This window comes from Hemitrygon akajei, unplaced genomic scaffold (genome assembly GCF_048418815.1).
Source record: "Hemitrygon akajei unplaced genomic scaffold, sHemAka1.3 Scf000065, whole genome shotgun sequence".
In the NCBI taxonomy this organism is placed as follows: domain Eukaryota; kingdom Metazoa; phylum Chordata; class Chondrichthyes; order Myliobatiformes; family Dasyatidae; genus Hemitrygon; species Hemitrygon akajei.
The window spans coordinates 4,425,616-4,497,704 of record NW_027331951.1 but is presented as its reverse complement, the minus strand read 5'-3'; the positions used below and the strand labels follow the sequence as shown (position 1 = coordinate 4,497,704).

Here is a 72,089-nt window from a genome sequence, read left to right as displayed (position 1 = left end):
TTCTAACGCATGAATGCGTAAGGGATCTTGAAGTAAAGGAGCCATTAGGAGGTAGTGACCATAATATGATAAGTTTGTATCTGCAATTTGAGAAGGATAAGGGCAGATCAGAGGTGTCAGTGTTGCAGTTGAACAGGGGAAACTATGGAGCCATGAGGGAGGAGCTGGCCAAAGTTAACTGGACGGATAGCCTAGTAGAAAAGACAGTGGAACAGCAATGGCAGGTATTCTTGGGAATAATGCACAAGGTGCAAAATCAGTGCAGTCCCCGGAAAAGGAAGGGGGGAAAGGGGGCCACAGTGATTGACAAAGGAAGTCAGAGATTGCATAGCATTAAAAAAAGGAAGTATGACAGAGCAAAGGTAAGTGGGAAGACAGATGATTGGGAAATGTTTAAGGAACAACAACACTTAACTAAAAAGGCAATACGGGGAGAAAAAAAAATGAGGTATGAACGCAAGTTAGCCAGGAATATAAAGGAGGATAGCAAAAGCTTTTTTAGGTATGTGAAGAGAAATAAGATAGTTAAGAACAATATTGGGCCCTTGAAGAATGTATTGAATGAAATTGTTATGGGAAACAGAGAAATGGCAGAATAATCTAATAAGTACTTTAGATCTGTCTTCACTAGGGAAGACACAAGCAATCTCCCAGATGTATGGATGGGCCAAGGACATACGGTAACAGAGGAAATGAAACAGATTGACATTCGGAAGGAAACGGTGATGAGAAGACTGATAGGACTGAAGGCTATCAAATCCCCAGGTCCGGATGGTCTGCATCCTAGGGTACTAAAGGAGGTGGCTCTGGAAATTGCGGATGCATTGGTAATCATTTTCCAATGTTCCTTAGATTCAGGATCAGTTCCTGAGGATTGGAGAATGGCTAATGTTATCCCACTTTTTCAGAAAGGAGTCAGGGAGAAAACAGAGAAATTTAGTCCTGTCAGCCTAACATCAGTAGTGGGGAAGATGATAGAGTCTATTATAAAAGATGAAATAGTGGCATATCTAGATAGCAGTGATAGGATTGGGCCGAGCCAGCATGGATTTACCAAGGGCAAATCATGCTTGATTAATCTATTGTTTTTCGAGGATGTAACCAGGAAGTTAGACAAGAGAGATCCACTGAATGTAGTGTACCTCGATTTTCAGAAGGCATTTGATAAGGTCCCACATAGGTGATTGTTGGGTAAAATCATGGCATTAGGGGGAAGATATTGGCATGGATAGAAAACTGGTTGGCAGATAGAAAGCAAAGGGTAACGGTGAATGGGTGTTTCCCGGAATGGCAGGTGGTGACTAGTGGGGTGCCACAGGGCTCGGTATTGGGACCACAGCTGTTTACGATTTGCATCAGCTATTTAGATGAAGGCATTGAGAATAACATCAACAAGTTTGCTGATGATACTAAGCTGGGTGGCAGTGTGACATGTGATGAGGATGTTAGGAGAATGCAGGGTGACTTGGATAGGCTGAGTGAGTTGGCAGATACTTGACAGATGAAGTTTAATGTGAATAAGTGTGTGGTTATCCACTTTGGGAGTAAGAACAGGAAGGCAGATTATTATCTGTACGGTGTAGAGTTAGGTAAGGGAGAAATACAAAGAGACCTACGAGTCCTTGTTCATCAGTCACTGAAGGTGAATGAGCAAGTGCAGCAGGCATTGAAGAAGGCTCATGGAATGTTGGCCTTTATTACAAATGGAATTGAGTACAAGAGCAAGGAAATCCTCTTGCATTTGTACAGAGCCCTGGTGAGACCACACCTGGAGTATTGTGTACAGTTTTGGTCTCCAGGGTTAAGGAAGGACATCCTGGCTGTAGAGGAAGTGCAGCGTAGATTCACAAGGTTAATTCCTCGGATGTCCGGACTGTCTTACGCAGAGGTTAGAGAGATTGGGCTTGTACACGCTGGAATTAAGGAGATTGAGAGGGGATCTGATTGAAACATATAAGATTATTAAGGGATTGGACAAGATAGAGGCAGGAAATATGTTCCAGATGCTGGGAGAGTCCAGTACCAGAGGGCATGGTTTGAGAATAAAAGGTAGTTCATTTAGGACAGAGTTAAGGAAAAATTTCTTCTCCCAGAGAGTTGTGGGGGTGTGGAATGCACTGCCTCGGAAGGTAGTGGAGGCCAATTCTCTGGATGCTTCAAGAAGTAGCTAGATAGATATCTTATGGATAGGGGAATCAAGGGATATGGGGACAAGGCAGAAACCGGGTATTGATAGTAGATGATCAGCCATGATCTCAGAAGGGCGGTGCAGACTCGAAGGGCCGAACGGTCAACTTCTGCACCTATAGTCTATTGCCTATTGTCTATTGAATGCCTCTAACCGGCTTCAATTTCGCTCCTCTCTCATCCTCTCTCAATTTCCTCTAATCCGTCTCTTTCCTCTGCCTTTCTATCTCACTGCCCTCCTCACTAAGCCTTCTCTTTCTGTCTCCCCACCCTCTCTACCCCACCTTCTCCCTTCCCATTCTCTCCCGCTCAGAGTGAAAGTTCACTGGACTGAAATGTGACCGGGCCGTCTCAACCGTTTCCGTGAATGGCACCGCGTCTCTGGAAAGTGGGGATTAGTTATTTCCTCCACAGTAAGTAAGCGGGAAGGTGAAACGAAATGGGGGCCTCGTAAATGGGGGTGAGGGTAGTGGATAAAGTGGTGGCGGTGTGGGAGGAGATGTGCAGTCGCGGCTGTGACTGTGTCTAGATAAGAGAGAGAGAGAGAGAGAGAGAGAGAGAGAGAGAGAGAGAGAGAGAGAGAGAGAGAGAGAGAGAGAGAGAGAGAGAGAGAGAGAGAGAGAGAGAGAGAGAGAGAGAGAGAGACTAGCCAAATTAGTATGCGCTGGGACTGTGTTTTGGGAGAATGTGTTGGGTCTTCTCTGAATGGCTGTAAACTGGACTATTTGATGGGCGAGAGCATATGGTGCTTCACTCTGTCTCTAACCCGCCGAGACTGTTTGATCAGACGGTTCGTAGGGATCTTTACTTTACACCTGACGCCTGGAATGTCTGATGGGCCGGTGTGAAAGGATGCGGCGAAGCAACATTGTTCTAACTCTGTTTCTATTAATGAAGCCTGGCATCCCATAGGAAGGATGTGGAAGCTATGGAGAGGGTGCACAGGAGATATACCAGGATGTTGCTTGGATTGGAGAAGAAGTCATATGAAGGAAGATTAGCAGAGCTGGGACTTTTCTCTTTGGAGCATAGAAGAATAAAAGGGGACTTGATAGAGGTCGACAAGATTATGAGAGGCATAGATAGGGTGGATAGTCAGTACCTGTTTCCAAAGGAACCAACAGCAAACACAACAGGGGATATGTACAAAATTATGGTAGGGAAGTTTAGGGGAGACATCAGGGGTAGGTTTTTTATACAAAGAGTTGTGAGTGCCTAGAATCAATTGCCAGGGATGGTGGTGGAGGCTGAAACACTATGGTATTTAAGAGCCTCTTGGACAGGCACATGGAAAAAAGAAAAATGGAGGGTTATGGGGTAGTGTGGGTTTAGTACTTCTTAACTACCCTATCAAACTGGGCAGCGACCTTGAGGGATGTACGGATTTGAACCCGAAGTTGCCTTTGTTCATCCACATTCTTAATTAACTGACCATTAATCCTGTACTCAGTCTTCTGGTTTGTCCTTCCAAAGTGCATCACCACACACTTGTCTGGATTGAACTCCATCTGTTATTTTTCTGCCCAACTCTGCAGATGTCTATATCCTCTTGTAACTTTCGACAACTTGCAGCTCCATCCACAACTCCTCCAACCTTCATGTCATCCGTAAACTTACTCACCCATCCCTCCACCTCTACATCCAGGTCATTTATAAAAATCACAATTAGCCGGGGTCCCAGGATAGATCCCTGCGGCACTCCACTAGTCATGGACCTCCAGGCAGAATACTTTCCTTCCACAACTACACTCTTCTTTCTTCCTTTAAGCCATTAAAAAAAAATCCAAACAGCCAAGTTTCGACTTATCCTATGTTTCACGACTTTTTGGAATGGTTTCCCGTGAGGGACCTTGCCAAGCGACATCTTGTGTTTTTGGGATTGTGTGATGGAACGTCTTGCAGGGAGATTCACTCTGTGTCTGACCCCGGGAGTGTGTGATGGGACGGTGAGGAGGGAGAGTCACTCTGTGTCTGACCCAGGGAGTGTGAGTGTGTGATGGGACGGTGTGGACGGAGAGTCAATCTGTGACAGACCCCGAGAAAATGTGATAGGATGGTATGGAGGGAGATTCTCTATGTGTCTGTCCCCCGAGGTATGACCTGGGATTGAGTGGAGGGACATTCACTCCAGTGTGGATATATCACACATCTCTGTTCCTCTTTTAAATTTATTTCAAGTCTCTTTGGAACAGACTTAGAACAATGTTGCTTCGCCCATCGTTTGTTCTGAAAAATAGTACCAGTAAACTGTGAATGTGACTTCACAGCGTCAATTACATCCGCGGGTAATCAGACACAGAATGGGAATACTCGCACACATCCACATCACGCATTCCAGGCATCAGGTCAAAAGTGAGGATCCCTCCAATCTGTCCAATCACACAGACTCGGAGGTTTGGAGTCAGAGTGAAGCTCCATCAAATAGTCCTGTTGGCAGACTTACAGAAAAATTCCTAACACATTCTCTAAAACACATTGCAGGGAATAAACACAGAGTCAAGATTACAAACCACTGTCCCAGCACATACTAACTGCGCTAGACACAGAGCAAAGTTGCTTCCACACTGTCCCATCACACACTCCCGGAGTCAGACACAGAGTGAATCTCCCTCCACACCGTCCCATCACACACTCCCGGGGTCAGACACAGAGTGAATCTCCCTCCACACCGTCCCATCACACACTCCCGGGATCAGACACAGAGTGAATCTCCCTCCACACCGTCCCATCACACACTCCCGGGGTCAGACACAGAGTGAATCTCCCTCCACACCGTCCCATCACACACTCCCGGGGTCAGACACAGAGTGAATCTCCCTCCACACCGTCCCATCACACACTCCCGGGGTCAGACACAGAGTGAATCTCCCTCCACACCGTCCCATCACACACTCCCGGGATCAGACACAGAGAGAATCTCCCTCCACCCCGTCCCATCACACACTCCCGGGATCTGACACAGAGTGAATCTCCCTCCAGACCGTCCCATCACACACTCCCGGAGTCAGACACAGAGTGAATCTCCCTCCGTACCGTCCCATCACACACTCCCGGGGTTAGTCACAGACTGAATCTCCCTCCACCCCGTCCCATCACACACTCCCGGGACCAGACACAGAGTGAAGCTCCCCCTACACCGTCCCATCACTCAATCCCGTGGTCAGACACAGAGTGAATCTCCTTCCACACCGTCCCAATCTGCCGCATTACAGACCGATAACACAGTAACGGGCAGAGAAAGAGAGCGAAAATCCCTCTTCAATCCATCTCTCGCCTCTTTACCAATCACCAGTTTTTCAGGGTTCCTGTAGTCTCCAACAGTGTGTCTGTCTCAGAGATAATAAATGTGTGTGGACCAGAGGTAGAACAGATGAGGGAGGGGGATGGGAGAGCGGGCTGTGGACAGGTGTTGAGTTTGCAGTTACTGGGAGGAAATGGTGTGAAACCACACGACCGGACTGTACACACAGAAACGTAGAGAAGCTGAGAAACGAGAAATCGATTTCCGGTGGAAGTGAGCAGAAATAACTCCAACGTTGTGCAAGGAGCTTGACCATGTGTCTGACCCCGAGAGTGTGTGATTGGCGGTATAGAACATAGAACAGAGAACAACACCGCACATTACTTCGGCTCACAATGTTGTGACGACCCTTATACCATGCCTGCCATATAACCCCCCAATATACCTCTTAAATTTATCTAGCGTATGGGGCTCCACCATTGACCCAGGCAGTGCATTCCACGCACCAACCACTCTCTGAGTAAAAAGCACCTTCCTCTAATATCTCCCTTGAACTTCCCACCCCTTACCATAAAGCCATGTCCTCTTGTACTGAGCAGTGGTGCCCTGGGGAAGAGGCAATGGCTGTCCACATTATCTATTCATCTTAATATCTTATATTCCTCTATCATGTCTCCTCTCATCCTCTATCTCTCCAGTGAGTAAAACCCTACCTCCCTTAATGTCTGCTCCTAATGCATTCTGTCTAAACCAGGCAGCATACTGGTAAATCTACTTTGTACCCTTTCCAATGCTTCCACATCCTCCCTATAGGGAAGCGACCAGAACTGAAATAACCCGCGACTCTTAAACTCTATCCCTCGACTTATGAAAGCTAACATTCCACTGGATTTGTTAACTACCCTAACTACTGTGAGGCAACTTTCAGAGATCTCTGGACATTTGCCCCCGATCTCTCTGCAACTCCACACTCCCAAGTATCCTGCCATTTACTTTGAACTCCGCCTTGAGGTTTGTCCTTCCAAGGTGTACCACCTCACATTTCTCCGGGTTGAACTCCATCTGTCTCAGCCCACTTCCATCCGTTCTCAGCCCACTTCTGCATCCTCTAAAACTTTCGGGAATCATCTGCACTATCCACTACAGTACCAAATTTTGTGTCGTCTGCAACCCACCCTTCTACCCCCACATCCAAGTCATTAATAAAAATCACGATAAGTAGAGATCCCCGAACAGATCATTGTGGGACACCACTGGTCAAAAAACTTCCAATCTGAATTTACTCCCTGTACCCCAAGCCTCGTCTTTCTGCAGCCAAGCCAATTCGGAATCCACCTGGACTAACTTCCCTGGATCTTATGCCTTCTGACTTTCTGAATAAGCCTACCGTGAGGAAACTTGCCAACTTCCTTACTCGAGTACATGTAGATCACATGCACTGCACTACCCTGATCGGCCTGTACACACAGAGACGTAGACAGATGTGTGGAGGGATATTGACTCTCTGTCTGTCCCCAGGAGCGTGTGAAGGGACGGTGTGGATGGAGCTTCTCTCTGTGTCTGACCCCGGGAGTGTGTGATGGGACGGTGTGGAGGAAGCTTCACTATGTGTCTGACCCCGGCAGTGTGTGATGGGACGGTGTGGAGGGTGATTCACTCTGTGTCTGACCCCGGGAGTTTGTGATGGGACGGTGTGGAGGGAGATTCACTCTGTGTCTGACCCCGGGAGTGTGTGATGGGACGGTGTGGAGGGATCTTGACTCTCTGTCTGTCCCCAGGAGCGTGTGAAGGGACGGTGTGGATGGAGCTTCTCTCTGTGTCTGACCCCGGGAGTGTGTGATGGGACGGTGTGGAGGAAGATTCACTCTGTGTCTGACCCCGGGAGTGTGTGATGGGATGGTGTGGAGGGATCTTGACTCTCTGTCTGTCCCCAGGAGCGTGTGAAGGGACGGTGTGGATGGAGCTTCTCTCTGTGTCTGACCCCGGCAGTGTGTGATGGGACGGTGTGGAGGGTGATTCACTCTGTGTCTGACCCCCGGAGTGTGTGATGGGACGGTGTGGAGGGAGATTCACTCTGTGTCTGACCCCGGCAGTGTGTGATGGGACGGTGTGGAGGGATCTTCACTCTCTGTCTGTCCCCAGGAGCGTGTGAAGGGACGGTGTGGATGGAGCTTCTCTCTGTATCTGACCCCGGGAGTGTGTGATGTGACGGTGTGGAGGGTGATTCACTCTCTGTCTGACCATGGGAATGTGTGATCGGACCGTGTGGAGGCAGAGCCCTGGAGAATGTGATAGGACGGTGTGGAGGGTGTTTCTCATTGTGTCTGACCCCCGAAGTGGGAAATGAGATGGTGTGGAATTAGTGTTACTCTGGTGTGAATATATCACACATCTCAATTCCTCATTTGAATTTATTTCAAGATGCTTTGGAGCGGATTTAGAACAATTTTGCTTCGCACCATCGTCTACTCTGAAAATAGGAACAATAAACAGTGAAGCTCTCTCCTCAGCGTCAATTACATCCGCGGGTAGTCAGACACAGAATGGGAATCCTTTCACACATGCCAATCACACATTCCAGGCGTCAGGTGTAAAGTGAATATCTCTCCGAACCGTCCGGGTTCGGCGGCTAGAGACAGAGTGAAGCTCCTAATGCACTATTCAATCAAATTATCCTGTTGGCAGACATACAGAGAAGATTCCAACACACATTCCAACACACATTCCGCGGTCAGACACAGAGTGAGTCTCTCTCTTCACTCCCTCTCTCCCTCTCACCAATCACCAGTATTTCAGCGTTCCTGTAGTCTCCAACAGTGTGTCTGTCTCAGGGATAATAAGTTTGTGTGAGACCAGAGATAGAACAGAGGAGGGTGGGGGAGTGGAAAGAGGGCTGTGGACAGGTGGTGAGTTTCCAGTCACTGGGGGGAAATGGTGTGAGACCACACGACCGGCCTGTACACACAGAGGCGCAGAAAAGCTGAGAAGCGAGAAATCGATATCCGGTGGAAATGAGCAGAAATAACTCCAACGTTGTGCAAGGAGTTGACCATGTGTCTGACACCGTGAGTTTGTGATGGGACGGTACAGAACTCAGAACGGAAAACAATACTGCACATTACAGTCCCTTCAGCCCACAATGTTGTCCCGACCGTTATACCCTGCTCCCATATAAAACCCCACCTTAAATTCCCCCATATAGCTGTCTAGTAGTCTGTTAAATTTCACGAGAGTATGTGTCTCCACCACAAACACAGGCAGTGCATTCCACGTACCAATATAAAACCTTCCTCTAATATCCCCCTTGAACTTTGTTCCCCTTACCTTAAACTCATGTCCTCTTTTAATGAGCAGTGGTGACCAGGGCGCTGGCTATCCACTCTATCTTTTCCTCTTAATATCTTGTACACCTCTAAACAGGTCCCCACTCATCCTACTTCTGTCCAGAGAGTAAAGCCCTAGCTCCCTTAAACTCTGATCATAATTCACACTCTCTGAACCGTGCTGCAACCTGGTAAATATCCTTTGTACCCTTTCCAATGCTTCCTCATCCTTCCTATAGTGAGGCAACCAGAACTGGACACAGCACTCCAAGTGTGATCTGACATCCCGCGTCTCTTAAAGTCTGTCCCTCAGCTTATGAAAGCTAACACTCCATAAGCTGTCAGAGCTACCCTCTCAACATGTGAGGCGACTTTCAGGGATCTGAGGACATGTACCCCCCGATCCCTCTGCTCCTCCACACTACGAAGTATCCTGCCATTTACTTTGTACTCTGCCTTGGAGTTTGTCCTTCCAAAGTGTACCACCGCACACTTCTCCGTGTTGAAATCCATCGGCCACTTCTCAGCACACTTCTGCATCCTATCAACGTCTCTCTGCAATCTTTGACAATCCTCTGCACTATCCACAACACCACCAACATTTGTGTCGTCTGCAAACTTGCCAAACAATCCTTCAACCCCCACATCCAGGTTGTTAATAAAATAACGAAAAGTAGGGTTCCAGAACCGATCCTTGTGGGACGAAACTAGCCTGTACCCTCCAGTCTGAATGTACTCCCCCCACCACGACCCTCTGCAGGCAAGCCAGTTCTGAATCCACCTGGCCAAACTTCGCTGGATCCCATGCCTTCTGACATTCTGAATATGCCTGCATAGTGTAATCTTGTCAAATTCCTTACTAAAATACGCGTAGAAGTACATCCACTGCACTACCCTCATCTATATGCCTGTTCACCTCAATAAAGAACTCTACCAGGCTTGTAGGACAGGACCTGCCCTTCCCAAAGCAATGCTGCCTTTCCCAGATCAGAGCATGATTCTCTAAATGTCCATAGATTATTTCCCTAAGAATCCTTTCCAACAACTTTCCCACCACAGACATCAGACTCACTGGTCTATATTTATCCAGACAATTACTACTAACCATTTGAAGAAGAGGACAGTATTCGCCTCCGTCCATCTTTCTGTACCACCCTCTGATTCTATCCTTTTCAATGAGCCAAGTCGAGGGAGTTAAACTCTATCTGACCATGGTGTGTGTGACGCAACGATGTAAAGGGAGATTCACTTTGTGTGTCACCCCAGGAGTGTGTGATGGACGGTGTGCAGAGTGTTTCTTACTGTGACAGACAACGGAAGTGTGTGATGCGACGGTGTGGAGGGAGCTTTATTCTGTGTCTGACCCCAGGAGAGTGTAATGGGATAGGGTGCAGGGACTATATTCTGTGTCTGATCCCGGGAGTGTGTATAGGGCGATGTAGAAAGTGATTCACCATGTGTCTGACCCCAGGAGTTTGTGATGGGGCGGTGCGGTGGGAGATTCAGCATGTGCCTGACACCGGCAGAGTTACACCCTGTGTATGACCCCGGAAATGTGTAATTGGACAGAGCAGAGGGAGATTCACTCTGGTGTGTATCTATCACACATATCTATTCCTCTTAAGACGCTTTGAAACAGAGTTAGAACAATGCTGCTTCGCCCCATCCTCTGCTCTGGAAAGTAGGACCAGTGAACAGTGAATCTCTCTACACACCGTCCATTACATCCGCCGGTAGTCAGACAGAGTAAAGGGAATAGTTCCCACCGGCCCATCACACATTCACGGCTTCGGTTGTAAAGAGAAGATCACTCCGAACCGTCCGATTTCACAGGCTCTCACTCCACTCTCCTGTCCTGTTGGCAGGCATACAGAAAAGTATCCAAAACAGTCACCCAAAACACATTTCCGAGATCAGACCGGGAGTCATATCCTAAAAAAAAAACAGTCACAGCACATACTAATTGCGCTAGAAAACAGAGTGAAGCTCCCTCCACACCGTCCCATCACACACTCCCGGGGTCAGACACAGAGTGAATCTCCCTCCACACCTTCAGATCACACATTCCCGGGGTCAGACACAGAGTGAAGCTCCCTCCAATCCGTCCCATCACACTCCTCCGTGGTCAGACTCGGAGTGAAGTTCCCTCCACACCGTCTCGTCACACAATCCCGGCGTCAGACTCACAGTGAAGCTCCCTCTAATCCGTCCCATTACACAGCCCCGCGGTCAGACATCGAGGGAAGCTCCCAAAACACCTTTCCATCACAGACTTTCCGGGTCAGATGCGGAGTGAAGCTCTTCTGCGCGCGTTCACTCCTCCCTCCCTGGGGTCAGAAGCAGTGAAGCTCCGTACACACAGCCCCAGCACAAACTCCCGGGGTCAGACACAGGGTTAACCTGCCGTCTCACAGTTCGATAACAGAATAACAAATTCGGAAACAGATCGAATCTTCCTCTTCACTCCCTCTCTGCCTCTCACCAAGCAACAGTTTTTCAGCCTTCCTCAACAAAGTTCCTTTAGTCTCCAACGGAGAGTGTGAGAACAGAGGCAGAACAGTGGATGGAGGGGGACGGGAGTAAGGGTTGTGGAGGGCTGGTGAGTTTGCAGTTACTGGGAGAAAACCACACGACGGGCCGGTACACATAGAGACGTAGAGAAGTGACGCCAACGGACTGAAGGGATCTTCACAATCTGTCTGACCCCCGGAGTGTGTGATGGGACGGGATGGACGGAGATTCACTCTGTGTCTGTCCCCGGGAGTGTGTGATGGGACGGTGTGGAGGGGGATTCACTCTATGTCTGACCGCGCAGGTTAGTAATGGGGCGGTTTGGAGGGAGATTCACTCAGTGTCTGGTCCAGGGAGTGTGTGATGGGACGGTGTGGAGGGGGATTCACTCTGTGTCTGGCCCCGGGCATGAGTGATGGGACTGTTTGGAGGGATATTCACTCAGTGTCTGGCCCCGGGACTGTGTGACGGGACGATGTGGAGGGAAATTCACTCTGTGTATGACACCGGGAGAGTGTGATGGGACGATGCGGAGGGAGATTCACTCTGTGTCTGACCCCGGGGGTGTGTGATGGGACAGTGCGGTGGGAGATTCACTCTGTGTCTGACCGCGCAGGTTTGTGATGGGACGGTTTGGAGGCAGATTCACTCTGTGTCTGACCGCGCAGGTTTGTGATGGGACGGTTTGGAGGGAGATTCACTCCGTGTCCTACCCCGGGACTGGTTGATTGGACGGTGTGAAGGGAGATTCTCTCTGTGTCTGACCACGGGAGTGTGTGACCGTTCGGTGTGGAGGGAGATTCACTCTGTGTCTGACCCCGGGAGTGTGTGATGGGACGGTGTGGAGGGAGATTCACTCTCTGTCTAACCGCGGGAGTGTGTGATGAGACGGTGTGGAGGGAGATTCACTCTGTGGCTGACCCCGGTAGAATGTGACTGGACGTTCTGAAGAAAGCTTCTCAGTGTTTCTGACCCCCGAAGTATGAAGTGGGATGGAGTGCAGGTAGTGTTACTCTGGTGGGAAGATATCGCACATCTCAATTCCTTATTTGAATTTATTTCAAGACGCTTTGGAGTAGATTTAGAACAATGTTGCTTCGCCCTGCTCTGAGCAATTGGCACAATAAACAGTGAAGCTGTCTCCTCAGCGTCAATTACATTCGGGGGTAATCTGGGACTGAATGGGGATCCTTTTAGGTAGGACACGGAGTGAATCTCCCTCCAAACCGTCCCATCACAAACATGCGCACCACACATTCCAGGCGTCATGTGTAAAGTGAAGCTCCTAAAGCACTCTCCCATCAAATTTCCCGTTGTCAGACATACAGAGAAGTTCCCAACACACTCTCCCAAAGCACATTCCCGGGATCAGACACAGAGTCAAGAACCCAATACACAATCCCAGCACAGACTAGCTACGCTAGAAAACAGTTTCCCTCTTCTCTCCCTCTCTGCCTCAGACATAATAAGTGTCTGCGAGACCCGATGCAGAACAGAGGGGGGTGGGGGAGTGGAAAGTGGGTTGTGGACAGCTGGTGAGTTTGCATTCACTGGGAGGAAAAGGTGTGAAACCACCCGACCGGCCTGTAGACACAGAGACGTACAGAAGCTGAGAAGCGAGAAATCGATATCCGGTGGAATTGAGCAGCTGTAGCACCAGCGGTGTGCAGGGTCCATGACCATGTGTCTGTCCTCGGTAGTGTGAGATGGGTCGGTATAGCTCATTGAAAGGTAATCAATACCACACATTACAGGCTTTTCGACCCACAACGTTGTGCCGACCCTCAAACCCTGCCTCCCATATCACCACCCACCGTAAATTTCTTCATATAACTGTCTAGCAGTCTCTTAAACGTGTATGGCAATGTTACAACTTAGAACATAGAATAGTACAACACAGCACAGGCCCTTCGGCGCACAAAGTTGTGCCGACCCTTAAACACTGCTTCTCGGAAACCCCACACCCTCTCCTTAAGTTCCTCCATATGCCTGTCTAGTAATCTCTTAAATTTCACTAGAGTATCTGCCTCCACCACTGACTCAGGCAGTGCATTCCACGCACCAACCACGCTCTGAGTAAAAATCCTTCCTCTAATATCCTCCTTGAACTTTGCTCCCCTTACCTTAAAGCCATGTCCTCTTGTATTGAGCAGTGGTGCCCTGGGGAAGAGGCGCTGTCTATCCACTCTATCTTTCCCTTTTAACATATTGTACACCTCTAACATGCCTCCTCTCATCTTCCTTCTCTCCAGAGAGTAAAGCCCTATCTCCCTTAATCTCTGATCATAATGAATACTCTTTAAACCAGGAATAATCCTGGTAAATCTCCTCTGTACCCTTTCCGATGTTTCCACGTCCTTCCTGTAGTGAGGCGACCAGAACTAGACACTATACTCCAAGTGTGGCCTAACCAGAGTTTTATAGAGCTGCATCATTACATCGCGTCTCTTAAAATCTAATTCCAAACTTATGAAAGCTAACACCCCATAAGCTTTCTTAACAACCCTATCTACCTGTGAGGCAACTTTCAGGGATCTGTGGACATGTACCCCGAGATCCCTCTGGTCCTCCACACTTCCATGTATCCTTCCATTTACTTTCTTCTCTGCCTTGGAGTATGTCCTTCCAAAGTGTACCACCTCACACTTCTTCGGGTTGAATTCTATTAGCCACTTCTCAGCCCAGTTAAGCATCCTATCAATGTCTCTCTGCAATCTTCGGGAGTCATCTACACTGTCCGCCACACCACCAACCTTTGTGTCGTCTGAAATCTTGTCAACCAGCCCTTCTACCCCAACATTAGGTCGTTAATAAAATCACGCAATGTACACCACTCGTCACAGCCTTCCAATCCGAATGTATACATGCTCCACAACACACTGCTTTCTGCAGCCAAGCCAATTCAGAATCTACCTTGACAAACTTCCCAGGATCCCATGACTTCTGACTTTCAGAATAAGCCTACCGTGTAGAATCTTGTAAAATGTTACTTGATTCCATGTAGATTTTACATCCACTGCGCTGCCCCCATCTATATGCCTGGTCACCTCCTTAAAGAACTCTGTCAGCCTTGTTAGACACGACCTGCCCTTAGCAAAGCTATGCTGACTGTCCCTGATCAGAGCGTGATTTTCTAAAGGCCCATAGATTCTAACTGTACGAATCTGTTCCAACAGCTTTCCCACCGCAGACGTAAGGCTCACTGGTCTATGATTACCCGGACTATCCCTACTAACCTATTTGAAGAAGGGGACAACATTCACGTCCCTGCAATACTGCGGTACCATTCCCGTGGACAGCGAGGACATAAATATCGTAGCCAGAGGCTCAGGAATGTTTTCTATCGCCTAGTGGAGAAGCCTGGGGACTATTCCTTCAGGCCCCGGGGAATTACCCGCACTAAATTATTTTAACAGCTCCAAACTCTGCTCTCCCTTAATATCAACGTGCTTCAGAACATCAACCTCACTCATATTGTCCTCAACGGAAAAAGTTCTCTCACATTAGTGAATACCGAAGACAAGCAATTATTGATGACCTCGCCCTGTTCCACAGCCTCCAGGCACATCTTACCACCTTTGTCTCTAATCAGACCTAACTTCACTCATCTCATTTTTTTGTTCTTCACAGAATTGAAGAATTCCTTGGCGTTTTCCTTTATCCTTCTCGCCAAGGCCTTCTCATAGCCTTTTCTTGCTCTCCTCAGTTCCTTCCTAAGCTCCTTTCTTGCGACCCAATATTCCTCAATAGACCCATCTGATCCTTGCTTCCCAAACCTCATGTATGCTGCCTAATTCCATGTGACTAGATTCTCCACCGCGCTTGTCACCATCGTGCCTTCACTCTGCCATTCTTTATCTTCCTCACAGGAACAGATTTAACCCTAACATCCTGCAAGAAATCCCTAAACATCGAAGATGTTTCCCTGCAGAAACATCATCCCAATTCACACATGCATGTTCTAAATTTATAGCCTCATAATCTGTCGTTCCCTACTTAAAACCTTCTCCGTCTTGTGTTTTTTTTTACCGTTTTCCATGAGGCAAATGGAGGCACTTAAACTCAGGAGTTTGTGAGGGGAAGGTGTGGAGTGTGATTAACTCTTTGTCTGATCCCGGGAGTGTGTGATGGGACGGTGTGGAGGGAGATGCACTCTGCGTATGACCCTGGGAGTGTGTGATTGAACGGTGTGGAGGGAGCTTCACTCTCTGTCTGACCTCGGGAGTGTTTGATGGGACGGAGTGGAGGGAGAATTACTCTGCCTGACCCCTGGAGTATGTGGTGGATAGTGTGGTCGGAGATTCTCTCTGGGTCTAAACTCGGGTGTATCTGATTGTACGGTGTGGATTGAGTTTCGCCATGTGTCTGACCCCTGGAGTGTGTGATGGGACGGTGTGGAGGGAGATTCACTCTGTATCTGACGCTGGGAGTGTGTGATGGGACGGTGTGGAGCGAGATTCTCTCTGTGTCCGACACCGCGGGTGTGTGATGGGGCGGTGTGGAGTGAGAATCACTCTGTCTCCGACACTGGAAGTGTGTGATAGGACCGTGTGTAGAGAGCTTCTCCGTGTGACAGACACTGGAAGTGTGAGATGGGGCGGTGTGTCGGGAGCTGCTCTGTGTGTCTAACACCCGAAGTATGAAATAGGATGTAGTGGAAAGAGCTTCAGTCTGGTATGTACGTACGTTCTGTGTGACTCACACATACCTTTTCCTCTTTTGAAAGTATTTCAAGACGCTTTGATAGAGAGCAGAATGCGACCTTGCCCCATCGTCTTTTCTGGAAAATAGGACTCTCTCCACAACGTCCATTACATTCGCCGGTAGTCAGACACAGAATGGGAATCCTTTCACAACGGGCCATCACGCATTCCCAGCGTCAGTTGTAAAGAGAAGATCCCTCCGAATCACACGATCACACAGACTCGGCGATTTAGAGACAGATTGAAGCTCCCTCTGCACTCTCCCATCAAATAGTCCTATTGACAGACAGAAAGAGAAATTCAAGAAACACTCTCTCAAAACAGATTCCCGGGATCAGAATTAGAGTCAAGATCTCAAAGCACAGTCTGAGCACATAAAAACAGCGTTAGACTCTGATTGAAGTTGGTTCCACACCGTCCCATCGCACACTCCCGGGGTCAGACACGGAGTGAATCTCCCTCCACACCGTCCCATCACACACACCCGGGGCAGACACAGAGTGAATCACCCCCCCACACCGTCCTATCACACACTCCCGGGGTCAGACACAGAGTGAATCTCCCTCCACACCGTCCCATCACACTCTCCCGTGGTCAGACACTGAGTGAATCTCCCTCCACACCGTCTCATCACACACTCCCGGGGTCAGACACCGAACGAATCTCCCTCCGCACCCTCCCATCACACTCTCCCGTGGTCAGACACAGAGTGAATCTCCTTCCACACGGTCCCACCACACTCTCCCGGGGTCAGACACGGAGTGAACCTCCTCCTCACCGTCCCATCACACACTCCCGGGGTCAGACACAGAGTGAATCTCCCTCCACACCGTCCCATCACACACTCCCGGGGTCAGACACAGAGTGAATCTCCCTCCACACCGTCCCATCACATACTCCCGGCGTCAGACACAGAGTGAATCTCCCACCGCACCGTCACATCACACACTCCCGGGGTCAGACACAGAGCGAATCTGCCTCCACACCATCCCATCACACACTCCCAGGGGCAGGCACTGAGTGAATCTCCCTCCACACCGTCCCATCACACACTCCCGGGGTCAGACACAGAGTGAATCTCCCTCCACACAGTCCCATCACACACACCCAGGGTCAGACACAGAGTGAATCTCCCTCCACACCGTCCCATCACATACTCCCGGGGTCAGACACAGAGTGAATCTCCCTCCACACAGTCCCATCACACACACCCAGGGTCAGACACAGAGTGAATCTCCCTCCACACCGTCCCATCACACACTCCCGGCGTCAGACACAGAGTGAATCTCCCACCGCACCGTCACATCACACACTCCCGGGGTCAGACACAGAGCGAATCTCCCTCCACACCGTCCCATCACACACTCCCGGGGTCAGACACAGAGTGAATCTGCCTCCACACCGTCCCATCACACACTCGCAGGGTCAGGCACAGGGTCAAGCTCCTAGCACACCGTTGGTGTTATTTCTGCTCATTTCCACCGGATATCGATCTCTCGGTCCTCAGCTTCTCAACGTCTCTGCGAGTACAGGCCGTTCGTGTGGTTTCACGCCCTTTTCTCCCAGTGACTGCAAACTCACCCCCGTCTCAGCGCTTTCTCCCCTCACACCCAACCCCTCCACCACCCCCCCCCCCCCACAGTTCTACCTCTGGTCTCACACACACTAATTATCTCTAGGACTGGCACACTTTTGGAGACTACTGGAACGCTGAAGTGCTGGTGATTGGTGAGAGGGGTGAGAGGGAGTGACGGGGGTGGGGGTGATTCGCTCTCTTTCTGAAACCGTTGCTGTCTTATGGGACTGTGTGGCGGCAGATTCACTCTGTGTCTGACCCCGGGAGTCTGTGATGGGAGAGTGTGGAGGGAGATTCACTCTGTATCAGACACGGGGAGTGTGTGATGGGACGGTGTGGAGGGAGATTCACTCTGTATCAGACACGGGGAGTGTGTGTTTGAACGGTGTGGAGGGAGCTTCACTCTATGTCTGACCACGGGTGTGTGTGATTTGACGGTGTGGAGGGAGATTCACTCTATCTGACCTCGGGAGTGTTTGATGGGACGGGGTGGAGGGAGAATCACTCTGCCTGACCCCTGGAGTATGTGGTGGATAGTGTGGTGGGAGATTCTCTCTGGGTCTAAACTTGGTTGAATCTGATTGTACGGTGTGGATTGAGTTTCGCCATGTGTCTGACCCCTGAAGTGTGTGATGGGACGGTGTGGAGGGAGATTCACTCTGTATCTGACCCTGGGAGTGTGTGATGGGACGGTGTGGAGGGAGATTCACTCTGTATCTGACACTGGGAGAGTGTGATGGGACGGTGTGGAGGGGGATTCAATCTGTGTCTGACCCCCGGCGTGTTTGATGGGACGGTGTGGAGCGAGATTCTCTCTGTGTCCGACACCGCGGGTGTATGATGGGGCGGTGTGGAGGGAGAATCACTCTGTCTCCGACACTGGAAGTGTGTGATAGGACCGTGTGTAGAGAGCTTCTCCGTGTGACAGACACTGGAAGTGTGTGATGGGGCGGTGTGTCCGGAGCTGCTCTGTGTGTCTAACACCCGAAGTATGAAATAGGATGTAGTGGATGGAGCTTCAGTCTGGTATGTACATACGTTCTGTGTGACTCACACATACCATTTCCTCTTTTGAAAGTATTTCAAAACGCTTTGAAAGAGAGAAGACTGCGACCTTGCCCCATCGTCTTTTCTGGAAAATAGGACTCTCTCCACATCGTCCATTATATTCGCCGGTAGTCAGACACAGAATGGGAATCCTTTCACAACGGGCCATCACGCATTCCCAGCGTCAGTTGTAAAGAGAAGATCCCTCCGAACCACACGATCACACAGACTCGGCGATTTAGAGACAGAGTGAAGCTCCCTCTGCACTCTCCCATCAAATATTCCTATTGACAGACAGAAAGAGAAATTCCAGAAACACTCTCCCAAAACAGATTCCCGGGATCAGAATTAGAGTCAAGATCTCAAAGCACAGTCCGAGCACATGCAAACAGCGATAGACTCTGAGTGAAGTTGCTTCCACACCGTCCCACCACACTCTCCCGGGGTCAGACACGGTGTGAGTCTCCCTCCACACCGTCCCATCACACACACCCGGGGCAGACATAGAGTGAATCACCCTCCACACCGTCCCATCAAACATTCCCGGGGTCAGACACGGAGTGAATCTCCCTCCACAACGTCCCATCACACACTACCGTGGTCAGACACTGAGTGAATCTCCCTCCACACCGTCCCATCACACACTCCCGGGGTCAGACACAGAGTGAATCTCCCTCCACAACATTCCAACACACACTCCCGGGGTCAGACACAGAGTGAATCTCCCTCCAGACCGTCCCATCACACACACCCGGGGTCAGACACAGAGTGAATCTCCATCCACACCGTCCCATCACACACTCCCGGGGTCAGACACAGAGTGAATCTCCCTCCACACCGTGCCATCACACACTCCCGGGTTCAGACACCGAGCGAATCTCCCTCCACACCCTCCCATCACACACTCCCGGGGTCAGACACCGAGCGAATCTCCCTCCACACCGTCCCATCACACACTCCCCGGGTCAGCACAGTGGGAATCTCCCTCCGCACCCTCCCATCACACACACCCGGGGTCAGACACAGAGTGAATCTCCATCCACACCGTCCCATCACACACTCCCGGGGTCAGACACAGAGTGAATCTCCCTCCACACCGTGCCATCACACACTCCCGGGTTCAGACACCGAGCGAATCTCCCTCCACACCCTCCCATCACACACTCCCGGGGTCAGACACCGAGCGAATCTCCCTCCACACCGTCCCATCACACACTCCCCGGGTCAGACACAGTGGGAATCTCCCTCCGCACCCTCCCATCACACACTCCCGGGGTCAGACACAGAGTGAATCTCCCTCCGCACCGTCACATCACCCACTCCCGGGGTCAGACACAGAGCGGATCTCCCTCCAAACCGTCCCATCACACACTCCCGGGGGCAGTCACAGAGCGGATCTCCCTCCACACCGTCCCATCACACACTCCCGGGGTCAGACACAGAGCGGATCTCCCTCCACACCGTCCCATCACACACTCCTTGGGTCAGACACACAGTGATTCTCCCTCCGCACCGTCACATCACACACTCCCGGGGTCAGAGACAGAGCGGATCTCCCTCCACACCGTCCCATCACACACTCCCGGGGTCAGACACAGAGCGGATCTCCCTCCACACCGTCCCATCACACCCTACCGGGGTCAGACACCGAGCGAATCTCCCTCCACACCGTCCCATCCCACACTCGCAGGAGCAGGCACAGGGTCAAGCTCCTAGCTCACCGTTGGTGTTCTTACTGCTCATTTCCACGGGATATCGATCTCTCGGTTTTTCAGGTTCTCTAAGTCTCTGCGAGTACAGGCCGGTCGTGTGGTTTCACACCCCTTTCTCCCAGTGACTGCAAACACACCCCCGTCTCAGGGCGTTCTCCGCTCTCACCTCCCCCACCCCACAGTTCTACCTCTGGTCTCACACACACTAATTATCTCTGATACAGACTCACTTTTGGGGACTACTGGAACGCTGAGGTGCTGGTGATTGGTGAGAACGGAGAGAGGGAGTGAGGAGGGGGTGGTGTGGTGATTCTCTCTCTTTCTGAATCCTGTTGCTGTGTTCTGGGACTGAGAGGCGGCAGATGCACTCTGTGTTTGACCCCTGGAGAGTGTGATTGGACGGAGTAGAGGGATCTTCAGACTGTGTCTGACCCCGGGAGTGTGTGACAGGTCGGTGCGTATGGAGCTTCAGTCTTTGTCGGACCCCGGGACTGTGTGAGGGGATGATGTGGAGGGAGCTTCACTCCGAGTCTGACCACGGGAGAGTGAGATGGGACGGTGTGTACGAACTTCTCTCTGTATATGATCCCGGGGGTGTGTGAGTGTCTTCTGCGGAGAGAGCTTCACTCCGAGCTCGACCCGGGGGTTGTGTGATGGGATGGTGTGGAGTGCGCTACACTGTGTGTCCGACCTCGGGAGTTTGAGATGGGACGGAGTAGAGGGAGCTACACTCTGTGTCTGACCTAGGGAGGTTCAGATGGGTTTAAAGTTGTTTGTGTGTGCTGGACTGTGCTTTGATTCTAATTCTGATCCCTGGAATCGGTTTTGGGAGAGTGTTTCGGGAATTTCTCATTATGTCTGTCAGCAGGACTATTTGATGGGAAAGTGCAGAGGGAGCTTCACTCTGTCTTTGAACCGCAAAGTCTCTGTGATTGGGTGGTTCCGAGCGATCTTCTCTTTTCAACTGACGCCGGGAATGTGTGATGGGCCGGTGTGAAAGGATCCCCATTATGTGTCTGACAACCGGCGGATGTAATGGACGGTGTGGAAAGAGTCCTATTTTCCAGAAAAGACGATGGGGCGAGGAAGTAAAGTTCTAACTCTTTTTCAAAGCGTCTTGAAATACATTCAAAAGAGGAAGAGGTATGTGTGAGCCACACAGAACTTACGTACATACCAGACTGAAGCTCCCTCCAAACCATCCCTTTTCATACTTCGGGTGTTACACACAAAGCGCAGCACACTCCACACCACCCCATCAGACACTCGGGGTCAGACACAGAGGGAATCTCCCTCTACAGCGCCTTATCACACAATCCCTGGGTCAGACACAGAGTGAATCTCCCTCTACTCCGTCCCTTCACACATTACCATGGTCTGATTCAGAGTGAATCTCCGTCCACACCTGCACTTCACACACTCCCAGGAACAGGTACAGAGTGAATCCCCCTCCACACCGTCCTAACACTCACTCCCGGGGTCAGACACAGAGTAGATCTCCCTCCACACCGTCCTATCACTCACTCCCAGGGTCAGACACAGAGTGAATCTCCGTCCACACCGTCCCATCACACACTCCCGGGGTCAGACACAGAGTGAATCTCCGTCCACACCGTCCCATTACACACTCCCGGGGTCAGACACAGAGTGAATCTCCGTCCACACCGTCCCATCACACACTCCCGGGGTCAGACACAGAGTGAATCTCCGTCCACACCGTCCCATCACACACTCCCGGGGTCAGACACAGAGTGAATCTCCCTCCACACCGTCCCATCACACACTCCCGGGATCAGACACAGAGTGAATCTCCCTCCACACCGTCCCATCACACACTCCCGGGGTCAGACACAGGGTCAAGCTCCGAGCACACCGTTGGTGTTCTTTCTGCTCATTTCCACCGGATATCGATCTCTCGGTTCTCAGCTTCTCGACGTCTCTGCGAGGACTGGCCGGTCCACGCCCTTTTCTCCCAGTGACTGCAAACACAGCACCGTCTCATCGCTTTCTCTCCTCAACACCCCCCCCACCCCACACACACACACACACACACACACACACACACACACACACACACACACAGTTCTACCTCTGGTCTCACACACACTAATTATCTCTAGAACCGACACACTTTTGGAGAGTACTGGAACGCTGAATTGCTGCTGATTGGTGAGAGGGGAGAGAGGGAGTGACGGGGGTGGGGGTGATTCGCTCTCTTTCTGAAACCGTTGCTGTGTTATGGGAATGTGTGGCGGCAGATGCGCTCTGTGTCTGACCCCGGGAGTTTGTGATGGGACGGTGTGGAGGGAGATTCACTCTGTGTCTGATCCCTGGAGTGTGTGATAGGACGGTGTGGAGGGAGACTCACTCTGTATCTGACCCCGGGTGTGTGTGATGGGACGGTGGGGTGGGAGATTCACTCTTTGTCTGATCCCGGGAGTGTGTGATGGGACGGTGCGGAGGGAGATTCACTCTGACTCTGACCCCGGGAGTGTGTGATGGGATAGTATGGAGTGAGATTCACTCTTGTGTCTGACCCCGAGAGGGTGTGATGGGACAGTATGGAGGGAGCTTCACTCTGTGTCTGACCCCGGGAGTGTGTGATGGGACGGTGTGGAGGGAGATTCATTCTGTGTCTGACCCCGGGAGTGTGTGATGGGACGGTGTGGAGGGAGATTAACCTTGTGTCTGACCCCGGGAGTGTGTGATGGGATAGTATGGAGTGAGATTCACTCTTGTGTCTGACCCCGAGAGGGTGTGATGGCACAGTATGGAGGGAGCTTCACTCTGTGTCTGACCCCGGGAGTGTGTGATGGGACGGTGTGGAGGGAGATTCATTCTGTGTCTGACCCCGGGAGTGTGTGATGGGACGGTGTGGAGGGAGATTCACTCTGTGTCTGACCCCGGGAGTGTGTGATGGGACGGTGTGGAGGGAGATTCACTCTGTGTCTGACCCCGGGAATGTGTGATGGGACGAAGTAGAGGGGAGATGTACTCCTTGTCTGACCGAGGGACTGTGGGCTGGGGCGGACTGGATGAACTTTCACACTTGTGTCCGACCCCGGGAGAGAGTTGTGTGACCGTGCGCAGGGGAACTTCCCTCCGCCTCTGACCCCGCAAGTGTGTGATCGAACGGTGTGGAGGAAGAGTCACACTGCGTCTGACCCGGGGGCTGTGTAATGGGACAGAGTAGATGGAGCTTCACTTTGTTTCTGACCCCGGGAGTGAGTGATGGAACGGAGTAGAGGGAACTTCACACTTTGTCTGACTCCGAGTGTGTGTGACAGGTCGGTGTGTATGGAGCTTCAGTCTTTGTCGGACCCCGGGACTGTGCGAGAGGATGATGTGGAGGGAGCGTCACTCCGAGTCTGACCACGGGAGAGAGAGATGGGACGGTGTGTACGAAGCTTCTCTCTTTGTTTCTGATCGCGGGGTTGGGGGGGGGGGGGGTGGTTGTGTGTGTGGGTGTGTGTGGACTGTGCGGAGAGAGCTTCACACCGAGCTCGACCCGGGGGTTGTGTGATGGGACGGTGTGGCGGGAGCTACACTTTGTGTCTGTCCCCGGGAGTGTGAAATTGGACGGTGTGAAAGCAACTTCACTCAGAGACTAACGCTGTTTGTATGTGCTCGGACTATGCTTTGAGATCTTGACTCTAATTCTGATCCCGTGTGAGTGTTTTGGGAGAGTGTTTCGGGAATTTCTCTGTATGTCTGTCAACAGGACTATTTGATGGGAGAGTGCAGAGGGAGCTTCACTCTGTCTCTAAACTCTGTCTCTGTGATCGGGCGTTTCGGGGGGATCTTCTCTTTACAGCTGACGCCGGGAATGTGTGATGGGCCGTTGCGAAAGGATCCCCATTCTGTGTCTGACTACCGGCGAATGTAATGGACGTTGTGGAGAGAGTCCTATTTTCCAGAAAAGACGATGGGGCACGGTCGCAGTCTTCTCTCTTTCAAAGCGTCTTGAAATGCTTTCAAAAGAGGAAAAGGTATGTGCGAGTCACACAGAACGTACGTACATACCAGACAGAAGCTCCCTCCACTACATCCTATTTCATAATTCGGGTGTTAAACACACAGAGCAGCTCAATCCACACCGCCCCATCACACACTCCCGGGATCAGACACAGAATTAATCTCCCTCCACACCGTTCCATCACACAGTACCCAGGTCAGACAATTAGCGAAACAATCGGATGCTCCCGGGGGTAGATACAGAGTGAAACTCCCTGCACACCGTCCCATTACACACTCCCGTGGTCAGTCAAGCATTGTACTACTTACCGTCTTATCACATATTCCCGGTGTCAAACACATGGTGAAGAAAATTCCACACCATCTCATCACACACTCCCGGGTCAGGCACATGGTGAAGAAAATTCCACACCATCTCATCACACACTCCCGGGGTCAGACACATGGTGAAGAAAATTCCACACCATCTCATCACACACTCCCGGGGTCAGACACATGGTGAATCTCTCTCCACACCGTCCCATCACACACTCCCGGGGTCAGACACAGAGTGAATCTCCCTCCACACCATCTCATCACACACTCCCGGGGTCAGACACATGGTGAATCTGCCCCCATGACGTCTCATTACACACTACCGGTTTCAGACAGAGAGTTTGCTCCATTTGACTCATGGAAAATCGTAAAAAACCGAGAGGGCAGAGAACATTTTTAAGTGGGGATCGACAGTTTATGAGGCTATAAAATGTCCAAATGTACTATGGACACTTGATCGATGTTTAGTTATCTCTTGCAGGATATTAGGGTTAAATTTGCTCCGATGAGGAAGATAAAGAATGGTAGAGTGAAGGCACGATGGTGACAAGTGCGGTGGAAAATCTAGTCAGGTGGAAATAGGCAGCGTACATGAGGTTTAAGAAGCAAGGATCAGATGGGTCTATTGAGGAATATTGGGTAGCAGGAAAGGAGCTTAGGAAGGAACCGAGTAGAGTACGAAGGGGGCATGAGAAGGAGTTGGTGAGAAGGGTAAAGGAAAACGCCAAGGAATTCTTGAATTATGTTAAGAACAAAAAGTTGAGAGGACTAAAGATAGGACCGATTAGAGATAAAGGTGGGAAGATGTGCCTGGCGATTGTGTTGAATATTGCGAGGTCCTGAATAATTACTTGTCTTCTGTATTCACTAATATTAAATAACTTTTTTCGGTGAGGACAATATGAGTGAGGTTGATCTTCTGGAGCACGATGATATTAAGTGAGAGTAGTTGTTAAAATACTTTAATGTGGATAATTTCCCGGGGCCTGAAGAAATAGTCCCCAGGCTGCTCCACGAGGCGATGGAAAACAACGCTGAGCCTCTGGCTACGATCTTTATGTCCTCGTTGTCCACGGGAATGGTACCGCAGGATTGCAGGGAGACGCATGTTGTCCCCTTCTTCAAATAGGTTAGTAGGGATAGTCCGGGTAATTATAGACCAGTGAGTCTTACGTCTGTGGTGGGAAAGCTGTAGGAAAATATTCTTACAGATAGGATCTATGGGCCTTTAGAGAATCATGGTCTGATCAGGGACAGTCAGCATAGCGTTGCGAAGGGCAGTTCGTGGCTAACAAGGCTGATAAAGTTCTTTAAGGAGGTGACCAGGCATATAGATGAGGGCAGCGCAGTGGATGAAAAATCTACATGAATTTTAGTAAGGCATTTTACAAGTTTCTGCACGGTAGGCTTATTCTGAAACTCAGAAGGCATGGGGTCAAGGTAGATTCTAAATTGGCCTGGCTGCAGAAAGCACTGTGTTGTGGAGCATGTGTACAGTCGGATTGGAAGGCTGTGACGAGTGGTGACCCGCAGGGATCGGTTCTGCGACCTCTATATTTCGTGATTTTATTAACCACCTAATGGTGGGGTAGAAGGGCTGGCTGGCAAGTTTGCAGACGACATAATGGTTGGTGGTTTTGTAGACAGTGTAGAAAAATCCCGAAGATTGCAGAGAGACATTGATAGGAGTTTGAACTGGGCTGAGAAGTATCAAATAGAATTCAGCCCGGAGAAATGTAAAGTGGTACACTTTGGGGGGACATACTCCAAGGCAGGATAGAAAGTAAATGGCAGGGTACATGGAAGTGTGGATAACCAGAGGGATCTCGGGGTTCATGTCCACAGAATCCTGGAAGTGCCTCACGGGTAGATAGTTTAGTTAAGGCAGCCAATGAAGTGTTAGTTTTCATAAGCCGAGGGACAAAGTTTAAGAGTCGCGGCTTATTGATGCAGCTCTGTAAAACACAGGTTAGCCCACACTTGGAGTACTGTGTCCAGTTCTGCTCGCCTCACTATAGGAAGGATGTGGAAGCATTGGAAAGTGTGCAGAGGAGATTTACCAGGATTCTGCCTGGTTTAGAGAGTATGCATTATGAGCAGGGATTAAGGGATTTAGGGTTTTACTCTCTGGACAGAAGTAGGATGGGAGGAGACATGTTAGAGATGGACAAGATATTCAGAAGAAAAGATAAAGTGGATAGCCAGCGCCTCTTCCTCAGGACACCACTGCTCAAAACAAGAGGACATGGCTTTATGGTAAGTGGAGCAAAGTTCAAGGGAGATATTAGAGGAAGGGTTTTTACTCAGAGAGTGGTTGGTGCATGGAATCCACTGCCTGAGTCTGTGGTGGAGACACATACTCTAGTTGAATTTAACAGACTACTAGACAGCTATATGGGGGAATTTAAGGTTGGGTTTTACATGGGAGCAGGGTATAAAGGTCGGAACAATATTGTAGGCCGAAGGGCCAGAACTGTGCTCTATCGTTTCCTGTTATATGTTCTATACCGTTCAATCACACACTCCCGGCGTCAGACGCGTGGGCAACTCCTTGCACAAGGTTGGAGTTATTGCTGCTCACTTCGACCGGATATCGATTTCTCGCTTCTGAGCTTCTCTACGTCTCTGTGTGTACAGGCCGGTCGTGTGGTTTCACACCATTTCCTCCCAGTGACTGCAAACTCATCATCTGTCCACAGCCCTCTCTCCACTCCCCCACCCTCCTCTGTTCTGTCTCTGGTCTCACACACACTTATTATCTCTGAGACAGACACACTGTTGGAGTCTACAGGAACGCTAAAAAACTGGTGATTGGTGAGAGGGAGAGAGGGAGTGAAGAGGGAGATTCACTCTGTGTCTGACCCCGGGAGTGTGAAATTGGACGGTGTGGAAGCAACTTTACTCTGTTTTTTAGCGCAGTTAGTATGTGCTGGGACTGTGTTTTGGGACTTTGACTCTGTGTCTCATCCCGGGGATGTGTTTTGGGAGAGTGTGTTAGGGACTTCTATGTATGTTCTCAAACAGGATAATTTGATGGAGAGTGCATAATGAGTAGCAGTCTGTCTTTACCGGCCGAATCTGTGTGATCAGACGGTTCGGAGGGATCTTAACTTTACAACTGACGCCTGGAATGTGCGATGGGCCGGTGTGAAGGGATCCCCATTCTGTGTCTGACAACCCGCGAATGTAATTGATGCTGAGGAGACAGTTTCACTGTTCGATTTTCCTGTTTTTTCAGAGCAAACGATGGGGCGAAGCAGCTTTGTTCTAACTCTGCTCCAAAGCGTCCTGAAATAAATTAAAATGAGGAATTGAGATGTGTGATATAGTCACACCAGAGTGACACTCCCTCCACTCCATCCCATTTCATACTTCTGGGGTCAGACACGTTGAGAAACTCCCTCCACACCGTCCTACCACATTCTCCTGGGGTCAGTCACAGACTGAATTTCCTTCACACCGTCCCATTACACACTCCAGTTGTCAGACACTGTGACTAACTCTCCACACCTCCAACCACCCCCCCCCCATCACACACTCCCGGGTTCAGCACGGGGTCAACTCCTTGCACAACGTTGGTGCTACTGCAGCTCACGTACACCGGATATCGATTTCTCGCTTCTGAGCTTCTCTACGTCTCTGTGTGTACAGGCCGGTCGTTGAGGTTTCATACCATTTCCTCCCAGGAACTGGAAACTCACCACCCCTCCACAGCCCTCTTTCCACTCCCCCACCCTCCTATGTTCTATCTCTGGCCTCACACACACTTGTTATCTCTGAGAGAGACACACTGTTGGAGTCTACAGGAACGCTGAAATACTGGTGATTGGTGAGAGGCAGAGAGGGAGTGAAGAGGGAGATTCGGTCTGTTTCTGAATCCGTTACTGTGCTATCGGAATGTGAGGCGGTAGATTCACTCTGTGTCTGACCCCGGTAGTGTGTGATGGGACGGTATGGAGGGTGAATCACTCAGTGTCTGACCCCGGGAGTGTGTGATGAGACAGTATGGAGGGAGAATCACACTGTGTCTCCCCTCGGGATTGTGTGATGGGACGGTGTGGAGCGAGATTCACTCTGTGGCTGACCCCGGGAGTGTGTGATGGGACGGGGTCGAGGGAGATTCACTCTGTGTCTGACCCCGGAGTGTGTGATGGGACGGTGTGAAGGGAGATTCACTCTGTGTCTCCCCTCGGGATTGTGTGATGGGACGGTGTGGAGCGAGATTCACTCTGTGTCTGACCCCGGGAGTGTGAAATTGGACTGTGTAGAAGCAACTTTGCTCAGTTTTCTAGCGCAGTTTGTATGTGCTGGGACTGTGTTTTGGGATCTTGACTCTGAGTTTAATCCCGGGAATGTGTTTTGGGAGAGTGTGTTAGAAACTTGTCTGTATATCAGCCAACAGGATAACTTCATGGGAGAGTTGCACTCTCTCTCTTCACTCTGCTTCAGTCTGTCTCCAACCGCCGAGTCTGTGTGATCAGACGGTTCGGTGTCATCTTCTGTTTACACCTGACGCCTGTAATGTGCGATGGGCATGTGTGAAGGGATCCCCTTTCTGTATCTGACTACCCGGGGATGTAATTGACGCTGAGGAGAGAGCATTACTGTTTAATGTTTCTATTTTTCAGAGCAGACGATGGGGCGAAGCAGCTTTGTTCTAACTCTGCTCCAAAGCGTCTTGAAGTATATTCAAATGAGCAACTGAGATGTGTGATATTTTCACACCAGTGTGACACTCCCTCCACTCCATCCCATTTCATACTTCTGGGGTCAGACACACTGAGAAGCTCCCTCCACACCGTCCTACAACATTCTCCTGGGGTCAGTCACAGAGTGAATTTCCCTCCACACTGTCGCATCACACACTCCCGGGGTCAGACACAGAGTGAATCTCCCTCCACACCGTCCCATCACACACTCTTGGGGACGGACACAGAGTGAATCTTCCTCCACACCGTCCAATTACACACTCCCGGGATCAGACACAGAGTGAATCTCCCTCCACACCGTCCCATCACACACTCCCGGGGTCAGACACAAAGTGAATCTCCCTCCACACTGTCCCATTACACACTCCCGTGGTCAGACACAGACTGAATCTTTCCACACAGTCCGATCACACACTTCCGGGGTCAGACATAGAGTGAAGCCCCCTCCACACCGTGCCATCACATACTCCCATTGTCAGACACAGTGTGAATCTCCCTCCACACCGTCTCATAACACACTCCCGGGTTCAGACACACAGTCAATCTCCCTCCACACCGTCCGATCACACCCTCCGGGGGTCAGACACAGAGTGAATCTCCTTCCACACCGTCCCGTCACACACTCCCGTGGTCAGACACAGATTGAATCTTCCTCCACACCGTCCCATCACACGCACCCGGGGTCGGATACAGATTGAATCTCCTTCCACTCCGTCCCAACACACACTCCCTTGGTCATCCACATGGTGAATCTCTCTCCACACCGTTGGTGTTACTTCTGCTCACCTCCACTCGGTTGTTTGCTTCTATACGTCTCTGTGTGTACAGGCTGGTCGTGTGGTTTCACACCATTTGCTCCCAGTGACTACAAACTCAGAATCCCTTCAAAGCCTTCCCTCCCCTTCCTCTCCCTCCTCTGTTCTACCTCAGGTCTCACAGAACCTTATTAACATCCGGACAATGTTGGCTACTAAAGGAACGCTACAGTGCTGGTTATTGGTGAGAGGGGAGGGAACGAGTGAAGAGGGAGATTTTCTCTGTTTCTAAATCTTTTACTGTGTTATCGGACAAGGAGGCGGCAGATTCTCTTTGTGCATGACGGTGGGAGTGCATAATGGTGCGGCGTAGTGGAAAATTTACTCTGTGTCTGACCCCGGGAGTGTGTGATGGGACGGTGTAGAGGGAGATTCACTCTGTGTCTGACCCCGGGAGTGTGTGATGGGACGGTGTGGAAGGAGATTCACTCTGTGTCTGACCCGGGAATGTGTGATGGAACGCTGTGGAAGGAGATTCACTCTTTGTCTGACCCCGGGAGTGTGTGATGGGACGGTGTGGAGGGAGATCCACTCTGTGTCTGACCGCGGGACTGTGTGATGGGACGGTGTGGAGGGAGATACACTCTGTGTCTGACCCCGGGAGTGTGTGATGGGACTGTGTGGAGGGAGATTCACTCTGTGTCTGACCCCGGAAGTGTGTGATGGGACTGTGTGGAGAGAGCTCCACTTTATGTATGACACCAGTTGTGTTTGTTCGACAGTCCAAGGCTTATTGTTCTCTCAATCTCTCTCTCTCTCTCTCTCTCTCTCTCTCTCTCTCTCTCTCTCTCTCTCTCTCTCTCTCTCTCTCTCTCTCTCTCTCTCTCTCTCTCTCTCCTCTCTCTCCCTCTCTCTCTCTCTCTCTCTCTCTCTCTCTCTCTCTCTCTCTCTCTCTCTCTCTCTCTCCTCTCTCTCTCTCTCTCTCTCTCTCTCTCTCTCTCAATCTTTCTCTGCCTCTCACTGTCTATGTTTTTCTCTAAGCCCCCGCACACACACAGTAGCTTACCCCCAATTTGCTCTGTCTCCCGCACCCTCTCCCTCTCTCACTTTCTACTCCGACTCTCTTCTCTTTTGCTCTACCGCCTCTATTTCACACACTCTGTATGCCCCCTCTCACATCCCGCAGGAAATTTACGTCTCGGTCTCGGTGAAACAATCCTGCCGCTAAAGGCTCGCAAACTACGTCGCTCCCCCATACCCAACCTACTCTCCTCAATCTCTGTGTTACATGCAATTGTGGGGAGTATGAAAGAGAGATGACGTCTAGTATTACACCTCGCCCCTTCCGCTGGATATCTATCAACAGGATCTGAGCTTCTCAGGAGCTTTGTATGCACAGGCTGGTCATGTGGTTCCACACCACTTGCTTCAGTATGTTTAAACTTAACACCCTTTCTCTCGCCTCTTCTCTCCTCCCCTTCCTTGCTCTACCCGAAGTACACATACCATCTCCGAGAGGCATACTCAATTCGAGACTACGGGAACACCGAAATGCTGCGTATTGGTGAGTGGGAAGAACGGAGGAGGGAGAGGGTTTCGCACTTTTTCTGTCTCCAGTTGAGTGTGCTGCGATAGTGCGGGAGCTACTTCACATGTTTGTCCCAGGAGTGCGATGGGACACAATTTAGGGAGCATAGCTTGTTTCCTGACCCTGGAAATGTGGTGTGACTGTGTGGAGGAAGCTTCCCTCTATGTCTGACCGAGGGATTGTGTGATGGGGCGGTGTGGAGGGAGCTTCACTATGTACCTGACCCTAGGCGTGTGTGATGGTATAGTCTGGAGGTAGCTTTCCTCAATGTTTGACCTCGGGAGAGTTTGATGGGGCAGTGTGGAGGGAGATTAACTCGCTGTCTGATCGCGGTAGTGTGTGATGGGATGGTGTGGAGGGAGATTCACTCTGTCTGACCCCGTGAGTGTGTGATGAGAAGGTGTGGAGGGAGATTCACTCTGTGTCTCACCCGGTGTGTGTGTGATGGGACAGTGTGGAGGGAAATTCACTCTGTGTCTGTCCCCGGGAGTGTGTGATGGGACGGTGCGGAGGGAGATTCACTCTGTGTCCGACCCCGGGAATGTGTGATGGGACGGTGTGGAGGGAGATTCACTTTGTGTCTGACCCGCGATATTCTGTCCCCAGCTAAACCTGATGTATCGTACGCGGAAATTAATTTCAAGACAGCCTCGGCGCCCCGTGTCCGCACAGATCGAGGTCAGTTTTATCTTTCTTAATTTGTCCCTGTTTAGCTGACGTGTCCAATCCTGCGGAGAGATCACAGGGCAAAGGTCCAGTTTACCCCCTGATTTCCTGTTTGAGAATAATACGGAGGGAACGAGTGAGAGATGCGAAGGGTTGAGAAATGTATTTGCTGGTTCACTCTGTGTCTGACTCCGGGAGTGTGTGATGGGACGGTGTGGAGGGAGATTCACTCTGTCAGACCCCGGGAGACTGTGATGAGAAGGTGTGGAGGGAGATTCACTATGTCAGACCACGGGAGACTGTGATGAGAAGGTGTGGAGGGAGATTCACTCTGTGTCTCACCCCGGGAGTGTGTGATGGGGCAGTGTGGCGGGAGATTCATTCTGTATCTGACCCAGGAGTGTGTGATGGGACGGTGTGGAGGGAGATTCACTCTGTCAGAACCCGGGAGACTGTGATGAGAAGGTGTGGAGGGAGATTCACTCTGTGTCTCACCCCGTGTGTGGGTGATGGGGCAGTATGGCAGGAGATTCACTCTGTATCTGACCCCGGGAGTGTGTGATGGGACGGTGTGGAGGGAGATTCACTCTGTCAGACCCCGGGAGACTGTGACGAGAAGGTGTGGAAGGAGATTCACTCTGTGTCTCACCCCGTGTGTGTGTGATGGGGCAGTGTGGAGGGAGATTCACTCTGTGTCTGTCCCCGGGAGTGTGTGATGGGACGGTGTGGAGGGAGATTCACTCTGTGTCTGACCCCGGGAGTGTGTGATGGGACGGTGCGTTGGGAGCTTCACTCTGTGTCTAACCGCGGGAGTATGTATTGGGACTGTGTGGAGGGAGCTTCACTATGTGTCTGACTCTCAGTCTTCTGTTCCCAGCTGAAGCTGATGGATCGTACGCTGAAGTTAATTTCAAGACCCCCTCAGCGACCCGGATCCGGACAGATCGAGGTCGGTTTCATCTTTGTTAGTTCGTACCTATTTAGGTGACTTGTGCAATCCTATCGGGAGATCTCATGACAAACGTCCAGTTGCCCCTATGATTCCCTGTTTGAGAATACTGTGTAGGGAACGAGTGAGAGATGAGAAGAGGAGGGAACTGTATTTGCTAGTTCACTCTGTTTCCGACCCCGGGAGTGTGTGATGGGACGGTGCGGAGGGAGATTCACTCTGTGCCTGACTCCGGCAGTGTGTGATGGGACGGTGCGGATGGAGATTCACTCTGTGTCTGACCCCGGGAGTGTGTGATGGGACGGTGCGGAGGGAGATTCACTCTGTGTCCGACTCCGGGAGTGTGTGATGGCTCGGTGCGGATGGAGATTCACTCTGTGTCTGACCACGGGAGTGTGTGATGGGACGGTGTGGAGGGAGATTCACTCTGTGTAGACCCCGGGAGTGTGTGATGGGACGGTGTGGCGGGAGATTCACTTTGTTTCTGACCCTCGATCTTCTGTCCCCAGCTAAACCTGATGTATCGTACGCGGAAGTTAATTTCAAGACATCCTCGGCGCCCCGTGTCCGCACAGATCGAGGTCAGTTTTATCTTTGTTAGTTTTTCCCTGTTTAGCTGACGTGTCCAATCCTGCGGAGGGATCTCAGGGCAAATGTCCAGTTCACCCTATGATTCCCTGTTTGAGATAATTACGGAGGGAACGAGTGAGAGATGCGAAGAGGAGGGAACTGTATTTGATGGTTCACTCTGTGTCTGACCACGGGGTGTGGGGGGATGTAGTGGGACGGATTTACTGTGCGTCTGACCCCGGGAGTGGGTGATGTGACGGTGTGGAAGGAGATTCATGCTGTGTCTGACCCCAGGAGAGTGTATTGGGAGTGGTGAGTTGGGAGCGGTTGAGTCTGAGGGAGTACATGACAGTTGAGTATATCATTACGAGAGGTACAGATAGAACAGAGAGCGGGTATTTTTAATCGCATGAATGGAATATCTAATGGCAGAAGCATGAATTAGGATGAGAGGGGGTATGTTCCAGGGTTTAGAGTTTGGAAAGAGTTTTCATACAGAGATTGGTGAGTGATTTGTATGTGCTCCCAGCTCTGAAGGTGGAGGGAGATCCATAGGGGCAATTAAGTAGCTCTTTCACAGACACGTGACTGTGCAGCTTCACTCTGCGACTGACCCCGGGAGTGTGTAATGGGACGGTGTGGAGGGTTATTCACTCTGTGTCTGACCCCGGGAGTGTGTGATGGGACGGTGCGGATGGAGATTCACTCTGTGTCTGACCACGGGAATGTGTGCTGGGACGGTGTGGAGGGAGATTCACTTTGTTTCTGACCCTCGATATTCTGTCCCCAGCTAAACCTGATGTATCGTACGCGGAAATTAATTTCAAGACAGCCTTGGCGCCCCGTGTCCGCACAGATCGAGGTCAGTTTTATCTTTGTTAGTTTGTCCCTGTTTAGCTGACGAGTCCAATCCTGCCGAGAGATCTCAGGGCAAATGTCCAGTTGACCCTATGATTCCCTCTTTGAGAATAATACGGAGGGAACGAGTGAGAGATACGAAGAGAAGGGAACTGTATTTGATGGTTCACTCTGTGTCTGACCACTGGGTGGTGGGGTGTGGTGGGACGGATTGCAGGGAGATTTACTCTGCGTCTGACCCCGGGTGTGGGTGATGGGACGGTGTGGAAGGAGATTCATGCTGTTTCTGACCCCAGGAGAGTGTATTTGGAGTGGTGCGTTGGGAGCGGTTGAGTCTGAGGGAGTACATGACAGTTGAGTATATCATTACGAGAGGTACAGATAGAACAGAGAGCGGGTATTTTTAATCGCATGAATGGAATATCTAATGGCAGAAGCATGAATTAGGGTGAGAGGGGGTATGTTCCAGGCTTTAGAGTTTGGAAAGTGTTTTCATACAGAGTTTGGTGAGTGATTTGTACGTGCTCCCAGCTCTGAAGGTGGAGGGAGATCCATAGGGGCAATTAAGTAGCTCTTTCACAGACACGTGGCTGTGCAGCTTCACTCTGTGTCTGACCCCCGGAGTGTCTGATGGGACGGTGTGGAGGAAATTCACTCTGTGTCTGACCCCGGGAGTGTCTGATGGGACGGTGCGCTGTGAGTTTCACTCTGTGTCTGACCCCGGGAGTGTGTGATGGGACGGTGAGTAGGGAGATTCACTCTGTGTCTGACTCCGGGAGGGTGTGATGGGACGGTGTGGAGGGAGATTCACTCTGTTCCTAACCCCGGGAGTGTGTGATGGGACGGTGAGTAGGGAGATTCACTCTGTGTCTGACCCCGGGAGTGTGTGATGGGACGGTGTGGAGGGAGATTCACTCTGTGTCTGACCCCGGGAGTGTGTGATGGGACGGTGTGGAGGGAGATTCACTCTGTGTCTGCCCCGGGAGTGTGTGATGGGATGGTGCGAAGGGAGATTCACTCTGTGTCTGACCCCGGGAGTGTTTGATGGGACGGTGTGGAGGGAGATTCACTCTGTGCCTGACCCCGGGAGTGTGTGATGGGATGGTGTGGAGAGGGCTTCACTCTGTGTCTGACCCTCAGTCATCTGTCCCCAGCTAAACCTGAAAGATCATACGCGGAAGTTAATTTCAAGACCCCCTCGGCGCCCCGGGTCCGGACAGATCGTGTTCAGTTTCATCTTTGTCGTTCTGTCCCTGTATAGGTGACGTGTCCAATCCTGTCGCGAGATCTCAGCGCCAAGCTCCAGTTGACCCTCATGATTCCCTGTTAGAGAATAATACGGAGGAAACGCTTGAGCGATGCGAAGAGAAGGGAACTCTCTTTGATTGTCGGTGCGGAGTGTTGTCCTGGGAGGGGCGGATTAGTGGTAGCGCCTTGGGATTGAGTTTGGAGGGAGTGCTGTTGGAAGATGACATGGTATGGGGCGTGTGGGGGAAGGGGCAATGAGGAACAAACTGTGTGGGCAGGGGTGTTGAAGATGAGTTAGCTCCGTGTCGGTGTGATGAGGAGGGAGGACTGTGGGTTAGACGCTGAGAAGGAGCGGGGTATAAAACAACCCCTTTTTTCCTTTTCTAATCCCACTCTTTTTCCCTCTTCCGCATTCTCTCACACACTCTCCTCTCTCCCTGCCTCCCCTGTCCCTCCCTTACACTCTTTCCCCTTCTGTTTCCCACTTTCCCTTTCTCTTCGCCCTCTCTCATTGTCCCATCTCCTTCCCTTCTCTCTTCTATCACACTCACCGTCTCAATCACCCTCGATCTCCCTATCGCACTCTGTCGCTCTCTCTCTGTGCTCAGTCTTAGACCTCCGTCAACCCCGCCCGTTCTTCCCACCTCTCTCTGTCCTTAAGTATGCAGCTCATCTCCCCTCCACGCCTTCTCCTTCTCTCTATCAACTCTCTCTCCCCCTCCCCGACGCTCTCCCCCCTCGCTCTTTCCCCTCTTGATTGAAATTCTCTTGTTCTCGCTTCCCATCCCTCTCCCACTTCCACCCTCCCTCCCTCTCCCTTCTCATTACGCTCCATGCATCTCTTACGCCTCTCACTCCGCTCTCCCCTGACAGTCTGTCCATTGTTTTCACCTTCTCTCTTTCTCCACGTCTCTGTTCTCTCTCTCTCTCTCTCTCTCTCTCTCTCTCTCTCTCTCTCTCTCTCTCTCTCTCTCTCTCTCTCTCTCTCTCCCCGCTCTCCGTCACTCTGTCTCTCGCTGTCTCACACTCTTTCTGCCTTCACTTACCCCGGTCTCGATTCTCTCTCTCCCCGACTCCCTGCCCCATTCTGTACCGCTCTCACTCACTTCCTAACCGGCCTGTCCGACTCTCTCTCCCAGACGGTCTGAACTCCACCTACTCAGTGCTGAACATTCGGAAAGAGGAACCCCGCATCGATGAGGATGAAGATCCTCCCATTTCCTCTGGTCCCGGCGGGCTGTCAACCACTGCACAAACAGGTCAGAGTTCACAGCGATGGCGTCATTCTGGAGTGGTCAGTCTCATACTCCCAAGTGTTTGTACTCCATCTGCTTGGACCACATTCTCTGACAGCTCGTTCCATAGACTGACAACACTCTGGGTAATGAAAGGATGTCACACGGGTCCCTATTAAATCTCATTCCCCTCTGAACTTAGATTTGTGCGCTCTGGTCCTCGATTCACCATGTCTGCGGAAAATAACCGTACGCATTCATCGCTCGTGGTTTCATCCGCCTTTGTATGGTCACCCCTAGACTCCAAGAATGAAAGTCCCAACCTGCCCGATCTCTATCATTAAATTGCTCCCTCCAATCCGGTAACATCCTCGTTCTCCTCCTTCACTCTACTGTACTCTCACTGTCCTATCTTCCCACACAACCCACTCCACTCTCTCTGCCCCTCTCCTATCCCAGTCGCCGGCAATACAAGGTTCCCGATACCCCCCAACTAATCTCGGGCAAACGTTTCCCCATCTATGTCCGTTTATCTCCTCATCTCCCCACTTTTCCACCTCCGCCCCACTCTCCGTCCCTCTCTCCACCCCTGTTCTCTCCCTTTCCCTTCCTCTTTAGCCCATCTCGTCCCTGCTACCTCCTTCCCCTCTACACCTCTCCTTCATCCCTTTTCCTCCACGCCATCGATTTTCAACTCAATCCTGTGCTCTCTGGTTCCCGAAACCCCGGACCTGAGGAAAGTCTGTGTTTGGTCACCCTGCCTGCGCCCCCGTGGTTTTACACTACTTTCCAAGGAATAAGGTCCCGATCTGCCCGACCTCTCTCCGTGCCTCTCTTCCCCGAGTCCAACATCCTGGTAAACCTTCCAGCAAAGTAGCTTTGGCTATATCAGGGCGATCAACACTGAACAAGAGCGGCGTCACTGTACATCTGCAACGTGACCTCCCGACTCCTGTACCATCATCTTCCAGAGCAGTGTACCATCTAAGACCATTTTAAAGTCTAGCTAGATTACATCTACTCCCCGTGCCTGATCTGTCCTTCCCGAGCAAATTTTCCCGACAACTCTCCCTGGGTCTCAGGCCATCCAGTATTCTCCCCCTCCTCCAAATTCCAGCGTCTCTACTTCCCCCTCCCTCTCTCATCAGTCCATTCTTTCTCCCTTTCTCCCTCCCTTCTTCTCTTCCGTCTCCCAGGATGAACTATCATCTGGAATTTTGAGACTGTACTTATGAAATTCAGTGTACATTTTATCAACCAATCAGGATGAACAAGTCATCCGCAATCAAATCGGTTAGTCTGATCTCCCTGGGCCCCACCCCATTATACAGAGCAGCCCAACAATAGCTCACTGAAGTCACTGTACATCACGTCTAGTACACTGCCCTCATCATCCGTCTTGTTGCCTCTGTCCAAAGATGGAATTTCTGACATGCTCCCTCCGGGGAATCTGTCTAAACGTCCTGCTGCCTCGATCCAGCAGCCAGATTAATCATGGACCACCGCCCAACCCGGACTCCAACGTATCGGGGGTGGGGGATGAATCGAAAGTACGTCCCACCAGTCTCAAGGCCGGCTTCTTCCCCGTTTCTATCGGATTATAGAACGGCCCCCCGGGATGATCAGATGGACTCCTGACCTCAACGACCTACCTTGTCGTGGCCCCTTGCACCTTATCGTCTGCCTGCACTGCCCTCTCTCTGTAACTGAGCCTCTTTATTCCGCAGGACCTCTCCTGTTTGTTATGTATATAGAAACATTCAAACATAGAAAACATACAGCACACTACAGGTCCTTCGGCCCACAAAACTGACCGAACACGTCCCTACCTTAGAACTACCAAGTCTTTACCCATAGCCCGCTATTCTTCTAAGCTCCATGCAGCCATCCAGGAGTCCTATAAACACCGTATCATTTCCCCCTGCACCACCGCCGCCGGCAACGCATTCCACGCACTCACCACTCTCTGTGTAAAAAACTTACCCCTGACATCTCCTCTGTACCTGCTCCCCTCTGCACCTTAAAACTGTGTCCTCCAGTGGCAACCATTTCCGCCCTGAAGAAAAGCCTCTGACTATGCACTCGATCAATGCCTCTCATCATCTTGTACACCTCTATCAGGTCACCTCTCATCCTCCGTCGCTCCAAGGAGACAAGGCCGAGTTAATTCAACATATTCTCATAAGGCATGCTCCCCAATCCAGGCAACATCCTTGTAAATCTCCTCTACACCGTTTCTATGGCTTCCACGTCCTTCGTTTCCTGATAAACAAAGAAACATAGAAAACCTAGAGCACAATAGAGGCCCTACGGCCCACAAAGTTGAGCTGAATAGTCCCCACCTTACCAGGCTTAACCATAGCCACGTATTCTTCTAGGTTCCATGTATCTATCCAAAAGTCTCTTAAAGACCATAGCGTATCCGCCTCCACCTCCATTTCCGGCAGCCGATTCCAAGCACTCACCATCCTCTGCCTAAAAAAACTTAACCCTGATATCTCCGCTTTACCTACCCACCAGCGCCTTAAACCTGTGTCCTCCAGTGACAACCACTTCATCCCTGGAAATAAGCTTCTGACTATCCACACGATCAATGTTTCTCATCACCTTGCACACCTCTGTCAGGTCATCTCTCATTCTCCGTCGCTCCAAGGAGAAAAAGCCGAATTCACTCAACCTATCCTCATCCTCCAGGCAACATCCAACTAAATATCCTCGGCACCCTTTCTATGGCTTCCACATCCTTCCGATAGTGAGACCATCAGAACTGATCACAGTACTCCATGTGGGGTCTAACTAGGGTCCTATATAGCTGCAAAATTACCCATTGGCTCCTAAATTTAATTCCACGATTTATGAAGCCCAATGCACCATATCCCTTTTTAACCACAGAGTCAATCTACGTAGCAGCTATGGGCTCGGATCCCAAGATATGCCTGATCCTCCACATTGCCATGAGTCTTACCATTAATACTATATTCTGCATCATATTTGACCTACCAAAATAAAGCACCTCATACTTATCTCGGTTGAACTCCATCTACCGAATCTCAGCCCAGTTTTGCATCCTATCGATGTTCCGTTGTAACCTCTGGCAGCCCTCCACACTATCCAGAACAAACCGAAACTTTGTGTCATCAGCAAATTGACAACCCCATCCCTCGACTTCGTCATCTGGTCATTTATAAAATCTCAAAGAATAGGTGGTCCAGAACAGAACCGTGAGGAACATCACTGTTCTCCGTCGTCCATGCAGAATATGACTCGTCTACAAGCATACTTTCCCTTCTGTGTGTAATCTAGTCGGCATTCAACAAAACAATATCCCCTTTGGTCCCATGACTCCTTACTTTCTCAATAAGTCTCACATGGGGTACCTTATCAAATGCTTTGCTGAAATCCATGTATACGACATCTCCGGCTCTAACTTCATCAATGTGCTTAGTTACGTCCTCAGAAAATTCAATCAGGCTCGTGAGGCACGACCTACCTCTGGCAAATCAATGCTAACTGTCAGAAACGAGCCACGCACCCGAATAATGGCTTCAAGACAAATTCAAGGAAACAAAGTTTATTAACAGTTCTGCAGAGCTGGGCCCCCTCAGAGAAGGGAACCCTGAACCTTACAGGGCAGCAGGTTTTATCCTTCTTCCTTACCCCCCCCCCCCCTCCCTGACTCGGGAGGTACACAGTGTTTTCCCATTCCATATTTGCAGTTGTTTTTTTACACATTTCTGTAAAACAATAGTCCATATCTCAGGACTTCAATGATTCCACAAACAGTTAATCTTGTCAGGGCTTCTGCATTCATGCTTATCAGACATAATTAAATCACATTTGTTTTCTGACTTTAACCCCGACCTCTTTCAGAAACGCACATCTTAATATACTTCGACTCTCACACTAACTATTCCTAATCATGTTATGCCTCTCCAAGTGTTCATAAATCCTGCCTCTCAGGATCTTCTCCTTCAGCTTAACAACCACTGAAGACTCACTGGCCTATAATTTCCTGGGCTATCTGTCTTCTATTTCAAGAATAAAGGAACAACATCCGTAACCCTCCAATTACATTGATGATGCAAAGGTCACTGCTAGTGGTTCAGCAATCCCCTGCACCGCTTCCCACAGTAGACCTGTGGTACATCCCGTCCGGTCCCGGTGACTTATCCAACTTGATGCTTTCCGAAAGCTCCAGTACATCCTCATCTACATTCTTAAGCTTTCTAATCCACTGCAAGTCATCCGTACAATCTGCAAGATCGTTTTCCGTAGTGAATACAGAAGCAACTATTCATTCAGTACCTCCGCTATTTCCCCCGGTTGCATACACACTTTTCCATCGTCTCACTTGATTTCTCCTATTCTCTCACCTCATATCCTCTTACTCTCAACATACTTATAGAATACCTTGAAATTTTCCTTAATCCTGTCCGACAAGGCCTTCTCATGGCCCCTTCTGGCGTTCCTAATTTCATTCTTAAGCTCCTTCTTGCTCGCCTTATAGTCTTCTAGATCCATATCATTACTTAGTTTTTGAAACTTTCGTATGGTCTTCCTTTCATCTGACGTAATTTACAACAGCCTTTGTGCAACACGGCTCCTGTACCCTATCATCCTTTTCATGTCTCCGTGGAACGTACTTACTCAGAACCCCACGCAATTATTCCCTGAATATTACCACATTTCTTCCGTACGTTTCCCTGCGAACATCTGTTTCCAATTCAAACTTCCAACTTCCTGCCTGATAGCAAGATAGCTTGATATTTCCCCTTACTCGAATTGAAAGTTTCCCTAACTTGCCTGTGCCTATCCATCTCCAATGCTATGGTTAAGGAGATAGAATTGTAATTAATATCTCCAAAATACTCTCCCACTGAGAGACCTGACACCTGACCAGGTTTATTTCCCAATACTAGAACAAGTACAGCCTCTCCTCTTGTAGGATTATCTAATGCCAGAGGGACGATAGGCAGGTGACAGAGAAGGTGAACATTCAGAACAATGGTTGATTTACAAATAGAGAAAGCTTGGAGACAGTGCGAAAAGAAGCATAGGCAGGTGACAGAGAAGGGACGCGCTCAGTCCGATGGTTTGAGATCTGTCCATTTTAATTCGAGGAGTATCATGAATAAAGCGGATGAGCTTAGAGCATGGATCAGCACTTGGAGCTATGATGTTGTGGCCATTACAGAAACTTGGATGGCTCGGGGTCAGGAATGGTACCATCAGGTACCGGGTTCTTGACGTTCCAGAAAGGACAGGGAGGAAGGAAAAGGAGGTGGGGGCGTGGCACTGTTAATCAGGGATAGTGTCACGGCTGCGGAAAATGTGGACGCCATGGAGAGGTTGTCTACGGAGACTCTGCAGGTTAGAAATAGGAAGGAGTCAATAACGCTACTAGGTGTTTTTTTAGACCATCCAATAGTAACAGGGACATCGAGGAGCAGAGAGGGAGACAGATTCTGGAAAGGAGCAATAATAACAGGGTTATTGAGGTAGGAGAATTTAATTTCCCATCTATTGATTGGCATTCCCCTAGAATGAGGGTGTTTAGATGGGGTGGAATTTGTTAGGTGTGTTCTTCCCCCTTCCCTCTTCTGCTCTCCTTTTTTTATCCCTCTCCCGCGCAGTCTCGCCGCCCCATTCCTTCTCGGTCTCTCTCTGCATTCCTGTCTCCCATCTTCCAGAGTGATCTCTCATCTGGGATCTTGATACGGGACTTATCAAGCATCCATTATGTCTATCAATCCGATCATATCAATCCTTCAAACCCCTCTGGGTCCATACCATTCTGTACAGTAGTCTACCAAAGGGAAAATATTTAAATGTCTTATTGACTTCCCTGTTCACCATGTCTACTACACAGTTCTCAGGAAATCTCCTGGTTCCTGACTAAAAATATAAACACCGCTCCGCCCATGATCGCAAGAAACTGCAGAGCGTTGTGGAAAGAGCTGAGCCCAGCTCCGAAACCGGCTTCCCTTCCATGAACTCTTTCGACCCATACTGTTGCTCCGATAAAGCACCCAGCATCATCAAAAGTCCCCGGATACGGGACTTGTCATGCGTCTATTATAGCAATTAATCCGGACATATCAGTCAGTCAAATTCCCCAGGTCCCCACATCATCACACAGAGTAATCTACAAAGTTAAAAGAATGTTTTATTTTCTTCCCTGTTCACAATGTCTGCTACCCTGTTCTCATGAAACGTCCTGGTTCCTCACTAAAAAAAATATATACACTGCTCCGCCCATGACCGCAAGAAACTGCAGTGCGTTGTGGAAAGAGCTGAGCCCAGCTCCGAAACCAGCTTCCCCTCCATGAACTCTTTCTACACTCCCTCCTGCCTCGCGAAAGCAGCCAGCATCATCAAAGAACTACCTCCACCCACCCCGAATATTCTCTCCTCTGCACCCTCCCATCGGTGTGAAGAAGGGTAGGCATGTCTCACTAGGCTCCGGCACACCACTGTTATCAGAATATTGAAGGGTCCGCTGCTACAATACGATGTAAACCTGACCTCACAATATACCCCTCCATGGTCCTTGCACATAATTGCCTGTCTGCACTGCATTTTCGCTGTAACTGTGACACTTCATTCTGCATTCGGTTATTATGTGACCTTGTTCCACTCCAATCAAGTGCTCTGTACCAATGGTTATGTCTGGGACACCTCCCGTGTCTGTGAACGATATCATTTATCTGGATGACAATGCAGAGGGGTGGGTTTGTACGGTTGCAGATGATACAGAGATAGGTGGTGTTGTGGATCCTGTAGAAGACCTGCAAAGCTGTTCCGGGGGGAGGGGGGATTCAACTAGATTTGAAGGGGTGGGGAACCACAGTGCTAGAGCCGATAGTTCATTCTGTACAGTAGTCTACAGGAGGAGGATAACGGTCATTCCAGAACTGCAAGTACAGTGCATGGAGTAAAGCCATATCTAACATATAAACAGGCTTTGAGGAAAGAGAAGCAGAATAAAGGGTGCAAAGGTAGAAGTGCTAAACTGCGTGCACTTCAGTGCAAGAAACATCAGGAACCAACATCGGGCCCAACGACATAGGCAGGAAGAGGGATGAGGTCCTGAAGTGTGAGTTTCGGGAACTAGGCAGAAGGCTGAAGAACAGGACCTCAAGGGTGGCGTTCTCAGGACTGCTGCCAGTGCTACGTGATAGTGATGGTAAGAATAGGAGGATATAGCAGATGAGTGTGTAGATTAGGAGTTGGTGCAGGGAGCAGTGTTTTAGATTTTTGGTTCCTTGGCATCTCTTCTGGGGAAGGTGGGACCTGTACAGATTGGATGGGTTGCACCTGAACTCGAGTGGGAGCAATATCATTGCTGGTAGGTATGCTAGCGTGGTTCGGGAGGGTTTAAACTAGTTTGCAAGGGGGATGGGACCCGGAGCGGTAGAGAAGTGAAAGAAGTGCATGGTGTAATGCCAGATCTAGCATATAGTGAGGCTTTGAGGAAAGAAATGTAATATAAAGGGTATAAAGGTAGTACTTCTTTATGTGTGTACTTCAATGCAAGAAGCATCAGGAACAAAGGTGATGAATTGAGACCTTGGATACATACATGGAATTATGATGTTGTGGCCATTGCAGAGACATGGCTGGAACCAGGGCAGGAATGGATTCTCAATATTCCTGGATTTCAGTGTTTTAGAAGAAATATAGATGCGGGGTGGGGGAGGGGAGAACGGGAGGGGAGGTGGCATTACTGGTCGGATATACTATTACAACAGAAAGGGTAGGTAATGTAGCAGGCTCCTCTTTGGGGTCAGTTTGGGCGGAAGTCAGGAACGGGAAGGGAGCAGTTACTCTGTTCGGAGTATTCGGAAGGCCCGCTGGTAGCAGCAAAGATCCGGTGGAGCAGAGTTAGAGGCAGATTTTGGAAAGATGCAAACATAACAAGGTTGCTAACATGGGTGACTTTAACTTCCTTAATATCAATTGGCTCCTGATTAGCTCTAAAGGTCTAGATGGGACAGAGTTTGTTCAGTGCGTCCAGGACGGATTCCTGTCAACGTACGTTGACAGACCGGCTAGGGGGAATGCCATATTAGATCTAGTATTAGGTAACGAACCAGGTCAGGTCACAGGTCTCTCAATGGGGGAGCATCTGGGTGACAGCGAACACCTCTCCCTGGCCTTTAACATTATCATGGAAAATGATAAAACCAGAGAAAACAGGATTTTGCTTTTAATTGGGGAAGGGCAGATTATGAGGCTATGAGGCTAGAACTTATGGGTGTGAATTGGGATGGGTTTTTTTTTGCAGGGAAATGCACTATGGAAAAGTGATCAATGTTTAGCGATCTCTTGCAGGATGTTAGGAATACATTTGTCCCGGTGAAGAAGGTAATGAATGGAAGGGTGAATGAAGCATGGGTGACAAGTCAGGTGGAAAATCTAGTCAGGTTGAAGAAGGCAGCATACATCAGGTTTAGGAAGCAAGGATCAGATGGGTCTATTGAGGAATATAGGCTGGAAAGAAAGGAGCTTAAAAGGGGCTGAGGAGAGAAGAAGGGGGCAAGAGAAGGCCTTGGCGAGTAGAGTAAAGGAAAACCATAAGTTATTCTTCAATTATGTGAAGAACAAAAGGATGACAGGAGTAAAGGACGGACCGATTAGAGATAAAAGTGGGAAGATGTACCTGGAGGCTGTGGAAGTGAGCGAGGTCTTCAATGAATACTTCTCTTCGATATTCACCAATGAGAGGGAACTTGGTGACGTTGAGGACAATATGAGTGAGGTTGATGTTCTGGAACACGTTAATGTTAAGGGAGAGGAGGTGTTGGAATTGTTAAAATACATTAGGACGGAGAAGTCCCCGGGGCCTGAGAAAATATTACACAGGCTGCTGCACGAGGCGATGGAACAGATTATCTGATCCTGTAGCGAGGAACTTTAAGTCCTCCTTGTCGACGGGGATTAGAGGGAGGCGAATGTTGTCCCCTTATATAAAAAAGAAGGTAGTAGGGATAGCCCGGGTAATTATAAACCAGTGAGCCTTACGTCTGTCGTGGGACAGACGTAATAGTTGGAAACGATTCTTAGATATAGGATCTATGGGGATTCAGAAAATCATTGTCATTTTGGAGGTCACCAGGCATTTCGATGAGGGTAGTGTAGTGGAAGTGGTCTACATGGGATTTCGTAAGACATTTGATAAGTTTCCGCTCGGTAGTCGTATTTAAATGTCGGAAGGCTTGGGATCCAGGGATGTTTTGCCAGGTCGATTCAGAATTTGCTTCCCTGCAGAAAGCAGAGTGCCGTGGTGGAATGAGTAATTCGGATAGTAGGATTGTGACTTTTGGTGTTCCACAAGGATCGGTTCTGGGACCTCTACTTTTCGTGATTTTTATTAACGACCTGGATGTTGTGGTAGAAGGGTGTGTTGGCAGGTTTGCCGACGACAAGTAAAATGGTCGCGTTGTGGATAGTGACGAGGATTGTCGAAGATTGCAGAGAGACATTGATAGGATGTAGAAGTGGGCTGAGCAGTGGCAGATGGAGTTCAACCCGGAGCAGTGTGTGGAGGTACACTTTAGAAGGACAAACTCCAAGGCAGAGTATAAAGTAAATGACAGGATAGTGGATAGTGTGAGGAATCAGAGGGATTGGGGCGTACATGTTCACAGATCCCTGAAAGGTTACCTCACAGTGAGATAGGGTAATTATGAAAACTTATGAGTGTTAGTTTTCATGAATCGAGAGATAGAGTTTAAGAGTCGCGAGGTAATGATGCAGCTCTATAAAACTTTTAGGCCAGACTTGAGGTATTGTGTCCAGTTCTATTCGCCTTACTATCGGAAGGATGGGGAAGCATTGTAAGATTCGAGATTCAAGATTCAAAAACTTTATTGTCATTCTAACCGTACATCAGCTCTGCAGGGCAGAATGAGACAGCGTTTCCCAGGAGCAGTGCAATCATAATATAACAAACGCAACAATAAATAATAAACATTACAATAAATAGTAAAACACAACAGCCACATGTCGGTTAAAAACAAGTTATAAGTGTCCAGTGCAAGTTAAAAGTGTCCAAAGCAGAGTCAGGTAGAGCAACTATTTAGCAGTCTGACTGCTTGTGGGAGGAAGCTGTTTAGTAGCCTTGTAGTAGGGTTTTTCCTAGTGTTGTCCACCAAGGACTTCTCATGGATCTTTCTGGCTCTCCTAGTTTCTTTTTCAAGGTTGTTCCTCCTCGCCTTATAATCTTCTAGATCCCTATCATTACCTAGGCTTTTGAACATTTCGTAAGCTTTTCTTTACTTTCTGAACATAATTTCAACAGCCTTTGTACACCACGTTTCCTGTATCCTACCATCTTGCTCTTGTCTCATTGGAACGCACCATGAGAATTTGGCATATTTCTGCCGTCTATTTCCCTCAAAACATGTGTTCCAAGTTTATGCTCCCAAGTTCCTGCCTTATAACTTCGTATTTCCCCTTACTCCAATTAAACGCTTTCTCAACTTGTTTGTTCTTCTTGCTCTCCAATACAAATGTAAAGGAGATAGAATTGCGATCACTATCTCGAAAATGCTCTCCCACTGACTTGCGTGACATCTGACTATGTGCTTTTTTCCAATACCAGATCACGTCTTCTTGTCGGCTTATCTACATATTGTATCAGGAAACCTTCCTAACAGAAATAACAAAGTCCACCCCAGCTATACCCCTTGTTCTAGGGATATGCCAATCCATATTTGGGAAATTAAAATCTCCTTCCACGACAACTCCCGTATAATTAGATCTTTCCAGAATCTATCTCCCTATCTGTATCTTGATGTCCGTGTTGCTATTGGGTGGTCTATTAAAAACATTCAATGCAGTTATTGACCCGTTCCTGCTTCTAGCATCAGCCACAGAGACTCAGTGGACGATCCCGCCATGTCTTCCTCCTTTTCTGCAGCTGTGACACTATCTCTGATCAGCAGTGCCACGGCGCCACCTCTTTTGCCTCCCTCTCTGCTTTCTGAAACATCTAAAGGCCGGCACTGTAAGTAGCCATTCCCGTCCCTGAGCCATCCAAGTCTCTGTAATGGCCACAACATCATCGCTCCAAGCTCTGCTTCGCGCTCTGGGCTTATCCGGTTTGTTTAGGATGCTTCTTGCCTTAAAATAGACACATTTGAAACTATCGGTCTGAGCGCGCCCCTTGTCTATCACCTGTCTGTCCTCCCTCTCACGCTGTCCCCAAGCGTTCTCTTCCTGTGACCCAACCTCCTCTTCCCCCGTCTCTTCAGTTCGGTTCCCACCCACCAGCAATTCGTGTTTAAACTCTCCTCAGTGGCCTTAGCAGACCTCTCCGCCAGACTATTGGTCGCCCTCGAATTTAAGTGCAACCCGTCCATTTTGTATAGGTCACACCTGGCCCAAAAGAGGACCGAATGATCCAGAAATCTGAGTTCCTGGCCCTTGCTCCAATCCCTCAGCTCCGCATTTTTCCTCCTCAGCACTCTGTTCCTAAACTCACTTGTCCCGAGGCAAAAATAGTAATCCCGACATTCTTACCTTTGTTTCTCATCTTCCTTCCTAACTCCCTATATTCAGGACCTCCTCTCTTTTCCATCCTATGTCGTTGCTACCAATAGGTATCACGACCTCTGCCTGTTCTCCTTCCCACTACAGGATATCATGGACGCGATCAGAAACATCCCAGTCCCTGGCAACAGAGAGGGAAACTAGCATCCGTGTATCTCTCCTGCGTCCTTAGAATCGCCTGTCTGACCCCCTAACTATAGAGTCCACTTTTACCGCTGTCCTGTTTTTCGTTTCCCTACCCTTCTGAGCAACAGGGCCAGACCCTTTGCCAGAGGCGCGGCAATTCTTGCATAACATAGTATGCCGTTCCCAACCTCACCTCCCCAAAGTACTCAAACAGGAACACTTATTGTCAATAGGGACAGCCACAGGGGTACCCTTTAGTATCTGACTCCTGTCTTTGCCTCTCCTGACTGTTACCCATTTATCTGTCTCCCGAGTGCCCGGTGTGACTGCTTGCCTGCAAATCCCCTCTATCATCTCTTCACTCTCCCTGACCCGACGAAGGCCATCGAGCTGCATCTCCACTTCCCTAACGTGGTCCCTAAGAAGCTGTAGCTCAACGTAGCTGGCGCGGATGTGGCCGCCTGGGAGGCTCGGATTATCCCGGACATCCCACATCTGACACACAGTAGCGAACGCCGGCCTCAAAGACATACTTACTGTTCTGTTCCTCTCAGGCAGCTCACTTCGCCTCAACCCGTTTTCGCCGAAGTCCGAATGTACCAACGCCCGACCACTGTGTCTCAGATCTCTCCTTTGATAATCGCTCCTTTGGTGAACGCTCCTCTGGTCAGTGTCTCCCTTTTGTGCCGGAACCTTCCCTACTACCCAACTCACGAGGGGTGCTCCGGTTATAGCCACTGACAGGCCACGTACAATGGACTCACGCTCTCGAAACTCCCTGTTTAAATAAGCGCAGCAGACCTGCGAGAAATTCTACTCCGTAAAGCTCTGTTGACACCGCCGATGGGCAACGTACATTATCTACGGGTCTCTCCTCCTTTTATTTCTCTCTCTCATTCTCTCAGACGGACTGAAATCCACCTACTCAGTGCTGAAACTTCCAAAAGAAGAACATCTCAGTGAAGGGTACGAAGATCCTCCCATTGCCTCGGGACCCGCGGAAATGTCAGTGGCTACACAGGCAGGTCAGAGTTCACAATAATGACATCACTCTAAAGGGGTCACGTGTTTTACGCACAAGTGTTCAGGTTCTAATGCATCTGCATCGACCACTTCATCTGGCAGCTGAACCCCACAGACGGACCACTGTCTGGGTAAAAACAAAAATGTCACTCTTGTTCCCAGTTACATCACCTACCGCTATCACATTATCCCTGAGAGCTTTGGTCCTGCATTCTACAAGCCTAGAGAATAATGACTCTGTGCATTCACCTTGTCTATGCCCCATGTGGTTTTATACAACTCTGTAAGGTCAGCTCTGCGATCCGTGGTATAACGTCCCAAAGTGCCTCAGTTATCTCCTTAACTCAAGTCACTGCAATATCCTCGTAAATCTTCTCCAATTTCAGGGAACCGTGCACCTGTACCCCTGGTACCCTCTGTTCTACTACACCCTCAACGGTCCCTATACAGCTGTGACTCCACTTTCAGTGACAGAAGACATTTTTATTAACTGAACGGCGGGATGTGGCAGGACTGCGGAGGCGCGTGACGTAGAGCACCAAGGGTTTTAAATAACAGGCCGCCAAATACAGCGGCCAACGTCGGAGTGGACTGAGTCAGAGTGGGACGGTTTTGGCTCATCAGGCTTCGGCGTGAACATGCAGAGGCGAGGGTAGGTTTCGCTATTCTTTGATTTGTTTGTTTACGGTAATGAGAATGACAGGCAGGGTGTTGGAATGCTCCTCTTGCAGGATGTGGGAGGTCAGGGAGACAACTGCTGTCACTGACAACGATACCTGCAAGAAGTGCATACAGCTGCGGTTCGTAACAAACCGCGTAAGTGAACTGGAGGAGGATCTGGATGACCTCCGGATCATCAGGGAGAATGAGGAGTTTATAGATAGTAGCTACAGGAAGGCAGTTAGCCAAAGGAGCGGCGCACAGTTACCGTCAGGCGAGGTAAGGGAAAATGGAAGGCAGAGCAGTACTCCCCTGTGACCATTCCCTGAACAACAAGTATACTGATTTGGATACAGTTGGGAGGATGATTTACCTGGGACGAGCTGTGGAAGCCGGATCTCTGCCACTGAGTCATGTTCTGCAGTCCAGAGGGAGAGGGGAAGAAGAGGAGATCAGTAGTGATAGGGAACTCAATAGTTAGAGGTACAGTTAGGAGGTTCTGTGGTCGCGACATAAACTCTCGGATGGTTTGTTGCCTCCCAGGTGCCGGGGTCAGGGATTTCTCTGATCGAGTGCACTGCATTCTGAAATGGGAGGATGAGCAGCCAGATGCCATGGTTCACATCGGTACCAATGACGTAGGAGGAAAGAGTGAGGAGGTCCTAAAGAGTGAGTACAGAGAGCTTCGTAGGAAGTTAAAAAGCAGGACCTCGAGGGTAGTAATATTTGGATTGCTACCCATGCCACGTGCCAGTGAGGGTAGGAATAGGATGGACTGGAGGATGAACATGTGGCTGAGGGACTGGTGTAGGGGGCAGGGTTTCAGATTTCCGGAACATTGGGAACTCTTCTGGGGCAGGTGAGACACGTATAAGAGAGACGGATTACACCTGAACTGCAGGGGAACCAATATCCTTGCAGGGAGGTTTTTTAGTGCTATTGGCGAGAGGGGGGAGTGTTTAAACTAGATTTGCAGGGGGATGGGAACCAGAGTGCTAGAGCAGATAGTGGAGCGGTGGTGGAAGTAAATGTTGTTAAAGTTTCATGCAAAGTCACAAATAGAAGGCTTGCGTTTGGCGGTAAAGTTCTTCCGAGGTGTGTCTATTTCAATGTCAGGAGTATTGTGGGGAAGGCTGACGAGCTGAGGGCGTGGATTGACACGTGGAATTATGACATCATAGCCATTAGTGAAACTTGGCTACAGGAGGGGCAGGACTGGCAGCTTAATGTTCCAGGGTTCCGATGTTTCAGACGTGATAGAGGCAGAGGGAGGTGGCATTACAATTCAGTGTTCAGGCAGGACAGATTAGAGGGCTTGTCTACGAGGCCATATGTGTGGAGCTGAGATAACGGAAAAGTATGACAACATTAATGAGTTTGTATTATAGACCACCCAATGGTCAGCGAGAATTGGAGGAGCAAATCTGCATAGAGATAGCAGACACTTGCAGGATGCATGAAGTTGTAATAGTCGAGATTTTCAATTTTCCACGTATTGATTGTGACTCCCATGCTTTTAAAGGTCCAGACGAGTTAGAGTTTGTACAATGTGTTCAGGAAAGTTTACTGATTCAATATATAGAGTTACTGATTAGAGAGGATGCAATATTAGCTCTCCTATTAGGAAACGAATTAGGACAGTTGACAGATGTGTGTGTGGGGGTACAGTTTGTTTCCAGTGATCATAACACCATTAGTTTCGACTTAATCATGGATAAAGATAGATCTGGTCCTCGGGTTGAGTTTCTAAACAGAAAAAGGTCAAATTTGAAGAAATGTTAAGTATCTAAAAAAGCGTGGATTGGGAAAGCTTGTTCTCTGGCAATGATGTGATTGCTAAATGGGAGGCCTTCAAAGGAGAAATTTTGAGTGTGCAGAGTTTGTATGTTCCTGTCAGGATTAAAAGCAAAGTGAATAAGAATAAGGAACCTTGTTTATCAAGGGATACTGGAACGCAGAAGAGAGAGAGGGATGTATGATATGTATAGGAAACAGAAAGCAAAGGTAAGGTATGTGAGGAGTATAAAAAGTGCAAAAATACTTAAGAAAGAAATCAGAAGGGCTAAAAGAAGACTTGGATAGCTTTGGCAGTCAAGGCGAAAGATCATCCAAAGAGCTTCTACAGGTATATTAAGAGCAAAAGGATAGTAAGGGATAAAATTTGTCCTCTTGAAGATCAGAGTGGTCGGCTATGTATGGAACCAATAGCAATGGGAGATATCTCAGACGGCTTTTTTTGCGACTGTATTTACAAAGGGAACCTGCATAGAATCAATGGAAATAAGGCAAACAAGTTGTGAAGTTATGGAGCCTATACAGATTAAAGAGGACGAGGTGCTTGCTATCTTGAGGCCAATTAGAGTAGATAAATCCCCAGGACCTGACAGGGTATTCCCTCGGACCTTGAAGGAGTCCAGTGTTGAATTTGCAGGAGCCCTTGCAGATAGATTTAAAATGTCGGTTCCTACTGGTAAAGTGCCGGAGGATTGGAGAATAGTTCATGAAGTTCCGTTGTTTAAAAAAGTCTCGAAAATTAATCCGGGAAATTAATAGACGGCAGATTAGACGTCGGTCCTAGGGAAATTATTTGAAGGCGTACTACGAGTTAGGATTTACAAGTATTTCGATAGACAAGGACTTATGAGGGAGAATCAACGCGGCTTTGTGTGTGGTAGCTCATGTTTAACAAATCTATTGGAGTTTTCCGAGGAGGTTACAGGGAAAGTGGATGAAGGGAAGTCAGTGCATGTTGTCTACATGGACTTCAGTGAGACCTTTAACAAGGTCCCGTATGGGAGGGTAGTTCGGAAGATTCAGTCGCTGGTATACATTGTGAGGTAGTAAATCGGATTAGACATTGGCTCAATGGAAGAAACCAGAGAGTGGTAGTGGAGGATTACTTCTCTGAGTGGGGGCCTGTAAGTAGTGGTGTGCCACAGGGATCGGTGCTGGGTCCACTGTTATTTGTCATCTTTATCAATGATCTGGATGATAATGTGGTAAATTGGATCAGCAAATCTGCTGATGATACACAGCTTGGATGTGTAGTGGACAGTGAGGAAGGTTTTCAAAGCTTGCAGAGGGATGGGGACCAGCTGGAAAAATGGGCTGAAAAATGGCAGATGGAGTTTAATACAGACAGGTGTGGAATTTACTTTGGAAGGTAATTACAAGGTAAATGGTAGCTCACTGAGTACAACAGAGGGGGCTAGGAATGCAGATGCAAAATTGTATAAAAGTGGCGTCACAGGTAGATAAGGTAGTAAGGAGAGGTTTTGGTTCATTGGCTCTTCTAAATCAAAATATTGATTACTAGTGTTGTAATGTTATGGTGAGGTTTTATAAGGCATTTGTGAGGCCGAATATGGAGTATTGTGCGCAGTTTTGGTCACCGAATTACAAGACGGATATTAATAATGTTGAACAAGTGCAGAGAAGTTTTACAAAGATGTTTCCGGGACTTGAGAAACAGAGTTACAGAGAAAGTTTAAATAGGTTAGGACTTTATTCCCTGGAGCGTAGAAGAATAAGGGGAGACGATAGAGGTGTATAAATGTAGGATGGGTATAGATAGAGAGAATGCTTTTTCCACTGAGGCAAGGGGAGAAAAAACAAAAGAGGACATGGGTTCAGGGTGAAAGGGGAAATTTTAAAGGGACCATTAGCGGGGGCTTCAATAGACAATAGACAATAGACAATAGGTGCAGAAGTAGACCATTCGGCCCTTCAAGCCTGCACCGCCATTCTGAGATCATGGCTGATCATCTACTATCAATACCCGGTTCCTGCATTGTCCCCATATCCCATGATTCCCCTATCCATAAGATACCTATCTAGCTCCTTCTTGAAAGCATCCAGAGAATTGGCCTCCACTGCCTTCCGAGGCCATGCATTCCAGGCCCCCACAACTCTCTGGGAGAAGAAGTTTTTCCTTAACTCTGTCCCAAATGACCTGCCCCTTATTCTCAAACCATGCCTGGTACTGGACTCTCCCAGCATCTGGAACATATTTCCTGCCTCTATCTTGCCCAATCCCTTAATAATCTTATATGTTGCAATGAGATCCCCTCTCAATCTCCTTAATTCCAGCGTGTACAAGCCCAGTGTCTCTAAGCTCTATGCGTAAGACAGTCCTGACATCCCAGGAATTAAGCTTGTGAATCTCGCTGCACTTCGTCTACAGCCAGGATGTCCTTCCTTATCCCTGGAGTCCAAAACTGGACACAATACTCCAGGTGGCCTAACCAGGGCTCTGTACAAATGCAAGAGGATTTCCTTGCTCCTGTACTCAATTCCTTTTGTAATAAAGGCCAACATTCCATTAGCCTTCTTCACTGCCTGCTGCACTTGCTGTTTCACCTTCAGTGACTGATGAACAAGGACTTCTAGATCTTTGTATTTCTCCCTTACCTAACTTTACACCGTTCAGATAATAATCTGCCTTCCTGTTCTTACTCCCAAAATGGATCCCTCACACTTATTCACATTAAACGTCATCTACCAAGTATCTGCCCACTCACCCAGCCTATCCAAGTCACCCTGAATTCTCCTTACAACCTCATCACATGTCACACTGCCACACAGCTTAGTATCATCGGCAAACTTGCTGATGTTATTCTCAATGCCTTCATCTAAATCGTTGACGTAAATCGTAAACAACTGTGGTCCCAATACCGAGCCCTGTGGCATCCCACTAGTCACCACCTGCTATTCCGAGAAACACCCATTCACCGCTACCCTTTGCTTTCTATCTGCCAACCAGTTTTCTATCCATGTCAATATCTTCCCCCCAATGCCATGAGCTTTGATTTTACCCACCAATCTCCTATGTGGGAACTTATCAAATACCTTCTTCACACGGAGAGTGTTGGGAGTGTAGAGTGAGCTGCCAGATGAAGCAGTAAGTAAGGGCTCACTTTTAAAATTTGAGAAACACTTGGACAGGTACTTGGGTGAGAGGTGTATTGGAGCGATATGGTCCAGGTGCCCGTCTGTGGGACTAGGCAGAAGAATGGTTCGGCGCAGCCAAGAAGGGCCAGAAGGCCTGTTTCTGTGCTGTAATGTTCCATGTTTCTAACAGTGTAGCTGCAGCCCTGGGTCCCTACATTCTATAACATTTCCCAAGTTTCCTCAGGTTGGCCGTGTAAGTTGTTTGTCCTCCTGAAATACTCAAAATAAACAGCAAGTGCGCCTGCGAGGCAGACCTCCCCGGCTAATCGAGATACCAATGTTGGAGATAACTGTCTTCACTGTTTAAAACGCCGTCAACGTTAATGCCCTGTGCAAGCTTACCTACTGCGTATTGTATAATCTGTTAAAAATGGTCGAAATAGTTGACAAAGATCATTGGAGCCACCACCGATCCCCCGGTAAACAACGCTGGTGACGGGCCTCCAGTCTGAGAAACGAGCTTCAACCTTAAACTTTGTCTCCTATGGCCTAACGAATTGTACACCTAATCAGCCATCCCTCACTGCATCTCCCAGAGCGGTATACCATCCGATGCATTGTTAAAATCGATATACATTACATCCAGCACCTCGACCTGATCGGTCCTTCGCCATCAAATTAGTCAGACAGATCTCCATTGGTTCCAAACAATCTCCAGACCAGTCTACCATCTGAGACCTTGTGAATAGCCTTGTTCAAGCCTCTGTATAGTACATCTACTACCAATTCCTGCTCTGTCCTCCCCAGTCAAATCAGCCCGACAAATCTCCCTGGGTCTCACGCCAGCTGTCATCTCCTTCCCCCTTCTCTCTTCTATCTTTCACTCTCCTGGCCACTCTCACCGCTCCATTCCTTCACCATCTCTCCCTACATTGCTCTCTCCCATCTTCCAGAGTGATCTCCCATCTGGGATCTTGATACGGGACATGTCAAGCGTCCATTATGTCTATCAATCCGGACATATCAGTCAGTCAACTTCCCTTGGTTGCCACACCATCACACAGAGTAGTCTACCAAGTGAAAAAAAATGTTTTATTTTTTCCCTGTTCACAATGTCTACAAACCTATTCTCAAGAAACGCCCTGTTCTTCTCTAAAAATATAAACACCGCTCCGCCCATGACCGCAAGAAACTGCAGAGCGTTGTGGAAAGAGCTGAGCCCAGCTCCGAAACCAGCTTCCCCTCCATGAACTCTATCTACACATACTGCTGCTCCGATAAAGCACCCAGCGTCATCAAAGGTCCCCGGACATTCTGTCTTCTGCACGCTCCCATCGGAGGGAAAATGCGAAAGCATGTATCCGGAGGCTCAAAGACAGCTTCTACACGACAGTAATCAGACTATTGAACGGACCGCTAATACGATAAGATGTACCCTTGACAAATCTTCCTCTTCGTGGTTCTTGAAACTTATATTCCGCCTGCACTGCAATTTCTCTGTAATTTTGATACTTTATTCTACATTCTGTGATTAAGTAACCTGGTTCTACTCCAATGAAGTGACCTGTATCTATGGATGTGGGTGGGATCTCTCCGACCTGTGATGTATATAAGCGATCTGGATGATCTAGATGGGTGGTTTAGATTGACGGTATCATTCCAAATTGTCAGATGCATCAGACGGCATGCGTCCTGGACAACATTGTCGGCCGACAGCTAAGAAAAATAATAAACCCGTGACACTCTATCTTTCTACTCTTTCTCAACCACTCTCTCTCCCTCCCTTTGTCTCTTCCCCGTCGCTCTCCCACTTTTTCACCCCTCACTCCCCCTCGCTCTCCCACTCTTTCGCTGTCTCTCTCACACATCCGACTCCAGAGTCACTCATAATATCACTTCCTCTTCTCACGTGGCCTTTCCCTCTCTAACCTCTCTTCCCGTTTCCTCTTACCCATTCTCTCACATTTTCACCCATCGCTCCCCTCTCACTCTCACCATCTTCTCCTTCTGCTTATCTTAATGGTCTCTCCACAGGTCCGCATAAACAGGAGCCGAACGAGAACATCGGAAATAGACCGGACCGTAAGATCTGCCTACTGTGCCTAATTACGTTCTTCCTCATCGCGACAGTGGTGGGGCTCTCGATCCATGGTGAGTCGAACGGACTCCGGATGGAGTCAGACCGTAACCTAACAGTGTGGAATGAAACGTGAGTGTAAAACCTCACAATGACACGGACACGCCGCTAAACCTGTCACAAACGTACCTCACCTTGATACCGACACCTTCCACGCCGTGGCACCGACACGCACCTCATCGTGACATTGTCACGCTCCTCACGGTGAAACTGAAACTACCCTCACCTGGACAGTGACACAGTCCCACTTTGACATCGTCATGACCACAACGTGACACTGACTCCCACCTCACCGTAACGCTGAAAAATAATAAACTCTGAATCCTGACGTCCAATTCCCCGTGGATCCCCTGTATCATAATCCTCCGGATAAACGTCCCTGAGGGACCCAGTCAAACACCCACGGCTCCAACTTAATCGATCACATTCGGGAGAGGTGACAAAATCTCTGGAATCAGAGAGACGCTTGTCAGCCCTGGGAAGTCAAGGGATTTGGACTCTCAGCGATGAGGCTCAATGTAACTGAGATTGAGAGAGGGAGGGGTGATCGTGGTGGAAGGAGAGACCGCGGCTGGTGGGTGGAAGGGAGTCCCAGTGGGTGACGCGGCTGAATTCACCCACACACTGAAAGAGAACATGGGAAATAGATCGAACCGTAGGATCTGCCTACCCCGCCTTGTTACGTCCGCCATTATCGTGATTGTTGCTGAGCTCTCGACCCACGGTGAGCCGAACGGGATCCAAGTGGAGGAAGGTTGTAAACAAATTGTTTTTGTAAAACACCACAGGGACACCGACACCCCGTTACTGTGACACTGAGACACCACTCACTGTGACATCCATAAGCTCCTCAACCTGACCAGTCCAGCTCCACACCGTGACAAGGACTCACGCTTCACTGTAACACCCCTTACCGAGACGGTATCGCCCCTGAAAATAACACCGATGCACCGCTCACAGAGGCAATTATCCACACCTCACACCGACAGAGGTAAACCACTCACCGCGATAGTGACTTCCAAATTCACAGCAAAACCTACGTATTACACCCCGTGACGTCGATGCATACCTCAGCGTGACACTGTCACACCCACCGTCGCCGTGACACAGACACACCCCTCTCTTTGAGACCAGCACATCCCACACCATGACACAGATACTCCACCCACCGTGACATCTCCACGCTCCTCACTCTGAGATTTCTCACGCCGTGACATCGAGAAACACTTCATTGTGACCCGGCACAACTCGGGCCAGGGCACCTAAACACCTGTCACAGTGACACCGACACGTTCCTCACCGCAACTCGGATTGACCGACAGGATACTTATGTAGACCCCCATTGTAACATGAACTAAATCTTCATCGGGACATTGATATACCCCTCAGCGTGACACAGTCACGCCTCTCATTTCCCTCCGGATTACCCAATTTCCCTCGGGATCAATGTGTCTGCCTGTATGCCTCAACGTGGCGCCGATGCCTCTCACTGTGCCACAAATACATCCTTCACAGTGACACTGACACAACACTCTCTGTGACCCGTTCGGTAGCGTGACTCTGACTCACGTGTCACTGTAAACGCTAAACATCCATCACCGTCTCTCTCAGTGTCACTGATTCGTCAGTCTCTTAAACGAATGAACAGCGATCTCCGTCACCAGTTCACTGAGATGGAAACGAAGTACAGATCTGTCAACGAAACCAAGGCTCAAATCTGTGAATTGTTGACCAGCAGAAGAGGTGAGGCATCATCCCCCTCTTTCACCCGCTCCTCATCACAGGGCAGGCATGGAGAGAGGGAGCGCCACTCTGTACTTGATATTGGGAGTTTGGGAAGAGATGGTATGGATGATGATTCACTCTGTGTTTGATACGGTGAGTGTGTGACAGGGTTGCGTGGAGGAAGTTTCAATTTATCACTGAATGCAGGAGACTGTGATGGGATTCACAGTTGTGTAGCTGGATTCACTCTGTCTAACCACGGGATTGTGAGACGTAACATTAGAGCTTCACTCGATGTCTCACTCAGGGAATGTCTGATGAGACAGTATGGATCCAGCATCAGTCTGTGTTTGACAACTAATTGTGTGATGGGACAGTGCCCAGAGAGAGTCAGCCCATGTCTGAAACCTGAAGTGTGTTATGGCACCGTGGAGAGAGAGCTTCACTCTGAATCCGGGAGCTGGTGACGGGACGGTGCAGCGGATGCTTCACTCTGTGTCGGAATCCTGGACTGTGAGATGGGATCGTGGAGAGACAGCTTCAGTCTGTGTCTGATTCCTGATGTGACTGATGGGACGGAACAGAGAGAGCTCCGTGACTTGCCAGGGTGCGTGTGATGGGACGTACATAAGGATATTCACAATGTGTTAGACTCGGGTGTGTGTGATGGGACCGTGTGGAGGCAGCTTCCCTCTGTGTCTGACACTTTGCTGTGAGGTGTGTTGAGAAACTGTAGAGGGAGAATCACTCTTCCTCTGAGAGAACGGTGAGTTTATAAAGCGAGCAGATTGAGAGGGGGAATGTCATTTCTTCGGCAGTTTCGATGGGGCACGACTATGCAAGCGCGTGAAAGTCGGCCTCTGAAGCAGCGAGAGGGTTTAAAAAACGAACAGATTAACGGAGCGGCCAATTGAGTACTGGGAGACAGACTAGGAAAGATAGATAGATAGATAGATAGATAGATAGATAGATAGATAGATAGATAGATAGATAGATAGATAGATAGATAGATAGATAGATAGATAGATACTTTATTCATCCCCATGGGGAAATTCAACATTTTTTCCAATGTCCCATACACTTGTTTTAGCAAAACTAATTACATACAATACATAACTCAGTAAAAATATGATATACATCTAAATCACTCTCTCAAAAAGCATTAAAAATAGCTTTTAAAAAAGTTCTTAAGCAGTTTACTTAGATACATTAAATACAATCAACCCTGGCACTTTAACATATCTTACTCCTGGCGGTTGAATTGTAAAGCCTAATGGCATTGGGGAGTATTGACCTCTTCATCCTGTCTGAGGAGCATTGCATCGATAGCAACCTGTCGCTGAAACTGCTTCTCTGTCTCTGGATGGAGCTATGTAGAGGATGTTCAGGGTTTTCCATAATTGACCGTAGCCTACTCAGCGCCCTTCGCTCAGCTACCGATGTTAAACTCTCCAGTACTTTGCCCACGACAGAGCCCGCCTTCCTTACCAGCTTATTAAGACGTGAGGCGTCCCTCTTCTTAATGCTGCCTCCCCAACACGCCACCACAAAGAAGAGGGCGCTCTCCACAACTGACCTATAGAACATCTTCAGCATCTCACTACAGACATTGAATGTCGCCAACCTTCTAAGGAAGTACAGTCGACTCTGTGCCTTCCTGCACAAGGCATCTGTGTTGGCAGTCCATCTAGCTTCTCGTCTAACTGTACTCCCAGGTACTTGTAGGTCTTAACCTGCTCCACACATTCTCCATTAATGATCACTGGCTCCACATGAGGCCTAGGTCTCCTAAAGTCCACCACCATCTCCTTGGTCTTGGTGATATTGAGACGCAGGTCGTTTGAGTTGCACCATATCACAAAGTCCTGTATCAGTTTCCTATACTCCTCCTCCTGTCCATTCCTGACACACCCCACTATGGCCGTGTCGTCAGCGAAATTCTGCACATGGCAGGACTCCGAGTTATATTGGAAGTCTGATGTGTACAGGGTGAACAGGACCGGAGAGAGCACGGTCCCCTGCGGCGCTCCTGTGCTGCTGACCACCGTGTCAGACCTACAGTCTCCCAACCGCACATACTGAGGTATCTCTGTCAAGTAGTTTGGCTCGAGAGGCTTCGACGAGCAGAGAATGAGGACGAGCTTGCTCCCAGTGAGATAAGGCCTGGTAAGCTACTTTAATTAATCTAATTTGCTTAGGTATTAGTAATAGGTAATGGAGGCAGCAGTTAGGGCAGTCGAGCGCTCCGTTAGAAGGATGTGGGAAGACAGGGCGAGCCAAATTGTCCCTGATGACTACACCTGTAAAAGGTGCATCCGGCTGCAGCTCTTGACAAACCGAGTTAGGGAACTGGAGCTGGAGCTGGATGAACTTCAGATCATTCGTGAAGCAGGGGCAGAAATAGACAGGGGTTTCTGGGAGGTAGACACCCCTAAGAGTCAGGGGACAGGTTGCTGGGCGACCGCAGAACATCCCTGTGGCTGTTCCCATCAACAATAAGTACACCGTTTCGGATACTGTTGGTGGAGGCAACCCACCAGGGCAAGTTGCATTGGTCACGTCTCTGGCACGAGGCAAGGCCCTGAGCTCAGAAAGGAGGGAGCGTAAAGAGGAGAGCAGTAGTGATAGGGGATTCAATAGCTAGGGGTGCAGATAAGAGGTTCTGTGTGAGAGATTGAGAATATCGGGTGCACTGTTGTCTCTCTGGTGCAAGGAACCGTGATGTCTCGGAACGAGTTCTCAGCATTCTCAAGAGCGAGCGTGAGCACTCAGATGCCGTGGACCATGTAAGGATCAATGACGTGGATGGGAAGAAGGAGGAGGTTCTGCACAGAGAGTTTAGGGAGTTTGGGGCAAAATTCAATGACGGAAGTCCAGGGTTGAAATTTTAGGATTGCTAACAGTGCCACGTGCCGGTGAGGCTGGAAATAGTTTAAAATACAGCTAAATACTTGGCTAAGGAGTTGGTGCAGGAGGGAGGGCTTCAAGGTTCTGGTCAATTGGGTCTTGTTCCAGGGAAGGTGGGACCTGTTACTATGGGACGGGTTGCACCTGAACTATAGGGGGACTAAAATCCTTGCGGGAAGGTTTGCTAGCGCTGCTGCTGTGGATTTAAACTAGATTTGCAGGGGGTGCGGAACCAGAGTGATAGAGGAAATAGTGAGGTGGAGGAGGATAAAGGTAATGAGAGAACTGCAAGGTTAGTGGATGGAGCAAAGCCAGATCTAACATATAAAGAGGCTTTGAGGAATGAGAAGCAGAATAAAGGGTGTAAAGGTAGTAAGGTAGAAGGGCTAAAGTGCGTCTCTTCAATGCAAGAAGCAACAGGAACAAAGGAGATGAACTGAGTGCTTGGATACGTACATGGAATTACGATGTAGTGGCAATTACAGAGATGGCTAGCACCAGGGCAGGATTGGATTCTCATTATCCCTGGATTTCAGTGGTTTAAAAGGGATAGAAAGGGGGAAAGGGGGAGAAGGGGTGGCGTTACTGGTCTGGAATAACACTACGGCTACAGAAAGTGTGGTTAATGCAGCAGGATCCTCCTTTGAGTCAGTATGGGTGGATGCCAGGAGCAGGAAGGGAGCAGTTACTCTGCTGGGGGTATTCTATCGACCTCGTAGCAGCAGAGACATCGAGGACCAGACTGGGTGGCATATTTTGGAAAGGTGGAAAAATAACAGGGTGTTATCATGGATAGCTTTAACTTCCCTAATATTGATCGGCACCTGATTAGTTCCAATGGTTTAGATGTTGCAGAGTTTGTTAAATGTGTCCAGGACGGATTCCTGTCACAGTATGTTGATAGGCCGACGAGGGTGAATGCCATGTTGGATCTAGTATTAGGTAACAAACCGGTTCAGGCCACAGATCTCATAGTGGGTGAGCATCCGGGGGACAGTGACCAACACTCCCGGGCCTTTAGTAGTATCATGGGGAATGATAGAATCGGAGAGGACGGGAAATTTCTAATTGGGGAAGGTCAGAAACATAAGGCTGTAAAGCTTGAACTTGCGGCTGGGGATTGGGACGACGTATTTGCAGGGAAATGTAATATGGACACGTGTTTGGTGTTTAGGGATCTCTTGCAGGATTTTAGGGATAAATCTGTCCCGGTGAAGAAGATAAAGAATGGTAGTGTGAAGAAATCATGGCTGACAAGTGAGGTGGAAAATCTAGTCAGGTGGAAGAGGGCAGTATACATGGGGTTTAGGATGCAAGGATCAGATGGGTCTATTGAGGAATATAGGGTAGCAGGAAATGAGCTTAAAAAGGGGCTGAGGAGAGCAAGAAGGGGTCATGAGAAGGCCTTGGCGAGTACGGTAATGGAACGCCCCAAGGCATTCTTCAGTTATGTGAAGAACAAAAGGGTGTCAGGTGTGAAGGTAGGACCGAATAGAGATAAAGGTGGGAAGTTGTGCCTGGTAGTTGTGGAAATGAACAAGCTCCTCACTGAATACTTCTCTTCGGTATTCACCAATGAGAGGGAACCTGATAACAGTGAGGACAATATGAGCGAGGTTGAAGCTCAGGAGCATTGTTGACATTAAGGGAGAGGAGGTGCTGGAGTTGCTGAAGTACAATAGGACGGATAAATCCCCGGGGACTGACAGAATAGTCCCCAGGCTGCTCCACGAGGCAAGGGAAGAGATTGCTGAGACTGGCTAGGATCGTTCTGTCCTCGTTGCCCACTGGAATGGCACCTGTGGATTGGAGGGAGGTGAATGTTGTGCCCTTGTTCAAAAAAGGTAGTAGGTATAGTCTAGGTAATTATAGGCCTTACGTCTGCGGTGGGAAAGATGTTGGAAAAGATTCTTAGAGATAGGATCTACAGGCATTTGGAGATTCATTGTCTGATCAGGGACAGTCAGCATGGCTTTGTGAAGGGCAGGTCGTGTCTAGGAAACCTGTAAATTTCTTTGAGGAGGTGACCAGGCATATAGATGAGGGTAGTGCAGTGGATGTGATCTATATGGATTTTAGTAAGGCATTTCATAAGTTTCTACACGATAGACTTATTCAGGAAGTCAGGACGCATGTGATCGCGGGAGGTTTGGCTTGCCTGCAGAAAGCTGTGTGCCATGACGGAGGGAGTATTTTCCGATTGGAAGTTGTGACTAGTGTTGTTCCAAGAGAATCGGTTCTGGGACCCCTACTGTTCGTGATTTTTAATAACGACCTGGATGTGGGGGTAGAAGGGTTGGTTGGCAAGTTTGCAGAAGACACAATGGTTGATGGTGTTGTGGAGAGTGTAGAGGATTGTTGAAGATTGCAGAGAGACATTGATAGGAAACAGGAATGTGCAGATGGTGTTCAACCCGTAGAAGTGTGAGGTGGTACACTTTGGAAGGACAAACACCATGGCAGAGCACAAAGTAAATGGCACGATACTTGGTAGTGTCGAGGAACAGAGAGGTCTGGGTTTACATGTCCACATATCCCTGAAAGTTGCCTCACAAGTTGATAGAGTATTTAAGAAAGCTTATGGGGTGTTGGCTTTCATAATTAAAGGGATATTGTTTTTAGAGTCGCGAGGGAATGATGCAACTCTATAAAACCCTGTTTAGGCCACAGTTGGAATACTGTGTCCAGTCTGGTCGCCTCAGTATAGGAATGATGTGAAAGCATTGGAAAGGCTACAGAGGAGATTTACCAGGATGCTGTCTGGTTTAGAGAGGATACATTATGAACAGAGATAACGGCAGCTCGGGCTTTACTGTTTGCAGAAAGAAGGAGGATGAGAGGAGACATGATAGAGGGATACAAGATATTAAGAAGAATAGATAGAGTGGCCAGCCAGAGCCTCTTCCCCAGGGCATCACTGCTGAATACGAGAGGACATGGCTTTAAGGTAAGGGGAGGGATGTTCAAGGGTGTTGGGATATTAGAGGAAGGTTTTTTACTAAGAGAGTGGTTGGTGCATGGAATGCACTGCCTGAGTCAGTGGTGGAGGCAGATACACCAGTGAAATTTAAGTCATTATTCTATTGGTATATGGAGGAAATTAATTTGGGGGATATATGGGAGGCAGGGTTTAAGAGTCGGTACAACATGGTGGGCCGAAGGGCCTGTTATGTGCTGTACTAAACTATGTTCTATATCTGTGTCTATTTGACGTGTGTGCTGAGGTATTTTCCTCCGGGAGTGTGTGATGGATGGTGTGGAGGGATATTCACTGTGCCTGATCCTGTTAATGTGCGATGGGACGATGCTGGGGGCGGGGAAATTCTCTTTGTGCCTGACCTCAGGTGAACGTGATGGTACCACATGGCGTGAAATTCACTCTCTGCGTCCCCCGGGTGTGCGATGGAAAAGTGTGCAGGGAGATTCACTCTGTGTCTCACTGTTCCTTCTTCCTGATTTCCAGAGCAAAACTGTTCCGAGAATTGGGTCACAAATAAAGACCGGTGTTATTACGTTTCCACGTTTGTAACATCTTTCTACAGAGCGATTCAAGATTGTTCAAACCGTGATTCAAGGCTGCTTGAAATCAATTCTACGGATGAAGAGGTATGTGCCACAGCAGGAGAAGATCCCACAGAAACACAGGAATCATAACAAACCCCCGGGATCAGTCACAGAGTGAACCTCCCTCCGCACCGTCCCATGACACACTCCCGGGGTCAGACACAGAGTGAATCTCTCTACACACCGTCCCATCACACAATCCCGGGGTCAAGCACAGAGTGAATCTCCCTCCACACTGTCCCATCACACACTGCCGGGGGAAAGCACAGAGTGAATCTCCCTCCGTACCGACCCATCACACACTCCCGGGGTCAAACACCGAGGGAAACTCCCTCCACACCGTCCCATCAGACACTTTAGGGGTCAAACACAGAGTGAATCTCCCTCCACACCGTCCCATTACACAATCCCCGGCTCAGCCACAGAGCGAATCTCCCTCCACACTGTCCCATCACACACTGCCGGGGTAAAGCACAGAGTGAATCTCCCTCCGTACCGTTCAATCGTACAGTCCCGGGGTCAAATACAGAGTGAATCTCCCTCCGCACCGTCCCATCACATACTCCTGTGGTCAGACACAGAGTAAATCTCCCTCCACACAGTCCCCTCACACACTTCCGGGGTCAGCCAAAGTGTGAATCTTCCTCCACAGTGTCCCATCACACACAGCCGGGGTCAGGCACAGAGTGAACCTCCCTCCACACCGTCCCATCACACACTCCCGGGGTCAGACACAGAGTGAAACTCCCTCCGCATCGTTCAATCACACACTCCCGGGGTCAGACACAGAGTGATTCTCCCTCCACACCGTCCCATCACACAATGCCGGAATCAGATACAGAGTGAATCTCCCTTCCCACCGTCCCATCACAGACTCCCGGGATCAGGAACAGAGAGAATCTCCCTCCGCACTGTCACATCACACACTGCCGGGGTCAGACACAGAGTAAATCTCCATCCACACCGTCCCATCACACACTCCCGGGGTCAAGCACAGAGTGAATCTTCCTCCGTACCGACCCATCACACACTCCCGGGGTCAAGCACAGAGTGAATCTCCCTCCACACCGTCCCATCACACAATCCCCGGCTCAGGCACAGAGAGAATCTCCCTCCGCACTGCCCCATCACACACTGCCGGGGTAAAGCACAGAGTGAATCTCCCTCCGTACCGTTCAATTGCACAGTCCCGGGGTCAAATAAAGAGAGGATCACCCTCCACACCGTCCCATCACACAGTCCCGTGGTCAAACACTGATTGAATCTCCCTCCACACCGTCCATCACACACTCCTGTGGTCAGACACAGAGTAAATCTCCCTCCACACAGTCCCCTCACACACTCCCGGGGGTCAGCCAAAGTGTGAATCTTCCTCCACAGTGTCCCATCACACACTCCCGTATTCAAACACAGAGTGAAACTCCCTCCACACCGTCCCATCACGCTCTCCCGGGGTCAGACACAAAGTGAATCTCCCTCCACAGTGTCCCATCACACACGCCTGGGGTCTGACACACACTAAAGCTACCTTCACTGATTCCCGGAAGAGATTCTTGTTGTAATCAACTGAGAGAAGCTCCGTATCATAATTTTCGATTCTTGGCATTAATACAGTAAATTTAAATTTCCTAGAACTTTGTATCCCGCAACCTTGTGAACCAAACCCGCATATACTGGATTGGAAAATGCGAAAACCGGTGAGATTTGGACTGACTTGTCGGGTGACAGTTGGGTATTGTGATAGCCCTGACGGGAGAAGATAGAATTCGTTTACAGTCTGAAGTAGTTTTGTGGAAAAAGTGTGGGGTATTGAGATTTGTTTGTATGTGTGTAGGGGGTAGTATTTTGGGTGGACACATGTCGGCCGGGGAAGGACAGGGCAGTGGGAATATTTCGGAAACTGGCAGGGGGCAGTAGGGAGAGAACAGGACACAGGGATTATTTTGGTACTGACGCATGTCAGTCAGGAGAGCGCGCGTGCAGTGGGATCATTTTGGAGATAGTCGCCGGCCTGTCAGGAGAGGAAGCAACAGGGGGATTACTTTAGTGAATGACTTAGAGCTGAGGGGCGGGAGTAGGACAACTGCATTAGTTTGGAGAACAGTATAGGGCGATGGGAACACAATGGGTTAATATGATTAGTTCGGAGCTAGTCGCCAGGCTGCGAGGAGAGGGAGGAACAGTGTGATTCGTTTGTTGAATGACATAGATCTGGCGGAAAAGAGCTGGGCAGCGGGATTAGACGGTGGGACAGCGGGATTTGTTCGGGGACTGAAACAGATCAGAGGGGAGAGGGTGGTCCTGTTCGACTCGTATGGGGACTGACAGAGGAATCTGGTGAGGAAGCGGTTCGGTGGGATTAGTTTCGGGTCACAGGATTGTGGGGAGACATTGTGGCCGTGCTGTCTGCCTGGGTACTGACACGGGGCCGTGGGGGGAGAGTGGTTGAATGGGATGGGTTTGGGAACTCACGCAGGCAGTTAGGAGAGATCGAATTCATGGGATTAGCTTGGGGACGGACTCCGCTCGGGTCATCTACTGAAGCTGTTTTGTCTCTGTTGAAATTGTTTAACCCTCCTGGATAGGAATGTGGGCCGGATTCTCCTGTACAAGGAGTCCTCTGGAACGCCCGTCTGCAGTCAGTGCGGAAGGAGTAACCCTTGTGATCATGATCGGCGTTTCATCTGCGAGAGGTCGGCACCTTTGTTCCCGGATATTCCTGAAAAGATCCAGGGTCTCTGTCAACAGCCAGTGGAGTCGACATGAATCAAGCGACTAACCCCATTTTCTCCTCCTTCTCACCCCTTAACTCTCATTTCCCGATGCTGTCAAATTCCCTCCCCACTCTCTCTGCCCCTCCCCCCTACTCCATCTCATCCTCTTGTCGCAACCATATTCTCCCCACTAGACACCGACAAATCCCTCTCGCCGTCTATCCCTTTCTTTCTCACCATTTCCCCCGTCCCGCTCTTTCCCGCTCCCTCTAGCTTTCTCTCTACCCCCTCTCCTCCCCTTATTTCCTCGAACTTTCTCCGCCCGCACTTTCTCTGCTCCCTCTACCCACCTCTCACATTTCTCCCCTTCCCTCTGCCAGGCACTTTGTACCTCCCCTTCCTGTTCTATCTAAACCCTCCGTCTCTCTGATCATTCCCTCTCTTTCTGCTTTCCACCCACTCTCACCTCAATCCTGTGCCGTCTGGTTCTCGATAACCCAACCCTGGTTGAAAGTCTATGCGCATTCCCTCTGTCTCTGACCTTCTCAGGTTTATGTAACTCTGTAAATTTACAACTGCGCTCCAGGGAATGAAGTCCCAATCTTCCCTCCCTTTCTCCATAACTCAGCCCTCCGAGTTCCGGCAGTATCCCCGCAGAATTCACTGTACAATATATCCAGTTCACTGACATTTTGTCCTAAATCAGGGCGGCATCACCGACGTCTTGTACCACGGCAACGTGACCTCCCGACTCCTGTACTCAGTGTGACTGGTGAAGACCAGCGTGCCAAGTGTCCTGTCCACCCTATCGGATGTTTTCCACAGGAAACTCTATTTGAGTTATTATCTGAAACTTATAAGGCTTGAAATTAGTTCTTTTGATGCATCAGTACGGCGCAATGATGTACAATTAATGTAAATCACAAATATTAATAAAGACCGCAGAAATGTCGTGTTAGTGTTGCTGCATTGAAAGATGTGATGGCGCAGGGGAAGAAGCTGTTCCTGAATCGCTGTGTGTGGGTGTTCTGTTTCCCGGAGCTGTCAAATACTCCTCCTATAATACCATGTCCAATCCCCTTATCATTCCCGTGAACCCTCGCCAATGTCTCACATCCCCTGTGAGATAAGCGATGGAAACCTGCTCACGAAACACCAAATGTGACCCCAACAGTGACGTTGAGAATGACGTCCTTGCCTTTACCTCCCAGTCCTCTCGAAATGAATGCTTTCATCGCATTTGTCTTCCTCACCACCGGCTCAAGCTGAAGGTTAAACTTCTGGGAAAACTGCACGTGGTCTCCCAAATCCCTCTGCACCGCAGATTGTTTTTAACCCTTACACACTGTGCCGGTCATGTTTGACCCGTTTTCACATGTGACAACAGTAAAAACACCCTGAAGGTTTATACTTTTGTACAGGTGCTACAAATGTTTGTACATTGAGGCTGTTCCGGGTCGAATTTGACCCGTATCTATTGAAATGGATTTTAGATTTCTGAAAAATTAATTAAATATTCATCACCCATTAATTAACGTCAGATAGGCTATTTGTACATACTAAATAGATCTGCGGTACAAACCTTTGTATAGACACATGTTATGAGGGGATTCTTGGGCCGGGTCATAACTGACCCAGACCATTCTGTGAAGGGATAGAATATGTACAGGTTGCCTGGGTTAAAAAAAAAACCCTCACTTTAGAAAGTATTCTACGATTCTTTTTAAATTGAATGACCGTACCATTCCCGGCACTGTATTCTATCTGCCACGTCTATCCTCATTCTAATCTGCCTGAGCCCTTCTAAAGCCCCCCTGCGTCCTCAACACAACCTGTCGCTCGGTAGCGTTGCCTCCGACTGTGGTTTCCAGATGAGGGAGTCTATCATCCCGTTGCAGAGAGACGGGCACCAGCCCGGGATTTGGAGTCGGTGATTAATCCACATCCTGCCACGCGCAGTCACAGTATCCGGGACAGAATTCCAGACGACTGTGGTGACGGAGCGCTGGGGATTGCCGAGAGGGGAGAGTGGAGGACGGAGGGGGTTTAGCTCTCCTATTGACTTGGGTAATGTGTGATGCGATTGTGCGGGTTTTGAGCTGGGAAGTTGCAGCTGAACGAAACAATATCTGAACGGTGAATGTGTGAAGGGATGGGGAACATGGAATTCACTCTGTGTCTGTACCAGATAGAATGTGATGGGACAGTGTCCAGGGAGCATCACGTGTTTGATGCCGGGGATATGCCATGGGACGGTGTGGAGGGAGCTGCACTCTGTGTCTTCTCCGGAAAGTGTGTGACGGGACGGTGTGGAGGGAGCTTCACTCTGTGTCTGCTCCTGAAAGTGTGTGACTGGACGGTGTGGAGGGATCATCACACTGTGTCTGATCCCAGGAGTGTGTTTTAGCACGGCGTGGAGGGGGACGCACTCTGTGTCTGACCGCGGGATTGTATGATGGGACAGTGTGGAGGGAGATTCAGTCTCTCTCTGATTCCGGAAATGAGTTATACGACTGTGAGTGGGAGCATCACTCCTTTTCCGAAAATTTGGGACAGCGTGGAGGGAATTCCACTCCTTGTCTGACTCGGAACTTGTGTGATGTCATTATGGTGAGGGAGCTTCACTCACGTCTGACTCCGGGTGTGTATGATGGGATGGTATGGAGGAGTCTCTCTCAGGGTCTGACTGACGGTGTCAGAGACTCATATATACCTACCTTTAAAAATATTACTAGGCTTACCTACAGACTTCTGCTTTTCTATGCTCTATGTACCTATCCAAAAGTCTCTTAAAACACCCTAACGAATCCGCCTCCACCACCGTCGCCGGCAGCCGATTCCACGCACTCACCACTCTCTGAGTAAAAGACTTACCCCTGACATCTCCTCTGTACCTACTCCCCAGCACTTTAAACCTGTGTCCACTAGTGGCAACCATTTCAGCCCTGGGGAAAAAGCCTCGGACTATCCACACGATCAAAGCCTCTTATCATCTTGTCGTTATACGATGACTCTCTATCAGGTCATATTGGGAGAAAATAGACCGAATATGCAGTTCATCGGAAACTGAGTGACAGTCCGGAGTTTCAAAGGGGTTGAACATCCAGGCCCAGTACAGCGTCCCCCTGTGGCCACGCGGCTCAATAACAGGTATTCCAGTTTGTATACCTCTACTCGGGAGAGACAGGTTAATATGGCCAAGTGGAGAAATATCTCACAGGTCAGGACGACACATGAACATCCATAAATACAGCCAACGGTGATAGCGTTACTCCAGAAACAAGGTGCAAAACACATTGTCAGCATTCAAACACGGCTGAAGGCACAAAAAATATGTATAAAATAGAAAAAAATACCAGCACAGTTTGAGGCCTTGGGTCAGCTGAATACTACTGATATCTGCAGTCGACCACAACAGAGGCTGTCTTCTGCCGAGCGAACACTGGGGGGCAGCACAGACTCCTGCCTGGAGGCCACGCCACACCGCTCTACCGAGCGCAGCTCCTTCACTTCCTCTGCCAGCGAGCCACTCTCTCAGTTTACACAACAGCTTGATAATATCTCAGCGGGATTTCCTGGCATAGAAGAGGTCATAAAACTAGAGTTACAGGGAGGTGAA

At 49.3% G+C, this 72,089-nt stretch overlaps 1 protein-coding gene across 1 annotated transcript; it reads left to right on the top strand.

Annotated features, from left to right (window-relative positions):
- The first annotated feature begins 49,790 nt into the window (after positions 1 to 49,790).
- On the top strand, positions 49,791 to 68,549 carry LOC140721957 (oxidized low-density lipoprotein receptor 1-like). Its single transcript, XM_073036782.1, has 5 exons — positions 49,791 to 49,875; positions 57,458 to 57,574; positions 59,172 to 59,303; positions 65,656 to 65,798; positions 68,342 to 68,549. Exons 1-5 carry the CDS (start codon positions 49,854 to 49,856, stop codon positions 68,411 to 68,413), a joined length of 486 nt encoding a protein of 161 aa, XP_072892883.1. The 5' UTR covers positions 49,791 to 49,853; the 3' UTR covers positions 68,414 to 68,549.
- The last annotated feature ends 3,540 nt before the right edge of the window (positions 68,550 to 72,089 follow it).

Excerpts from the sequence above, each read along its gene's own strand:
- LOC140721957 (XM_073036782.1), top strand. The coding sequence starts at position 49,854 with ATGTCAGTGGCTACACAGGCAG. Across the intron at positions 59,304-65,655 it reads ATTGTTGACCAGCAGAAGAG|AGCAAAACTGTTCCGAGAAT; the intron begins GTGAGGCATCAT and ends CCTGATTTCCAG. Across the intron at positions 65,799-68,341 it reads TCAATTCTACGGATGAAGAG|GAATGTGGGCCGGATTCTCC; the intron begins GTATGTGCCACA and ends CCTCCTGGATAG.